This window comes from Populus nigra, chromosome 14 (genome assembly GCF_951802175.1).
Source record: "Populus nigra chromosome 14, ddPopNigr1.1, whole genome shotgun sequence".
NCBI lineage: Eukaryota > Viridiplantae > Streptophyta > Magnoliopsida > Malpighiales > Salicaceae > Populus > Populus nigra.
In genome coordinates, this window is record NC_084865.1 from 5,862,390 (window position 1) to 5,933,731 (window position 71,342).

The following is a 71,342-nucleotide window of genomic DNA, read 5'->3' on the forward strand; positions in this document are numbered from 1 at the left end:
GTTGGGAAGGAAGAGCTAGCCCTCACAATCACCACATTGGCTTATAATTTAAGAGGCTCTTGAGATCCTGAAGCTTTAGATGCTTGGCAAGCCAAGTACATTATAACAATTCTTAGTAATATGATTGTATTTGTCGTAAACCCAACATTGCACACCTTTATTAATTCATATTTAGGTTGTTTGGATTCTTTGAAATTGAATTCAATTAATTTGGAATCCTTTTAAGAGTATATTTGAATTCCATATGAAATTTAAATGCTAAAAAATAATCAAAAGCAAATCAAAGTGGAGACCCTTTAATTTAATACAATAATTCCTCTTAGAATTGACGTTGAAAATAATATTCTAAAAATACCCTTAATAACACAAACCCTATTTCTTACAATCCCCCCCCACTGTCTTTTTCCTTCTCCTTTTTTAACCCCCACTGTGTCTTTCCCCTCACTACCATAAAATCAATAAATACAAATGAAAATATCGAGGGAATATTTTTATCGGTAAATTTTTGAGGGATTTACCAATGGAAATATTCTCTCAGTATACTGAGGGAATTATAGTGGGAAAAAAAATTAAAACAAAGTAAAAAAAATGATAACATGTCATATTTACCAACAGAATTACTGATGGAATAAATTATGTCGGTAAAATCCGTCGGTAAATTCATTAGTAAACTATAAACACAGTTTATCATATCAATTACAAAGAGAATCATCGACAAAATTTTCCGTCGGTATTTTCCAGAGAGTTCTAGAACTGTTCACTTTCCAATTGCATTGTTAATTGTTGTTCTTTGCGGACAAAATCATCGAGAGATTGAAAAGTCTTCGGTGTTATTTGGCAGTTTTTTGAAAAATTTCAATTAATTTAAAATTTTTATTTAAATATTACAGACGGAATCACCGACGGATTGAAAAATCATCGGTGATTGTTGGCAGTTTCTGAAAACTTTTTATGAAATTGAAAATTTAAATTAAATATTACAAACGGAATAATTAAAATTATTAATATTTAATTATCTATCGGTAAAACCATTGCTAATACGCTCCAATAAAAACATTAATAATTACAAACTGAATCCTCTTATTTCACAAGAGACAAACTCATTTCTTATTCTTCTTCTTCTACTACTTCTTTTTCTTTTTCTTCTTCTTTTTCACTATATGTAAAAAACATCAATATCTATTTCTTTCTCTTATCTTCTCTCCTCATCTCCTTCTCTTTTCCTCCATGCTTGAGTATGTCTTCTTCTTCTTTTTTCTTTTATCCTCTTAGTTTTTTTTAATTAATATGCTTTATGAATTTTTTTTCTCTCCTTAGTTTCACTTGCAACTACATTAAGGTAAGATTTTTCTTTTTTCTTTTTTTTTTCATGATTTTTTTCACTATATTTGTTTTTTATTTTATTTTTAATTGTTTTTGTTCTTAATAATTGTGTAAATGTTGTTGTAAGATTTTTTTTAATATGAGATCAATTTTTAGTTGATTTATTTATAGGATTTTTAAATTTTTAGCAATTGCATCTTCATTTTTTTAGTTGATTTTTTTTTGTTGCAAATTTGTTTGAGTTCATTTTCTTATTCTTTTTTCCAAGCATTTTGAGTATATATTATAGAGTGTTGATTTATGTTGATTTAATTATTTTATAATTTTATAAAATGGATTTTTTAAAATGTTTTTAAATAATTACCAACAGAATTACCAATGGTATTTTTTGAGGGATATACCAACGAAATGAAGGGGATAGTTTTTTTACGCGTCTGTTCCGTCAGTAATAATATTTTTTTTTATTAACAACGTATTTACCGACGGAAAAAAATTACCGATGAAAAATTCATCGACGGAGCATTTCCGTCGGTGTTTTTGTTGGTAAATTATTTACCGACGGAATATGTGTCTTGCACCGATGGAAAAATTACGTCAGTAAAACTATTAAATGTTGTATTGCCGCAGATAAAAAAAGACTATTTCCGTAGAGTAGCAACTTATAGTCAACATTGTCAAATGCGGTCATAGAAGAGTCCATTGCGTGCAGGACAAACATTCCTTGGACATGGGTTCACTGCTGGATCTCCATCAAGAGTGGCATTGAAGTTGTGGATTCTGGAATGATGAACAATGAGAGAACCCAAGAGTGTGTGTGTACGCATACATATTTTTGATCAGCTGTATGATTTTGTAATGAATCAATGTTTTCATGATAAGCCATTGAATATGTTAATTTCCTGAGATCCTTCAAGGAAAGACCTTTTCGGGAGAAGCTTTGTTGTAATTGGGAAATGTTAAAGGTGGGATCGAGCTGGTAATTGCCTGGTTTCATTTGCCTTGGAAAATTCTTCCTTTTGGCACATCCCAAGTGGGATCTCTAGACTAAGACTTTCACATATAAAATGCATTATATGAGATATCAACACTCTCTTGGAACAATTGCAATGACTTGACTCTTTTTTATTCCTTCGATGGCTGCCACTGCCGAGAATGCCCACCAAAAACCTACGTTTTGATTCAACAACAAGGGAAAAAAAAAAAGTGTTAGAAAGTATGTCTTTATATATAAGCTTTCAGTATTATTTTCGCAAGGATGAGTACTTACCACACCGGCCTTGGCCCTTGACAAGGGTAACAGCTCCTTTCTTTCTGCAATCAACTGAAGCTGGCACAGCAGAAACACTTGTGGAGATCGATCACATATGGCCCTTGAATCTATTTCGTGAAGCTTTGAACTCTTCATTTGTAAGATCGATCTGCAAATTGATTGACACCGAGTTTGTAAGATTTGCCGGATTGATTGTTAAAAGCATTTATGCGGGCAACATTTTAGCAAGCTCCTAAGGTGAAGAGCGAAACCAAAAAAATTCATTGGAATTGGTTCGTGAACCTAATGGTAGACTTGGAAGCTATGTCGTCCAATAGTACTAAAGAAGTTAGCAAGCAGGCAGTCACGCGCTGGCTCTCTACAACCTTCGAGGTTTTACTGTATATTTTACCCACCGCTGGTTAAATATTTTATTCTCAACAAAAAACAATTTTATATATAGACTTTTTCAATATATTTTTGTATTTAAAAAAATTCTAAGTAAATATTAAAAATTTTATACATATATGTAATCAAATAAATGAAGAACTTTTTATTAAAGTGAAAAAAAAACATAAACAATGACAAAAACAAATTGAAAAAATTGAGAAACGAGTATAAATAAAAATATTTAATTTCACAAAACATGATATTTACGCAATTGTGTTTGCTAAATTTATTAATCAAAATATTTTTTATTCTATCAAATAATAATAAAAATAGATACTTAAATTAAATAGATTAAATAAAATAAAAGGAAAAAAAATAATATGCAAGGCTGCACATAATAAAAATATTATTTGAAAATAAATTTCTTTTTATTTTAAAAAATAATGTTCATTTATATAAAATATTAAAAAAATATAGATTGATCAGAAAAACCTTCTTAAAAATTAAATGTATAATTAAAAAACAATCTTCATTTCAAATAGGCTTCCTAAATAACATAGAAGGGATATTAATCTAAACATAAATAACAATAAGATTAATTTTAAAAAACTAGAAAAAAAATAAAAAGAAAAAAGCAAGCCCAAGCGCTGCTGAGCTTAACAAGCTAGGCTAGCCCGCTAGGCCCATTTCGTTAGGGCCCACATGCGAGCCTTCCTGACTTGCCCTTATTTTGATTTGTTGCAAATTGTTTGTGAAAAAAAAAAAGATGACGCGTCGCCTACCATTAAAAAACAATTTTTATCCAAAAAGGTTAAATAAGCAAAAAGAAATCACAAATGAGGGATATTAATTTAAACATAAATTTAAAAATTATTTTAAAAATTCATTGGAATTGGTTCGTGAACCTAATGGTAGACTTGGAAGCTATGTCGTCCAATAGTACTAAAGAAGTTAGCAAGCAGGCAGTCACGCGCTGGCTCTCTACAACCTTCGAGGTTTTACTGTATATTTTACCCACCGCTGGTTAAATATTTTATTCTCAACAAAAAACAATTTTATATATAGACTTTTTCAATATATTTTTGTATTTAAAAAAATTCTAAGTAAATATTAAAAATTTTATACATATATGTAATCAAATAAATGAAGAACTTTTTATTAAAGTGAAAAAAAAACATAAACAATGACAAAAACAAATTGAAAAAATTGAGAAACGAGTATAAATAAAAATATTTAATTTCACAAAACATGATATTTACGCAATTGTGTTTGCTAAATTTATTAATCAAAATATTTTTTATTCTATCAAATAATAATAAAAATAGATACTTAAATTAAATAGATTGAATAAAATAAAAGGAAAAAAAATAATATGCAAGGCTGCACATAATAAAAATATTATTTGAAAATAAATTTCTTTTTATTTTAAAAAATAATGTTCATTTATATAAAATATTAAAAAAATATAGATTGATCAGAAAAACCTTCTTAAAAATTAAATGTATAATTAAAAAACAATCTTCATTTCAAATAGGCTTCCTAAATAACATAGAAGGGATATTAATCTAAACATAAATAACAATAAGATTAATTTTAAAAAACTAGAAAAAAAATAAAAAGAAAAAAGCAAGCCCAAGCGCTGCTGAGCTTAACAAGCTAGGCTAGCCCGCTAGGCCCATTTCGTTAGGGCCCACATGCGAGCCTTCCTGACTTGCCCTTATTTTGATTTGTTGCAAATTGTTTGTGAAAAAAAAAAAGATGACGCGTCGCCTACCATTAAAAAACAATTTTTATCCAAAAAGGTTAAATAAGCAAAAAGAAATCACAAATGAGGGATATTAATTTAAACATAAATTTAAAAATTATTTTAAAAATTCATTGGAATTGGTTCGTGAACCTAATGGTAGACTTGGAAGCTATGTCGTCCAATAGTACTAAAGAAGTTAGCAAGCAGGCAGTCACGCGCTGGCTCTCTACAACCTTCGAGGTTTTACTGTATATTTTACCCACCGCTGGTTAAATATTTTATTCTCAACAAAAAACAATTTTATATATAGACTTTTTCAATATATTTTTGTATTTAAAAAAATTCTAAGTAAATATTAAAAATTTTATACATATATGTAATCAAATAAATGAAGAACTTTTTATTAAAGTGAAAAAAAAACATAAACAATGACAAAAACAAATTGAAAAAATTGAGAAACGAGTATAAATAAAAATATTTAATTTCACAAAACATGATATTTACGCAATTGTGTTTGCTAAATTTATTAATCAAAATATTTTTTATTCTATCAAATAATAATAAAAATAGATACTTAAATTAAATAGATTGAATAAAATAAAAGGAAAAAAAATAATATGCAAGGCTGCACATAATAAAAATATTATTTGAAAATAAATTTCTTTTTATTTTAAAAAATAATGTTCATTTATATAAAATATTAAAAAAATATAGATTGATCAGAAAAACCTTCTTAAAAATTAAATGTATAATTAAAAAACAATCTTCATTTCAAATAGGCTTCCTAAATAACATAGAAGGGATATTAATCTAAACATAAATAACAATAAGATTAATTTTAAAAAACTAGAAAAAAAATAAAAAGAAAAAAGCAAGCCCAAGCGCTGCTGAGCTTAACAAGCTAGGCTAGCCCGCTAGGCCCATTTCGTTAGGGCCCACATGCGAGCCTTCCTGACTTGCCCTTATTTTGATTTGTTGCAAATTGTTTGTGAAAAAAAAAAAGATGACGCGTCGCCTACCATTAAAAAACAATTTTTATCCAAAAAGGTTAAATAAGCAAAAAGAAATCACAAATGAGGGATATTAATTTAAACATAAATTTAAAAATTATTTTAAAAATTCATTGGAATTGGTTCGTGAACCTAATGGTAGACTTGGAAGCTATGTCGTCCAATAGTACTAAAGAAGTTAGCAAGCAGGCAGTCACGCGCTGGCTCTCTACAACCTTCGAGGTTTTACTGTATATTTTACCCACCGCTGGTTAAATATTTTATTCTCAACAAAAAACAATTTTATATATAGACTTTTTCAATATATTTTTGTATTTAAAAAAATTCTAAGTAAATATTAAAAATTTTATACATATATGTAATCAAATAAATGAAGAACTTTTTATTAAAGTGAAAAAAAAACATAAACAATGACAAAAACAAATTGAAAAAATTGAGAAACGAGTATAAATAAAAATATTTAATTTCACAAAACATGATATTTACGCAATTGTGTTTGCTAAATTTATTAATCAAAATATTTTTTATTCTATCAAATAATAATAAAAATAGATACTTAAATTAAATAGATTGAATAAAATAAAAGGAAAAAAAATAATATGCAAGGCTGCACATAATAAAAATATTATTTGAAAATAAATTTCTTTTTATTTTAAAAAATAATGTTCATTTATATAAAATATTAAAAAAATATAGATTGATCAGAAAAACCTTCTTAAAAATTAAATGTATAATTAAAAAACAATCTTCATTTCAAATAGGCTTCCTAAATAACATAGAAGGGATATTAATCTAAACATAAATAACAATAAGATTAATTTTAAAAAACTAGAAAAAAAATAAAAAGAAAAAAGCAAGCCCAAGCGCTGCTGAGCTTAACAAGCTAGGCTAGCCCGCTAGGCCCATTTCGTTAGGGCCCACATGCGAGCCTTCCTGACTTGCCCTTATTTTGATTTGTTGCAAATTGTTTGTGAAAAAAAAAAAGATGACGCGTCGCCTACCATTAAAAAACAATTTTTATCCAAAAAGGTTAAATAAGCAAAAAGAAATCACAAATGAGGGATATTAATTTAAACATAAATTTAAAAATTATTTTAAAAATTCATTGGAATTGGTTCGTGAACCTAATGGTAGACTTGGAAGCTATGTCGTCCAATAGTACTAAAGAAGTTAGCAAGCAGGCAGTCACGCGCTGGCTCTCTACAACCTTCGAGGTTTTACTGTATATTTTACCCACCGCTGGTTAAATATTTTATTCTCAACAAAAAACAATTTTATATATAGACTTTTTCAATATATTTTTGTATTTAAAAAAATTCTAAGTAAATATTAAAAATTTTATACATATATGTAATCAAATAAATGAAGAACTTTTTATTAAAGTGAAAAAAAAACATAAACAATGACAAAAACAAATTGAAAAAATTGAGAAACGAGTATAAATAAAAATATTTAATTTCACAAAACATGATATTTACGCAATTGTGTTTGCTAAATTTATTAATCAAAATATTTTTTATTCTATCAAATAATAATAAAAATAGATACTTAAATTAAATAGATTGAATAAAATAAAAGGAAAAAAAATAATATGCAAGGCTGCACATAATAAAAATATTATTTGAAAATAAATTTCTTTTTATTTTAAAAAATAATGTTCATTTATATAAAATATTAAAAAAATATAGATTGATCAGAAAAACCTTCTTAAAAATTAAATGTATAATTAAAAAACAATCTTCATTTCAAATAGGCTTCCTAAATAACATAGAAGGGATATTAATCTAAACATAAATAACAATAAGATTAATTTTAAAAAACTAGAAAAAAAATAAAAAGAAAAAAGCAAGCCCAAGCGCTGCTGAGCTTAACAAGCTAGGCTAGCCCGCTAGGCCCATTTCGTTAGGGCCCACATGCGAGCCTTCCTGACTTGCCCTTATTTTGATTTGTTGCAAATTGTTTGTGAAAAAAAAAAAGATGACGCGTCGCCTACCATTAAAAAACAATTTTTATCCAAAAAGGTTAAATAAGCAAAAAGAAATCACAAATGAGGGATATTAATTTAAACATAAATTTAAAAATTATTTTAAAAAAAGATATATATATATAAGATACCATAAAAAAGCAATATCAGAAAAAATAATTGTCTGATTATTGTGAGTTAACTCATCAAACTCGTGGCCCGCATCATGAATTCAACCGGGTTCAATAATTGTTTCTCTTAAATTTATATTCAACCTTTTAAAAAAATTAAATATGCACAACACCATAAAAAAATAATCTCTATCTAAAAAACGTTAAATGAGCAAAACAAATCACATATGAGTGATATTAAATGAAACATAAATTGAAAAATTATTTTTAAAAAATATATATTAAAAAAAGGATAACAGTAAAAAAGAAGCGATATAAGAAAAAATAAATTTCTAGTTGCTGTAGCTTAACTCATTAAACCCAGGACCTGGGCCATGAACTGAACCAGGTTCAATATTGTTTTCCCTTAAATTTAAATTCAACATTTAAAAAAGAATTAAATAAGCACAACACCATCAAAAAACAATCTTTATCCAAAAAAGATTAAATTAAAAAAATAGATGAGGGATATTAATTGAAACATTAATTTAAAAAAAGATATATATAAAACAAGATACTAGGAAAAAGAAGCAACATTAGAAAAAAAAAATGCTCAGTTGTTGTGGCTTAATTCGTTAAACACGTGATCCAGACTAGGAACTCAACTGGATCAATATTTTTCCCCTTAGATTTATATTGAACCTTTAAAAAAAAAAAACTTGTGACCCACACCATAAACTCAACCGGTTAAATATTGTTTTTCTCTTAAATTTAAATTCAACCTTTAAAAAAATAAAAAATTAAATATGCACAACACTATTAAAAGACAATCTTTATCGAAAAAAATGTTAAATAAGTGAAAACAAATCACATATGAGAGATATTAATTGAAATATACATTTAAAAATTTTATATATACACACACACACACACACACAAGTAAAAAAAGCAATAGAAGAAGAAAAATAATTGCTCAGTTGTTGACTTAACTTGTTAAACCCATGACTTAGACCATAAACTGAATCGGTTTCAATATTTTTTTCCCTTTAAATTTAAAACAAACCTATGAAAAAGTGAACAATGTTGTCCACAGTAAAATATGAAGGGATAAACAGTGAGTGACACAGTATTCACCTTACATATTTTTCCCTTAATTTTATAGAAAACTTAAAAAGCAATGAACATTGTCATCCATAGTAAAATGTGAGGGGATGAACATTATTCACTCCACACGCTTTAGTTTATTTAGAGTAAATTCGGACCAAAAACTCAACCAACTTTAATATTTTTCCCCTTAAATTTATAACAAATCTAAACAAAAAAAAAAGAACAAGGTCTCCTATGATAAAACATGAAGGGTGAATAATACGGCTTAATAATTTTCACCACTCAAATACAGTGGTAGGCAATATTTCAAGGCATGCCTTTCAAATGATAGACATATTTAGAGGTGTTTAAATAAATCAATAAACCGAATAAACCGAGAAAATTGATAAAAAATTAACCAGAAAAACCGAACCGAGAAAAAAAACCGATTAAACCGATTAGAATATTTAGAAAAAATCCCAGTTCGGTTTGGTTTTTGGTTTTTTAATGCAAAAACCGGTTAACCCGGACTGAACCGAACCAGTTAAAAAAAAAGGTCCCTAACCAATAAGCACCACTTCCACTGGTATAAATAGAAACTTTTACCCTCCTCTCGCCTAACACTAACAAACTGCCAAAGCAAAAGCATTCGCCACCCCCTTTCCTTCTCTGCTAACCCCACCTCAAACACTGCAAATATATAATATAAATATTCACATCCCTACCCCCAGGAGAAAAGAATACAGGTAAATCAAACATTTAAATTTAGATGACCACTCTCAATTTCATTAACCATAGCAAAATCTCAAAATCAATGGAGGATCCAAGCTCTAGCCAGCCCTCCTCTTCCACTAACCCGTATGTTTCAAGTTTCATCTACCTTTTTCTTTTGCTTATGATGTAATTGTTAGTTTGTTTATAAGTAAACAGAAAAACACCTAACTTTTATAATATATGAGGTTTTTTTTTTTGAAGAATGATTGTTGTTACTTGTTTGGTTTATTCTTATGAGCTTATTTGCCTTGACTGTGTTTTGAAAGAATCGAGAATGGATTCTTTGCACTATATACTCGTTGAGTTTTTGGTTACTGGGTTTTGATTTAGTGTCTTCACTGTGCGGTAACCAAACTTATTTATGCGTAAATAATTATAGGAAAAGTGGTAAGAAAGATTTTTCGAATGTGATTTTAGAGTGCAAGAAGTCTGCCAATCGTCTTGTTGTTGACGAGGCGATCAATGATGATAACTCTGTGGTTGCTATGCATCCTGCTACAATGGAAAAGCTTCAGTTTTTTCGTGGTGACACTGTGCTAATAAAGCCAAAAAATTCCAAAAAAATGCATATAGATTTTTCCGGTTTTTTGGATATATAACCGAACTAAAACTGGACCGAAATTGGTTGGTTTGGGCCGGTTTCTGTTCGGTTTCGGGTCTTTTTTTTTGTTTGGTTATATTTTTTGGGTAAAAACCGAACCGAACCGAAAATGATCACCCCTAAACATATTATAATGGTCTTGGCAAGGATTTTGGTCCTTTTTGGCATTTAAGTCAATCTATTCGTATGTAGTATATATTTTAATATTATTTTTTAAAATATTTTTTATTTAAAAACATATCAAAATAATAATATTTAAAATTTATTTTTAATACCAACAAATCAAAACTATCTAAATATTTTTTTAAATACACTTACTCTAAAATATAAAGTAGAAAAAAGTGATTACAATATTTTAATTTTTAAGAATTCTTTAAATTGAGTAATATTAATGTGTGAACTGACTTTCCTGATTAAATAAAAATAATCGAGAGATTTTCTTTTCATTGTGCAGACAATTTCTTCTTAAAGAGTAAGAAGTTACTTTAATAATTTGACTTTTTAATTTGCTCTTTTCTATAATTTGAGCACACGTCACACTTATAAAATAGATTAGAAAAGTCCAACACAAACAAACCAAATTTACGTTTACTAATTTTACTTTTGTAGTTTTTTATTGCAGCAAACAAACAAAAAAGAGAAACAGTTTCAGGATGGTTACTAAGAGAACTTATTTTTATATTTTAAAAGTATTTTTAAATTTTTATTTTATTTTTTTGCTTGGAATTAATTTTTTAGTATTTTTAAATTATTTTGATGTGATAAAAAATAAATTTAAAAAAATAAAAAAATATTATTTCAATACATTTTAAAATAAAAAATATTTTGAGATTCAATCGCTACTACAATACCGTACTCTAAGCATAAACTAGTATAACATGATATTGTTTTTGTTGGGTTATTGTGTATACAATGATCAAGAACATTATAAATATTTCAGATTTTGTATTTAATGATTTGTTTATATTATTTTAATTGCACAAAGAGGAAAGAAAATTAGAATTTAGGAACTTTGAAATTGATGAAATTGGTGACTTAATTCCAGAACCTTTTTGAAGTTGCAAAATACATGTTATGTCGATCGCCAAAGGGATTAAATTAATTAATCTTTCTGCAACTTTTTTCTTGCACCTCAATGTTCTATTAAAACTAGTATGTATGAAGGCCATCAACAGATATATATAACAGATACTTTAATAGCAATATATAACAGATATAATGAACAGACTCGTTCTTTCTGAGATAGTACATAGCCAAAGGAGAAAATACAGAGAGCAAGCATACACGTTATAATTCATGGTAGAAATAGCCATCAACAGCAGTAGACGACACATGTGTTTAGATATTGGAACCTCTGATCAGGCAGTGGGGTAAGAGGCTTGCATTGCTATGCCACATAGTCCTTCCTTTGCAGGTATATCTTTAATTAGAAGAAATTAAAGTTCAGGGGTCAAATTACTATTTTTAAGAGTTGATTTGGTCAAATCAGGGGCTTAATTGTATGAATATTGAAGTTTAATGGTCAATTAAGGACTTGATTGAAGAAATCCAGAACCAAGGACCAAACTGGACAAGATGCGAAAATAGAAGGGCTGGAATTATCTGAATCAGGGGCTAAATTGAAGAAATTAGAAGTTTATTGATCAATTAAAAGTCAAAATGCACAAATTCAAAACCAAGGACTAAAGTGAAAAAGGTAGCCAACTTCAGGGCTGACGATTGAATTTGGCAGAGATGTAATTGATTTGATTCTTAAAAGCAAAATTGCAATTGAGGACTTGATTGGGCAAATCAACAATTAAGGATTGATTTGGAATTTGACATGTTTTGGTGTCATTTCCTTTCAAATGAAACGGTGTGTTTTGTATAAAAAAGTGTTGTTTCATGTACTGTTAAAAAAAGAGCACGAAATGACATGTTTTGTATACAATAGTGCTGTTTCATGTACTGTTAAAAAAAAGCACAAAACGATGTCATTTTAAATGGCACTGTGCTTCTTTTTTCCCGGGACGCATAATAGGGGAAGAAGTTTTATTCCCCTACGTTTTCCCTCTATCTCTCTCCTCACTTGTCCAAACCCTAACACAACCCACGCCCCACCTGCCACCATGATGAAGAGTAGATAGGGGACCCATACCTTGCGGGCGGCTAGGGCATTTGCACAGAGGCCGCCCCAGCCACCCTACCTTGTCTCCATGACTGGACAGGGGTAGGGTAGCTCCTGCTCCCCCTGCTCCTATAAATACCCCGCTCAATAGGCAGTGCAACTGAAAAGAAGAGCAAAAAAGAAAGGGGGGGGGGACAGAAATAAAGAGAAATATTTGAGAATAGAGGGCATGTTGGAGAACTAGAGAAATAAAACAGACAGGATGATTTGCAGTAGAGTTTTTGAGAGGACATTGAGGAGATTTTGAGAGGACCAGAAAGAGAAAGAATAAAGGAGATGAGAGAAACAGAGACATAAGAGAAGAGAAAGAATAGAAAAGGAAAGTACACAGAGACGAAAAGAAGGAATCATCGGCTGACAAAAGTAGCTCCTTGTGCACAGTCGCCTCATTCACTAGAAGAACCATGACAACGCCACTGTCCGCAGTCCACAACACCACCACCTTGAGGCACCGTCAACAACAGTAAAAACAGAACAAGAAACAGAGAAGTAGGAGAACAGAAACAGGGAGAAGAAGAAACACAAAGAAAATATGCTTTAACATGCATTTTTAGCTGTAATAACAAATTTATTAAAGTTATGAGAACTAGACAAATATTTTAAAAATATGCAAAAATATTTTCTTTTATTTTAGTATATGGGATTACAAATTTATATGTAAAACATATTCTTAATATTAAATAGGTAGTTCTTTTATATAGACATTAGAACGATGAGGCTTCACCCGATAAGATAAGGATCTCTTTACTGAGAAAGACTTTTCTTAAACCTTAGACAAACCAACAATTAGAAAATACAACAAGATCTTAGTTTTTTATCAAACAATTAAACAATGCATCTTACCTTAGGTAGGGCATAGTTGGGAGCTAATACATTCTCTTTACACAACTAGTCCTCGTATTCGGTCTCTGAGAACAGTTAGGGTTCCTAGTGACCAAAATATTAGGCGGCGACTGTCATTCCCTCTTTACATTGTTAAAGGACAAGAATTCCTTGTATTTCCTATTCTTCCAGATACCAACCCGAGAGTGGACGTATTTGTCACGACACTGCACAGTGTAAATGTATCAGAACCTCTGATAATTGTTATAGAATTTCTACCTTGACTGCCTTTGGATGTCACAAGGAAACACTAGATGATCTTGATCTTTGACATACTATGAAACTTAAAAATTATCCTTATCCTTATCACATAAGACATGTATATAAGAAAGGTCATGTCTGAAGAAAGTAGTGTGTGGTGTGCTTCAAGGAGAGTTTCAATACGTAAAAGCATTGATTATATTGAAGCAAATTTGCCAATCAGTTAAAGAGTTTACTCAAAGTTTCACAACACATACTTTTGACACACGAGGAGTGTGTAGGAAATTCTCAAGGGGAATTGGTCCTTGAAGAGTTGGAGAGCCTATAGGCTCCTAGGAGGAGTTCTTGTATAAATTGTTATCAATTGAAGGTTCTAGTTAGGATGACAACAGTTTAAAGATCGTTAGATGTACTGGCAAGCTATTGTAGTAGGAGGCATAACATGGTTGACTGTTTTATCAAGTAAGGTAGTATAGACACAAAGAGTTGTGTTTAGAGATACTCATTTTGTAATTGTTCAAACTAGTAAAAAAATTGACTATCATGGGTTTGGCTGCCCTAGATTTTTCTTTTTATCTTTTGAAGAGTTCTTCAAAATATTTTCCTTTCGTAACCAAATACCTTTTGCATTTAAGTTTTTTACATTCTTTATTTATTTGGTTATTGATCAATATTTGAAAAGTATTATTAGATCATCTATTAACAGGTGGTAAACAAGAAAAAGGACTTTAACTTTTAATTACGTGACTTGTTATACATGCTTAAGTGCACATTTCTTCTTTTATATATACGGTAACCTTTGTCTTCTAAGTTTCTCTTAATTATCCAATTATCAGATAATTATCTTCTAGCTCTCTTTATCTATTTCCCTTAAAAATTTATAGTTTAACACTTATCTGATACAACCATATTATTCGATAGTTTTACCCACATTTACCTAGCAATTTTGTTGATGTTTTATATATAAAATGCATTGATAATCTTTGTTTTATGTTTTGAAAGTACTTTTAGATGTAATATTTGAAAAGGAGTAAATTGAAGATAAAATTCAAACTATATTCCAAGCCGTGTTGAATATTGACAGATTTGACCTTTGATCCATGTTTTATACAGAACATGAGTTGTAGAGATCAAAATGAAGTGATTCTTGTGGAATTAGAATCTAACATCCATACCTTTTTTTTACATATATGGCAAGAAAAATTATAAAAGAAAGGGCATGGAAATCGTAATCTTCAACCACTAGTCTTGCATTCTGCCAGTTTTGACTTTCAACCATTCCAACTTGAATATCTTGAGTTAGAGAAGTGCATTTGATGCAAAATCAATTTTGTTGGATTATTAGATCAAATACCTATCAACCTACCAAATTGCAACAGCAAAATAGCTAATATGAGAGAGATATGATTTTTCTAAGACAACCCATAAATTCTGCCAGTAGATAGGTTTTGTGAAAAAATAAATCCAACTTATTTCCAAAGCATCCAAAATGACATGGAAATTGTCTCTTCGTATGGAAAAGGTCTTTATTTGGGCAAGTTAACTTCTCTAAGTTTAAAGTCAAAGCTTGAAGATTTTATGCAAGACTATTTTTTCTTTTTAGAAAAATAGTTATTGTACTACTTAAATGTAGATTATATACTTTGAAAATGACTATTTTTATTTTTTGGAGGAAACAAATGGATTGGAGGGATGTGGGGATTAGGGTTTCCTATCAAATAAAAACAAAGAGAGAAAGAAATAGAAGGGGGGGTGGCTAGAAAAAAGAAGAAAACTCTCACCCTTTTCTACTATACCCGAAATTATGATTCCATCTTTTTTCTTTCATAATTTTTTGATAGACATCGAAGGCTAAGTTATTTTTCTTGGTTGAAAGTATAAAGAAACCTTCATATTTCAAAAACTATAAGATCTATTCTATATTTTCTTTTTAGTTTGTATGATGAGGATGAATGCCTTCTTATGCTTATTTCATGTGATTGTTTAGTTTGATTGTTAGAGTGGACTCTAAGTTATTATTCTAAACTAATTTGATGTTAAGTTTGCTATCAAAACCGAAGTTGTGATATTTAAACATGTGACATGACTAAGTTTAATAATTATAGTGGATCTATGTTGTTAATTTTAGGGAAAAATTTTAATTAAATCAAACATAGATTGCAGATAGTTATGTTGTTTAGATTTATTAACATATCTAATTTTTAAGGCTGCCATTGAATTAAATTACTAATGCGGACTCTATAGTTGTTTAATGGTTAGGGTTAGTTACACTGTAAATTGGTTAACTGACTAATGTTAAGGAAAGATAAATATTCTAAATATAAATTGATGTATCATTTCAATGGTCAGTTTTGATTTCTGTAGGTGGATGTTTACTTAAGACCAAGGTTTTTCTCTTAATAAGTTTCAAATTTATTTAATTTAGCTTGATTATTTTATTTTATTTACCATATCATTTAATATAAAGACTTGAACTAGATCTTACTTGTAAGATCGACCTTTTAGTGGCTCTATACTATCTTATTTATTTAAGATAGGGTAATTAATTTGTGTAACCATGATATTGCAACATTACCCCCCCTAAAAAACAATTACCCATTAGTAAATGCAAATTAATGAGTAATCTTAATTAATGGGTATGTTGAGATTTAAATTTTGAATTTTACATCAAATTTATCTCAACATTCATTTATATTTATCATAAATGAATGACAGAATAATGATGGATATTTTTTCCAAAATGAATTTGAATTTGAATTTTAAGTTCAACTAACTTTTTTTTATTTACTTTTATTCATATACTTGCTTACTCGCCTTTGTTATTATCCCTTTTTTATTTTTTATCTTTTATTTTTCTTATCATAGCAATCAACCACGAGTAAACCCTAAATCAAGCACTCGCTCTCATCATGGACCATGTTCCTACTCTTTTGTCTCCACACGAGTGTTGTGACTACAAAAAAAAAAAAGGATGATTTGTGTTGAGAAGCGAGGATGTTCTGGGGGGTGGTTAATTACTTGCAGTTTGGGAGGGGAGAGTTTGTTTAGATGCAAGGATGGGGAAGAAGAATGAGAAATAGGGGAGGGGAGGGCCGACAACGTGGTGATATATTAATTTTTACCGATAAAACCATCGACAATTCTACCGGTGAAAAGAACACGTCATTGTACGAAGATCTCGGTTTGAATCCCTCTGTAATTCAGTCAGTAAAATTGCCCGCAAAAACTTCTATGATGTCATCGCACTGCTTTTTTTTTTCAAAATTCTATATATTCTGTTTGGAATTCCATTGGTATATACCGACTGGTTTACCGATCGATTTACATCCGTCGGTAAATATTACTGGAAATTACTGATAGAAAAATTTCGTTGATAATTTCGTTGATTTTAGTCGAATTTTTGCTAGTGATGCGAGTTAAGACTTTTTTGCTTCAAGTATATTTTTGTTTGCCTTAGGAGGCGTATGCACAAAAGCAGTATACGGTTTAACTGGGATTTTATTCTCATCTTTTGGCATCAAATTGCTCTATATATAATTAGAAGCAGATCAAATGTGCTCTCACCTGCCGTTTGATTCACCAAATGAGTGGTTCGTACCTATCAGTTTAACAAACTATATTATTAAGAACTCAGAAAGTTTTAGATTGTGAAATAAAGGCTTGATTGTTGATAGAGAAACTCGGTATTTTTAAATCACTGATCTGAGGTTGATCATTTACAGCTACTTTGCATGCCTGCTAATACAATGTTCTTTCAGGCCAGTAACAATATCTACAGATACAAAATTAGTACCAGGCCAACAGCTGAAGTGTACAAAGTTATCAACCTATGAGTAAACCTTGAAGGGTGTAAACAATCTTCAATGCAGAAAAATGGAAAAGCGAGCAGGAAGGAGTCGCCTTCTTGCGTGCAATTCACCTGTTTTGAAGATAATGAATTTATTGCTTATGGTACAAGTTGAACTTAATGCAGTTCAAAGCACATGTAGAGTTTATGTAGGAACAATATTTTAGGTGAAAATCTTGGCAGATTTTCTTCATTGCAAGGGCGAAGGATAAAAGGGAATGGGAATCAAGTTGAGTTGATGTTTCCTTCTAACCGTGCCCCCAAAAACTTCATTCATGTCGAGATCTTCTAAAAGGTCTCCGTTTGGAAGTTTCCAATCGAAATGGTATAGCAGCTGCGCAAGTGGAAGCTCGACAGTAGCTATACCAAATAAAATGCCAGGACACATCCTCTTCCCAGCACCAAATGGGATGAATTCAAAATTAGTACCCTTATAATCAATCGAACTATCTAGGAATCTCTCTGGATAGAATTTCTCAGCTTCAGTCCAATGATCAGAATCTCTTCCAATAGCCCACGCATTGATCATCACTTTACTTTTGGCCTGTATGACATATCCATTAATCTCGCACGTCTTGTTGCATTCTCTTGGAATAAAAGGAGCTGGAGGATGTAGTCTCAGAGTTTCTTTGATAATCAGCTTCAAGAATTTCAAATTGTGAAGACTTGTTTCATCAACATCGTCAGTAATACTAAAGACTTGCCTCACTTCCTCTTGTGCCTTTCGCATTACCCTCGGATTTCTAAACATTTCGGACATTGTCCATTCCATTAATGTTGATGATGTATCACTCCCAGCGGTGAATAGTTCCTGCAACAAGATCACAGAGTCAGGGAAGTGCTCATCATATCTTTCTTACATATATTGATCCAACTCGTAGAAGAGAACTTTTGTCTTGATTATGGAGCTCCAATTGTTTGACATTGGTGTATGTGAATTGGGATTGGTATTTAGTTTAATTAATGCGTGCTTTCTCTAGTGTCTTCGAAGGCCTTCAAAAGGCGCTAGTGCTTCCACGTGGTCTGGCGCAACCAGTGAGTCATGAACGGATGTCTCCAGAATCCGGTCAACTCTATGGCCAGATCCGGCCATGTCTCTGGCCGTTGAAATTCACTGTTTCAAAACATCTGGTTCAACGATGGACCGTTGACTTTGGATGTCTTCAAAAACATTGGAGAAGGTGCCTTACAAGCTTAGAATATATATATATGTAGAAAGTAGATCAAATGTTCTTGATCAGCACTCCTGGTAGAACATTAATTGTGAAGCATATATACTCACCAGGATGGTTGCTTTGATGCTGTCTGTTGTCAAAGTGAATCCAAGGTCCCCGTGATTCTGGAGATTCAAAAGAACATCCAGAAGATCCTCCGCTTCACTCTCTTCATCAGTCTTTGCCACTTCCCTGCAGACTCTATGTTCATATATAATGTTTTCTAGGATCTCATCTGCGTCTTGATGCGACCTTACGAGCCTAGACCTAAACCTACTGATCATGTACAGCAGCTTAGAGGAAGGGAATACATCTGCAATATTCGTACCTCCTATTGCCTCTATCACTTGCTCAATAATCGGTAAGAATGCTTCTTGGTGCTTGTATTTCTTACCAACACTTGCTCTTGCAGTGATGCCATTTAATAAATCAAACATCATTTTGCTAAGGTTGATTGGCGAACCTGCTCTTGAATAAATGGTTCTAATAAAATTTGATACCTCTTCTTCCCTGATTGATCTGAATGATTTTACACGTTTCGCGCTAAGTAGCTCCAATACGCAAACCTTCTTCATTTGTCTCCAATAGTCTCCATATGGGGCAAATGCAATGTCCTTGCTGTTGTAAAACATGACTTTTGCAACAAGGAGACATGGTCTGTCGACAAAGTTGATCTCATGGGTTTTCATTGCTTCTTTTGCTGCTTCTGGTGATGAGATAATGACAGTGGGAACTTCTCCAATTTGAAGTTGCATGACTGGTCCATATTTATTGGCCATGTCTCTTAGGACTTGATGGGGTAGAGAGCCAAGTAGCTGGTGAAGGTTTCCAATTAAGGGTAATTTCCATGGTCCAGGAGGTGGAGTTGGAGTTGATGAGTTGTTACCTTGTGATTTCTTCCATAATCTCAGAACTGTGAAGATTAAGAGAAGGAAAGGTACAAGGATCTGGATAAACTGGAATACTTGCTCCATAATTAAAATGGTTTGGTTTCACTAATGCTGCAAAAACTGGTTAAATTGAGTAGTGTGGCTAATTCAACAACTTGATGTCTATTATTTTTAATGGATTTTTATCTTATTGAATTGGATTTGGATGTGATCAAATCTGAATAATTGATTGGCATCCAAGTCATCTCCAAACACGTAACAAGAAGAAAACATATAATAGATATCAGGTTGTTGAATTAGCCACACTACTCAATATGATATTTTAAGGTGACAAGAGTCGATCGTTGAAAAATTATAAAGTAATAGTAGAAAGAATATAAAAATATCGATAAAAAATTGAATAGACTTGTCTCTTCAAGAAGTATTTCTTAGTGCAAAAACTAATCATATACAACCGTCCACTCGTGAATACCTAATCTCACCTTTTGAAAAAAAAAATTGTGTTTCAAAACTTCTCCAAATAAAACACTATTTTTAAAGTGAAATCATTATTTTATTTATCCTCTCTCAGACAAATACTCAAAAATGCTATTACTTATGGTGAGATGAATGTTTGGTAACAGTTGTAAGATGAACGTGAGGAGTGGCATGGTGAAAAGAAACAAAGAAAAGCATGGAAACACGATTAGATTTACTCCAAAATTATGCTAGAAAGGAAAAATAAAAGGAAAAGGAAGGCGGGCAGCGCTTAAAAGAGAAGCAAAATTTTAAAAAGGGTTGTATTAATGGAGACTTCCCTCAAACCCTCAGAAGAAGATCCTACATTCTGTAAATGGGACACTGAGAACTTCGTGGTGATTAATTCAATGGACCAATCACTTGTTGCGAACTTCATATGTTTCGCAACAACAAAACACGTATGGGATGCCATTGCAACTATATATTTTGATGGAATTGACATGCCACAAGTTTATGAACTTCGATGTAGGATAACTCGGAAGCTGCAAAGAGGAGGATCAATCGAAAAATACTACAATGATTTACAAGGGGTGTGGCATGAGATAGATTCTTGACACCCCAATCCCCTGGAGTGCGCAACAGATATACGAAAATATAAGTCTCTGATATAAGAGGAAAGAGTTTATATTTTCTTAGATGAATTGGATGATCGACTTGACAATATTCGTAGTGACATTCTCCAACTAAAATTGTTTCCTACAATTGAGAAGGCTTATGCTCATGTTAGAAGAGAGGATACTCGACAAGCAGTGATGACAGCAAGGGCAGAAACCATAACTAGTGGTGCTGTTATGGCCATCAAAGGCTCGAGATTTGGCCAATCACCAACGCTGGTAATGGGAAAGCATAACTCATCCTCTAAACCAAAGGGACCTTTCAATGAAGGGAAATGTACACACTGTGGAAACACCACACACACCCGTGAGACAAGCTTCAAGTAACAAGGGTACCCTAAATGGTGGCATGAACAACAAGCTAGGAAGAAAAAGGGCAACACAACACCTAATGAAGGCATTGGTAGAGCTACAGCAGTCATGGCAGAACCTCAATTCTCACTTATCCCTGTGGCAGATTCCTCCACTCCTAAGGCACGAGGTAACTGTGGACAAGTTTTCTATAGTTGTAGCTATCATGATGAAAATGAGTGGATTATCGACTCTACGGCTACGAACCATATGACCTTTGATCCTGTGGACTTCTCACACACAACTTAACCATAGAAAACTTGTATTGCAAATGTAAATGGAGTCGTGTATGTAGTCACTGGAGCTAGAACCGTGTCACTTTCACCCTCGTTCACTTTATCCCACACTCTTCTTGATACTTTGTTATCAAATAAATTAATGTTTGTGAGTAAAGTAATTGAAGAACTCAATTGTGTGGTACTGATATACTCTAATGTTTGTTTTCTTTAGGATGTTGTCGGCAAAGAGATTATTGGGCATGGTACTAAGAGAGGGGGGTTATATTACCTTGACGATTTCAACCACAGGAAAGCACTTCACGTACACCATCAACTTAGTAGCAAGGAACGGGAAATATGGTTATTGCATTGTCACCTTGGGCATCCATCATTCGGATATCTAAGACACCTATTTCCAAACTTATTTTACAATCAAAGGATATTGAATTTAATTGCAAAACTTGTATCCTGGCTAAGACCCACATAACCTCTTGTTATAAAAGTTTGAATAAAAGCAGTATTCATTTTGCTCTAATACACTCTGATGTATGGGGATCTTCTCCATAAATTACTGCAACTGGCCATCGTTGGTTTGTTATATTTGTCAATGACTTCACCCAAATGACTTGGCTTTACCTAATGAAGACAAAGGAGGAGGTGTTCCCAATATTCCAAGCATTTCACACCATGATTTAGAATCAATTTTTAGCCAAAATACAAGTTCTTCGGTCAGACAATGAAGGGGAGTTCGTTAATCATCGGTTTAAAGGATTCTTCCAGCAACAAGGTCTCCTCCATGAAACTTATTGTGCTCAAACTCCATAACAAAATGGTGTGGGTGAACAGAAAAAACACCACTTCCTGGAAACAGCGCGTGCTCTTCTTCGCGGCATAAATGTTCTAATCATCATTGGGACGATACGGTGAGTACAGCTAAATACTTACTTAACAGAACGCCCTCTAAATTCCTGCATTTCAAAACTCCCCTGCAAGTGCTTTCCTCTCATGTTGCACTACCTATCGTGTTGTTACTCCTACCTCGTGTGTTTAGATGTGTGGTTTTTGTTCATCTTCGTAAGAACCAACGCTCCAAACTTGATTCATGAGTTGTTAAATGTTTGTTTCTGGGTTATGGACTAAATAAGAAGGGCTACAAATACTTTGATCCTATTAACAAGAGACTCTACAAATACTTTGAAAAAATTACTTTTCAAACTAGGTTCTCCCTTGAAAGAATTCTAGTTTCTTCACTTTTTTATTGTATGTTTTTTAAACTTGTAATTTTTATGTTTGCAAGTTGTTCAAAGCATCAATTATTTTCTCATCTAGATCCCTTAACTCTTGCATCATTATGTTTTGGTATTGAATTGTTGTTAATTGGTTTTGGTATGCCACCCTTAAAGACTTAATATTCACTTTGCAAGGTAATATCGTTTCATGGCCAAACATTAAAGCCTAGGGTGTTGTTCCTGTCACAATCCTAGGTGATGTTCTATAAGCCTAAAATACATCCATTAATAATTCATGCAACTTCTTAGGATTGTTAGAAATCATCTTCTGTAAATTTAATTTAAAATCTTGTTTGTTGACTCTGCTTGCCATTAGTTTGATTATAGTAATGGTTTGAATTGACCAAAGCAATCCCAAATTCTTGAGCAAATCTCCTAATTTCTACTTGTGTAATTACCATAACATTATCCATAGTTATAGACTTTGGAATTCCAAACCTTGCCACAATAATCTGTTTGATAAATTTTATCACCTCGACCTAGGTTACCTTCTTTAAATGAATGACCTCTATCTATTTTGTAAAATAATTCATGGCTACTAACAATATGCATGGTTTTTTTCTAGAAAGAGGAAAGATTTCTCCAATTAAATCTATTGCCCAACCTTTGAATGGCCAAGGTTTTATTATAGAATTTAATTTTGTAGCTGGTATCCTGGGTAAATATATGTGCTTCTAACATGGTTTACACCCTTTTGCATAGGGTTGCAATTGTTCTTCATCTTAGGCCAATAATATCCCCTTCTCTATATTATATGTATCATTTTAGCCCCGGTTAGATGGGTTCCACATATTCCTGAGTGCACCTCTGCCATAATGGTAATAGCCTCCTCAACTCCAATGCATTTCAGCGGTACTCCGGTCCTGTCTTTCTTACACAGTTCCCTATTGAGTAACGTATAAATTAATGACCTTAATTTCAAAGTCTTATATCTAGAGTACTGATGTGGGTTTTCTAGGTACTCTTTTATTGGGACTCTATACAATCTTTCTTTAGCATCATATCCAATATGTTTACCTCATGTATATTCACTCTTTCCAAACTCAAAGGAAATGGGTCTTTTAACATACAAGCCATAATCTTAAACAATTATGGAGAATATTTATATCCTATTGCTAACTATGCCAATTCATTTGCTTAACCATTTTACTCCCTTGAAATGTGTTTAATAATCACATCATCAAATTGATATAATAGTTCTTCTACTCTAGATAAATAGGTTCGTAGAGAACAATTATGACATTTGAAATTTCATATGATCTGATTTATTATTAGGTTGAGAATCCCCCATGATTTGCACATTCATAATTCCCATGCATATAAGTATTTCCAAAGCAACTATTAAGGCTTCATACTGAATTCTATTATTAGTGCATTTTACTTACAATTGGAAAGCCATCTTAGTTATGACCCTTTTAAAGATTTGATGGCAACCCTATTCCAGAGTTATAAGATGTACTGGAGCCATCAAAATATAATTATCATGGCACTATTCCCACCACTGCACTTTCTTGTTTGAATATTTTAGAATCAATTGAAGGGCGGTCCACTAGAAAATTAGCTAAAGCATGCCCTTTAACAGATTTGTAGGGTACCTAGATTAAATCATATTCTACCATAGCTACACTCCACTTATTGATCCTTCTATTCAAGATTGTCTTATTCAGCATATACTTAATAACATCAATTTGTGCTAAAACATATATGAAATGTGACATCATGTTTGAGTTTAGTAACAACATAATACAAGGACAGCATAACTTTTCAAATGGAAAATATTTGCACTCTACAACTGTTAAGACTCTACTAGATAAAATATATCTTGCTCTTGCCACTTTCATTATCTTGGGCTAACAAACTTCCAATTGAATTTTTTGTTGCCACGGTATAACTTTAGCGGTTTCCCAAACTCAGGAGGAATTAATAACGGTGGATTAGTTAGACACTATTTGATCTTTTCAAAAGCACCTTGATGTTCTTCTCTCCATTCGAACTTTTTTTTTTCTAACTTGAGCTTACATAAAGGTGTGAATGCTTTGGTTTTTCCTGCAAGGTTAGCAATAAGTCTCCTTAAATAACTTAATTATCCATAAAAGTTCAAGAATTCTTTTATGTTTGTAGGAGGCCTTGCTTTTAGAATTGCTTGTGCTTTATTTCTTTCAACTTCTATCTTTTTACTATGAAAAAATCCTAAGAAAGTCCCTGCTGAAACTCCAAAAGCATATTTAAATGGATTCATTTTTAAGTCAATTTTTTTCATCTTGTCCAAAGCTTCTTGTAAGTCATCCATATGTTTTCTAATCACTACATCATCAATGTAAACCTCCATTTTTTAAAGATCAAATCATGAAAAATAATATTCATGCCCTCTCATATGCAGCCCCTGAATTATTTAACCCAAAAGATATCATTACCCATTCATATGATGCAATCGAGCCTGGACATCTAAAAGTAGTTTTATGGATGTCCTTTCCCACAATGGGAATCTATTTATATCCAGAATATCAATCCATTATGAAAAATATTTTAGATTTAGCTATGACATCCATTAAAACATCAATGATATGCATCAGATACTCGTCTTTTGGCGTAGCTTTATTTAGATCTCTAAAATCTATACAAACCCTAGTATTACCAATTGTTTTTCAATAATGGGACTATATTAGAAAGCCATTCTACATACCTAGCAATTTTATTGAACTTAGCTTTGAGCAACCTTTATATTTCCTCCTTAATGCTAGGTATAAACTTCGGGGAAATCCTTCTTTGACTTTGGATCACTAGTTTGGCGCCCTTATATGTTGGGATCTTCAGTTCCACAAATTCTCTACTCAATCCTGACATATCTTTCTAGTCTTATGCAAAACACTTGGATTTCATTGTGACTTTTGTTGCTTGTTGTTGTTACTCACTTTTGTCCCCACAAAAAATCAAGAAAAAAAAAGGAAAAACATAAAAATAAAATCCAAAATACAAGAGGATATATATGAAGAAAGCTAAGAAGATTGCCCAAGTTGGTGATGAAGGACCAAAATGTATATGATTGGCTAAATATGCAACCCAATTCCGATTGACAAATGGCCTCATTGGTGAAAATATTTTTATTTCATGTAAAAAAATACAAATTTGGATAGGTAATGACTCAATAAGAATCTTGGAAGGTTTAATTAATCTTATTGAGAACTTGATTGCAAGGAAAATAAGCTTTTGGATAGGCAATTAAGGACTTGATTGAAGAAGCCCAAAACCAAGGACCAAATTGGAAAAAAAACATGTGATTGTAAGGGTTGAAATTGATTAAATTAGGGGCAAAATTGAAAGTTTGATAGTTAATTAAGGGTCTAAGTGCTCAAATTGGAAACCAGGGACCAATATGAAAAGGACGTTGAACTTTGGGTCTGATGATTGAGTTTGGAGGGGTGAAATTGCATGAAATTAAGAGTTTGAAAGGCAATAACCCCTAAAATATAAGAGGCATGGCTTATTATTTATAGCAAAATCTGAAGAAAAAAACCCTATAAATTTGTAAAATATCAATTTGCCCCCTGAATAATATCCATATGTTAATTCGGGACAATTTTAGAAACTAACTCAATCAAATCCTTACTTGATTTTTCTAGGTCTAAAAAATAATTCTTGTATAAATTATATTATAATCTTTAATTTCTAAAATATATTTTAACCAAGTCACTTAATTAAATTATCTTAGTTTAATTTATAACTAATGGTTCTTAATATGCGTGACTCATTAGATTCCTAATATGTTGGCTCATATATAAATTAATTATAACTCTAATTAAATAGAATTAAATAAATTAAACAATTTAATTTATTATCAATTCAACAATTGATTGATTTATATTTGAAGATTAGGTGCATCGTCTAGTAACGTGTCTTGATCCCTCAAATATTAGAAAAGTCATTAGTGGTTTCACTTAACCTTTCAATGACCAGTTTCTCAATGTATTTAATATCCTTTCTCAGTGTATATAATAGTCATTGATCATTTGAATAGGACTTGAAACTCTTTTCAAATTTCATTCCACCTTAGCCAAGGATTTCTCAGTCAATACTATTTGAGAACAGATGAAATATTTTTCTCTAATTTACCTAGCGTGATGAATTCTTTCTTGATCACTCAAGTACATATGGTTCATATTATACCTAATGTCTATCCCTTCATTACCTCGATTAAGATAACATGTAATATAATCAAAGTATAATATTCTCTATATAAGATAACTTAGTGATCTCAAGTTGAAAGATCACTTACACAACCATACATGAGTTTTTTCATAGACATAGATGATGACATATGGGTCACTTCAATGTACATGTCTTATGACAAGTATCTATATTAAATTTTGCATTCATAACTAAAAAATTTACTTATACATACAAATGACTTAGCAATGCTCACACATTCTTTTTATTTTTTTAGTTAACGTTTAAAAGAAATTTTGGGTCTGAATCTTAGCAAAGCTCTGGCCGATTATCTAGTTTTACTATAATATAATGTGATGTATTGTGGTTGACTAAATAGCTATTATCATGGAAGTTCTTTACTATTTGATTATTTTCCCCATTTATTTCTTAAGATAGCAAGGGTATATAGGACTTGACTCTGAACCACTTTACCCTCTCTTTGCTTTGCAGAGAAGAGAAATGCGCTGGGATAAATTCTGACTGCATGTTCAGGTTATTGTGATCTTCTGGGTCAATATGAATGCGAGTTAAGACTTTTTTGCTTCTAGTATATTTTTGTTTGCCTTAGGAGGCGTATGTAGAAAAGTAGTATACGGTTTAACTGGGATTTTATTCTCATCTTTTGGCATCAAATTGCTCTATATATAATTAGAAGCAGATCAAATGTGCTCTCGCCGTGCCGTTTGATTCACCAAATGAGTGGTTCGTACCTATCAGTTTAACTGACTATATTATTAAGAACTCAGAAAATTTTAGATTGTGAAATAAAGGCTTGATTGTTGATAGAGAAACTCGGTATTTTTAAATCGCTGATCTTAGGTTGAACATTTACAGCTACTTTGCATGCCTGCTAATACAATGTTCTTTCAGGCCAGTAACAATATCTGCACATACAAAATTAGTACCAGGCCAACAGCTGAAGTGTACAAAGTTATCAACCTATGAGTAAACTTTGAAGGATGTAAACAGTCTTCAATGCAGAAAGTTGAAAAGCGAGCAGGAATGAGTCGCCTTCTTGCGTGCAATTCACCTGTTTTGAAGATAATGAATTTATTGCTTATGGTACAAGTTGAACTTAATGCAGTTCAAAGCACATGTAGAGTTTATGTAGGAACAATATTTTAGGTGAAAATCTTGGCAGATTTTCTTCATTGCAAGGGCGAAGGATAAAAGGGAATGGGAATCAAGTTGAGTTGATGTTTCCTTCTAACCGTGCCCCCAAAAACTTCATTCATGTCGAGATCTTCTAAAAGGTCTCCGTTTGGAAGTTTCCAATCGAAATGGTATAGCAGCTGCGCAAGTGGAAGCTCGACAGTAGCTATACCAAATAAAATGCCAGGACACATCCTCTTCCCAGCACCAAATGGGATGAATTCAAAATTAGTACCCTTATAATCAATCGAACTATCTAGGAATCTCTCTGGATAGAATTTCTCAGCTTCAGTCCAATGATCAGAATCTCTTCCAATAGCCCACGCATTGATCATCACTTTACTTTTGGCCTGTATGACATATCCATTAATCTCGCACGTCTTGTTGCATTCTCTTGGAATAAAAGGAGCTGGAGGATGTAGTCTCAGAGTTTCTTTGATAATCAGCTTCAAGAATTTCAAATTGTGAAGACTTGTTTCATCAACATCCTCAGTATTACTAAAGACTTGCCTCACTTCCTCTTGTGCCTTTCGCATTACCCTCGGATTTCTAAACATTTCGGACATTGTCCATTCCATTAATGTTGATGATGTATCACTCCCAGCGGTGAATAGTTCCTGCAACAAGATTACAGAGTTAGGGAAGTGCTAATCATATCTTTCATTCATATTGCATAAAAACATATATTGATTATGGAGCTCCAACTCTTAGAAGACAATTTTTGTGTTGATTATGGAGCTCCAGTTGTTTGACATCGGTGTATGTGAATTGGGATTGGTATTTAGTTTAATTTATGTTTGCTTTCTCTAGTGTCTTCGAAGGCCTTCAAAAGGCGCTAGTACTTCCACGTGGTCTGGCCCAACCAGTGAGTCATGACGGATGTCTCCAAAATCCGGTCACCTCTATGGCCAGATCCGGCCATGTCTCTTGCCGTTGAAATTCACTGTTTCAAAACATCTTGTTCAACGATGGACCGTTGACTTTGGATGTCTTCAAAAACATTGGAGAAGGTGCCTTATAAGCTTAGAATATATATATATATATATATATATATATATATATATATATATAGAAAGTAGATCAAATGTTCTTGATCAGCACTCCAGGTAGAACATTAATTGTGAAGCATATATACTCACCAGGATGGTTGCTTTGATGCTGTCTGTTGTCAAAGGGAATCCAAGGTCCCCGTGATTCTGGAGATTCAAAAGAACATCCAGAAGATCCTCCGCTTCACTCCTTTCATCAGTCTTTGCCACTTCCCTGCAGACTCTATGTTCATATATAATGTTTTCTAGGATCATATCTGCGTCTTGATGCGTCCTTTCGAGCCTAGACCTAAACCTGCTGATCATGTACAGCAGCTTAGAGGAAGGGAATACATCTGCAATATTCGTACCTCCTATTGCCTCTATCACTTGCTCAATAATTGGTAAGAATGCTTCTTGGTGCTTGTATTTCTTACCAACACTTGCTCTTGCAGTGATGCCATTTAATAAATCAAACATCATTTTGCTAAGGTTGATTGGCGAACCTGCTCTTGAATAAATGGTTCTAATAAAATTTGATACCTCTTCTTCCCTGATTGATCTGAATGATTTTACACGTTTCGCGCTAAGTAGCTCCAATACGCAAACCTTCTTCATTTGTCTCCAATAGTCTCCATATGGGGCAAAGCCAATGTCCTTGCTGTTGTAATACATGACTTTTGCAACAAGGAGACAAGGTCTGTCGACAAAGTTGATCTCATGGGTTTTCATTGCTTCTTTTGCTGCTTCTGGTGATGATATAATGACAGTGGGAACTTCTCCAATTTGAAGTTGCATGACTGGTCCATATTTTTTGGCCATGTCTCTTAGGACATGATGGGGTAGAGAGCCAAGTAGCTGGTGAAGGTTTCCAATTAAGGGTAATTTCCATGGTCCAGGAGGTGGAGGTGGAGTTGATGAGTTGTTACCTTGTGATTTCTTCCATAATCTCAGAACTGTGAAGATTAAGAGAAGGAAAGGTACAAGGATCTGGATAAACTGGAATACTTGCTCCATAATTAAAATGGTTTGGTTTCACTAATGCTGCAAAAACTGGTTAAATTGAGTAGTGTGGCTAATTCAACAACTTGACGTCTATTATTATTGGATTTTTATCTTATTGAATTGGATTTGGATGTGATCAAATTTGAATAATTGATTGGCATACAAGTCATCTCCAAACACGTAACAAGAAGAAAAAATATAATAGATATCAAGTTGTTGAATTAGACACACTACTCAATATGATATTTTAAGGTGACAAGAGTCGATTGCTGAAAAATTATAAAGTATTAGTAGAAAAAATATAAAAATATCAATAAAAAATTGAATAGACTCGTCTCTTCAAGAAGTATTTCTTTGTGCAAAAACTAATCATATACAACCGTCCACTCGTGAATACCTAATCTCACCTTTTGAAAAAAAAAAATTGTGTTTGAAAACTTCTCCAAATAAAACACTATTTTTAAAGTGAAATCATTATTTTATTTATCCTCTCTCAGACAAATACTCAAAAATGCTATTACTTATGGTGAGATGAATGTTTGGTAACAGTTGTAAGATGAACGTTAGGAGTGGCATGGTGAAAAGAAACAAAGAAAAGCATGGAAACACGATTAGATTTACTCCAAAATTATGCTAGAAAGGAAAAATAAAAGGAAAAGGAAGGCGGGCAGCGCTTAAAAGTGAAGCAAAATTTTAAAAAGGGTTGTATTAATGGAGACTTCCCTCAAACCCTCAGAAGAAGATCCTACATTCTGTAAATGGGACACTGAGAACTTCGTGGTGATTAATTCAATGGACCAATTGCGAACTTCATATGTTTCCCAACAGCAACAGGTGTGTGGGATGCCATTGCAACTATATATTTTGATGGAACTGACATGCCACAAGTTTATGAACTTCGATGTAAGATAACTCGGAAGCGGCAAAGAGGAGGATCAATCGAAAAATACTAGAATGATTTACAAGGGGTGTGGCATGAGATAGATTCTTGACAACCCAATCCCCTGGAGTGCGCAACAAACATACAAAAATATAATTCTCTGATATAAGAGGAAAGAGTTTATATTTTCTTAGATGGATTGGATGATCGACTTGACAATATTCGTAGTGACATTCTCCAACTAAAACCGTTTCCTACAATTGACAAGGCTTATGCTCATGTCAGAAGAGAGGATACTCGACAAGCAGTGATGACAATAGGGGCAGAAACCATAACTGGTGGTGTTGTTATGGCCATCAAAGGCTCGAGATTTTGCCAATCACCAACGATGGTAATGGGAAAGCATAACTCATCCTCTAAACCAAAGGGACCTTTCAATGGGGGGAAATGTACACACTGTGGAAACACCAAACACACCCGTGAGACAAGCTTCAAGTAACAAGGGTTCCCTGAATGGTGGCATGAACAATAAGCTAGGAAGAAAAAGGGCAACACAACACCTCATGAAGGCATTGGTAGAGCTACAGCAGTCATGGCAGAACCTCAATTCTCATTTATCCCTATGGTAGATTTCTCCGCTCCTAAGGCACCAGGTAACTATGGACAAGTTTTCTATAGTTGTAGCTATTATGATGAAAATGATTGGATAATCGACTCTACGGCTACGAACCATATGACCTTTGATCCTGTGGACTTCTCACACACAACTCAACCACAGAAGACTTGTATTGCAAATGTAAATGGAGTCGTGTACATAGTCATGGGAGCTAGAACCATGTCACTTTCACCCTCGCTCACTTTATCCCACACTCTTCTTGTTCCTTTGTTATCAAATAAATTAATGTTTGTGAGTAAAGTAATTGAAGAACTCAATTGTGTTGTACTGATATACTCTAATGTTTGTTTTCTTTAGGATGTTGTCGGTAAAGAGATTATTGGGCATGGTACTAAGAGAGAGGGGTTATACTACCTTGACGATTTCAACCATGGGAAAGCACATCACGTACATCGTCAACTTAGTAGCAAGGAACGGGAAATATGGTTATTGCATTGTCACCTTGGGCATCCATCATTTGGATATCTAAGACACCTATTTCCAAACTTATTTTACAATCAAAGGATATTGAATTTAATTGTAAAACTTGTATCCTGGCTAAGACCCACATAACCTCTTGTTATACAAATTTGAATAAAAGCAGTGTTCATTTTGCTCTAATACACTCTGATGTATGGAGACCTTCTCCACAAATTACTACAACTGGCCATCGTTGGTTTGTTATATTTGTCAATGACTTCACCCAAATGACTTGGCTTTACCTTATGAAAACAAAGGAGGAGGTGTTCCCAATATTCCAAGCATTTCACACCATGATTTGGATTCAATTTTTAGCCAAAATACGAGTTCTTCGGTCAGACAATGGAGGGGAGTTCATCAACCATCGGTTTAAAGAATTCTTCCAACAACAAGGTCTCCTTTATGAAACTTCTTGTGCTCAGACTCCACAACAAAATGGTGTGGGTGAACAAAAAAATCACCACTTCTTGGAAACAGCTCATGCTCTTCTTCACGGTATAAATATTCTAACTCATCACTGGGATGATGCGGTGAGTACGGTTAAATACTTACTTAACAAAATGCCCTCTAAAGTCCCATATTTCAAAACTCCCCTGCAAGTGCTTTCCTCTCATGTTGCACTACCTACCGTGTTGTTACTCCTACCTCGTGTGTTTGGATGTGTGGTTTTTGTTCATCTCCATAAGAACTAATGCTCCAAAATTAATCCATGTGTTGTTAAATGTTTGTTTCTGGGTTACGGCCTAAATAAAAAGGGCTACAAATACTTTGATCCTATTAACAAGAGACTCTACATTACCATGGATACTACCTTTATTGAGTCTGAACACTTCTATTCTCCTATGGTCTCCAACTCAGTTCTTTAGGGGGAGCCTAGAAGCAAAGATCTGAATTGGTACATGATAGCTCCAACCACCGTTAGCACTAATAATAATTCAGTAGACCCTGCAAATCCTGCAACTACCACTATTAGTAATCCAACAGACCTCGTTAATGACAGTCCAGCACATTCCATTGATAACAGTACAGCACATGCTAACGGCAGACAACTGGGGGAGCTTGAAAATGATGCTAGAGGAATACATGAATATTAGCTTAATGGAGAGTTTTTTAATCTCTACAGTACCTAAATCTCCTACTTAGAACAGTCATGAGTAAGCTCTCCCATTGTCCCTCCATATACTGCTAACTTAAATACTCTTGTAGGGTATGTGTTACCTTTCAGACATAACAAAGGAAAGCCACCTAACAGGTACTCCCCTGATACAGAAGAAAGACGATCCAAATTCCCCATCACTAATTATATGAGCACCCAACATCTATTTGATCCGATTTAGAACTTCACCAAGACATTATCTTCTTGTCGTACTCCAGATAATATAGAGGACGCTATGGCCAACTTTAAATGGGCACAAGCTATACAAAAAGAGATGGAAGCCTTACAGAAAAATAATACATGGAAGTTGATATCGCAACTTGAAGGGAAGAAAACAGTGGGGTGCAAATTCTCAATTAAATACAAAGCGGATGGATCAATTAACCGATGCAAAACAAGACTAGTTGTGAAAGGATTCACACAGACATACGGTATAGATTATGTAGAGACGTTCTTCCCAATTGATAAATTAAATACTATCAGAGTTTTACTATCTCTTGTAGCAAATCTAGATTGGCCACTACTTCAGCTTGATGTAAAGAATGTCTTCCTCCATGGTGACCTTGAAGAAACTGTTTATATGGATATCCCACCAGGCTTTATATCATCTTCATGAACTAGAGTTGTATGCAAACTAGAGCGAGCTCTATATGGATTAAAACAATCTCCTCAAGCATGGTTTGGGAGTTTTAGCTCAGTTGTGAGAATGTATGGCTTTGTTCAAAGCAATGTGGACCGTAATCGTCTATGTAGATGATATGATTATTACCGGGGATGAAACTGAAAAAATTTCAAGACTACAAGAGCAATTATCAGTCGAGTTTGAGATGAAGAATCTGAGTGAACTTAAATACTTCTTGGGAATAGAGGTGACAAAGTCACAGAGGGGTATATTCTTGTTCCAAAGAAAGTATGTGATGGATCTACTTTCTAAGGTAGGATTATTAGAGTGCAAACCAGCAGATACTCTTATAGTTCAAAATCACAAACTCACAGAACACACAGACCAAGCACCAATGGATAAAGGATGATACCAAAGGCTGGTGGGAAAACTTATTTACTTGTCACACACTCGCCCTGATTTTGCTTATGTCGTAAGTGTTGTGAGCCAATTTATGCAAAATTCAAGTGAAGAACATATGAATGTAGTGATTTAAATACTTCGATACTTCAAATCCATATCAGGAAATGGTCTAATTTTCTCTAAAAATGACAACTTGGATGTTAAAGGATACACAGATACAGATTGGACATGGAGTTTTCTAGATAGAAAATCCACGTAAGGGTACTTTACATTCGTTGGAGGAGCTTGGTTACATGGAGGAGCAAAAAGTGGTGGCTCAATCAAGTGTTAAAGCAAAGTTTGGGGGGATGGTAAAAGGGCTTTGTGAACTACTATGGTTTAGAAGGTTACTAATGGAAATAGGCTACGGTCCCAAGATGGAGATGAACTTGTTTTGTGACAATAAGGCAGCAATTAATATCTCACAAAATCTTATCCAGCATGATCAAACAAAACACATGGAGATAGACCCACATTTTGTTAAGCAAAATCTTGAAGAGAAGATTATCCTTCTTCTTTTTTTGTCAAATCAGAAGACCAACTAGCAGATATACTAACAAAGGTAGTTTCTAGTAGATTTTTTCATGCCTCCCTTGACAAGTTGGGCATTAAAGATATCTATGTACCAACTTGAGGGAAAATATTAGCATGAATCATTAGAATTACAATGAAATAGAAACACGTAGAATTACAATGAAATAGAAACACCAATTGTATATATTAACTCATGTATTTTCAAGCTTCAATCTAGGAGAGGGCTGCTATGTAAAGTGGAATAGTTAAAACATACCTCTCTCCTGTGTGTGTGTGTGTGTGGATCGTAACTCAATTAATAAAAGTGAAAAAAGTTTGATTCTCTTGATCTAACAATTTTAACACACATCCTTCTCACCCCCCCCCCTTCTATTTCTGGTTATCTCTTCTTATTTTTTTTATCCAAATATATATATATATATATATATATATATATATATATATATATATATATATCTGAAGGTGCTTAAGCAATTGACAAGAGAAGAAACTTACAAAGTTGGTAAGGGGGCAAACTGTTGAACTGAGAAAGAATATATTTGATTTTTATTTCAATACAAAAGTAAGAGAAGAAGAGGCTCTTATATATAGCTTATACAGAGACTAATTAGAAAAAACTCATTACACTAGTCTAGGAAATAATCATGGACGATTTACAATCAAGTAAGACTAATTAGGAAACTAAATATTCTATGATTCCTATTCTGTGATTTCCATATTTATTCTTCACGTTAACACTCCCCCTCAAGTTAGTGCATAGATATCAGCAATGTCCAACTTGTCAAGTGAGTTATGAAAGATTTTGCCCGAGACAACCTTTGTAAGTATATCTGCTAGCTGATCTTCTGATTTTACAAATGGAAATTGAATCACGTTGTCTTCAAGCTTCTATTTAATGAAATGTCGATCTACCTCAACATGTTTGGTACGATCATGTTGAACTGGGTTGTGCGCAATTGTTATAGCTGCTTTATTGTCACAAAACATGTTCATTGTATCTTGAGATGAACATCCAATTTCTTCCATTAATCTCTTTAACCAAAATAGCTCACATAGTTCTTTGGTCATACCTCTGAATTCAGCTTCTGCACTTGATAAAACAACTACCTTCTGTTTCTTGCTTCTCCAAGTAACTAGATTCCCGCCCACAAATGTGAAGTAGCCAAATGTGGATTTCCTGTCAGTGATGTTCCCTACCCAATCTACGTCAGTGTAACCATTAATGTGCAGATGTTGATGTTTCCTGAACATCAGTCCTCTACTTGGAGAAGACTTCAAGTATCGCAAAATACGAATCACAACACTCATATGATCTTCATTGGGGTAATGTATAAACTGACTTACCAAACTCATGGCATATGCAATGTCTAGTCGAGTATGAGATAAGTATATTAGTTTCCCACAAGGCGTTGATATCTCTCTTTATTGGTGGGAGCCTGATCAGGAAATTCTCCCAAATGTCTAGTTGAGTATGAGATAAGTATATTAGTTTCCCACAAGGCATTGATATCTCTCTTTATTGGTGGGAGCCTGATCAGGAAATTCTCTCAAACCATGGTTTTGAACTACTGATGTATCGATTGGTTTGCAGTCAAGCATTCCTATTTCAGACAGCAAGTCAAGCACATATTTTCTTTGGGATAGAAATATGCCTTGTCTCGATCGAGCCACTTCAATCCCTAAAAAATACTGTAATCCTTCGAGGTTCTTCATCTCAAACTCAGTTGCTAACTGCTCTTGTAATTTTGAGATTTCTTCTCTGTCATTTCCTATAATTATCATATCATCAACATAGATTATAAGAGTTGTTACCTTTTCTTGTTGGTGCTTCAAGAAGAGAGTGTGGTCTGAATTACTTTGTTTGTAACCATATCTCCGCATGGCAAAACTAAATCATCCAAACCATGCTCTCGGGGATTGTTTTAAGCCATATAACGCCTTTTGTAGCTTGCAGGCCACCTTCCCTTGCATTGGAGAAGTAAGGCCAGGTGGAACATCCATGTACACCTCCTCCTCAAGATCTCTATGGAGAAAAGCATTTTTCACGTCAAATTGGTGCAGTGGCTAGTCCCAAGTTTGCAGCAAGAGAGATCAGTACTCTCACAGTATTTAATTTCGCTACCAGCGAGAAGGTTTCTTGATAATCTATCCCATATTCTGAGTATATCCCTTCGCCACCAGCCTTGCTTTATATCTCTCTACTGAACCATCTGTTTTGTGCTTGACAGAGAACACCCATCTACATCCCATAGTTTTCTTTCCTTCAGGTAATGGTACGAGCTTCCAAGTATTAATTTTCTGTAGTGCTTCCATTTCTTCCTTTATTGCTTGAATCCATTTAGGATTATTCAAAGCTTCATTCACTGTATTAGGGACATCTTTTGTAGATAGTTTATGCATCAATGCCTTGAGGGGTTCAGACAGCTTCTGAGTTGAGACATGGTTTGCAATTGGGTACTTGGATTTGCTCATTCCATGATCAGGTGAATATCGTTTTGGAGGTTGTCCACGATTATGTCTGAAAGGCAAGTTATAGCCAGCAGAAATATTTTGAGATGAGTTTAGAACTTGTACCTCATGAATATTCTCAGGAGATTGAACTGATTGTGGTACTGTCATGGCCATGGAAGGGCTGTTCATTGGAGACTTCTCCAGTTGCTTCCATTTGCTCACTAGTTTCTGCACTTTTCTCCATTGTCTCAGTCTCAACGTGATCATCATTTTCTATTTCTCCTTGCTCCCTCATTAATTCTGTCTCTGTATCAATAGCAACATGCGGCTAGATAATATTATCTGAGATCTTACTTATCAGATGCTCATTATCTCCCTCTGCATTCTTCACTGTACTGTCAATAAAGCCCGGCCAATATTCCCAGGTGTGCTCTGCACTTAGAAGCTCCCCCTGACAAGAGGAGCTAGAAGATGGGGAAGTGAAGAAATGCTCAAATTCAAGGAAGGTAACATCCATGGAGATATAGAGTCGTCTTGTAGCTGGATCATAGCATCGGTATCCTTTCTTATGAGCTACATACCCAAGAAAAACATAGCGGACAGCACAAGGGACGAGCTTAGTTCGTTGATTTTTGTGTATATGAACATATACAACACAACCAAATGTTCTGGGCTGAAGCATGAGAACTGACGGTAAGATCACATGGTGGCCTAGAACTTGAAACAGGGTCTTATAGTCCAGAACTCTTGATGGCAGTCTATTCAGCAAGTATACTGCAATCACTACTGCATCAATCCAGAACCGTTTGGGCACATTAGCAGCTATCAAGAAAGCTCTAGTGATCTCCAAGATATGTCGGTTTTTACGTTCGGCAACACCATTTTGTTGTGGCGTTTGTGGACAAGATGTATCATGATGCATACTATGTTCCTGAAAGTATCGGTGGAATTGTTTGTTATCATATTCCCCACCATTATCGGATCGCAGAATCTATAGTGTTGCAAAAAATTGTGTTTGAATCATATTATAGAATGAGCGAAATATGTCAAACACTTCATGTTTCGTTTTCATCACATACAACCAAGTCATTCGTGTACAATCATCAACAAATGTGACAAACCAGCGAGCTCCAGAAGAGATAGTAATCGGGGCAGGGCCCCAAACATTAGTATGAACAATTGCAAATGGAGTGGCACTCTGATTTAAACTTATTGGGTAGTTGGTATGATACAAGATGAATTTTAGCTTTAATACAAGTTTCACACTAAAAATCTGCTTCACAAAATTCCGTGAATAGATCTGGAAATAAACAGCGTAAATACCGAAATGAGGGGTGTCCCAACCGATTATGCCATAACCAAATCCGTCGTTCCTTATTGTCGACGAGGTGTATGTTATTTGCTCGACCACAACTAAAGTCGTCCATGTAATACAGCCCTTCCCTCTTAGTACCACGACCAATAATCTCCTTGGTGAGAATATCCTGAAACAAGCAAAAACTAGGATACATTAGTGCACAACATTGTAATTCCTCAGTCACTTGTCCTACAGATAACAACTTATTGGATAGTGATGGAACTAGCAGGGCATGTGGTAATGAGAAAGAAGGAGAAGGTGCAACTGTTCCAGCCCCGGTCACTGGAAATGTCACTCCATTAGCATTAGCAATGCATAGCTGATTTGGTTGAGTGGTGTCAGACAAATAACAGGGATCATACGTCATGTGGTCTGTTGCTCCAGAGTCAATGATCCAGCCATCATGATCATGTCTTCTCTTCTAAGAGCAAAAAACATAACCTTGATTACCTGGGTCATTCTGATCAGTCTGTTCTTTAGCTGAGATAGGAGATTCTTGTGCAGGTACAAGTGATAGTGTAGGTTCCATGCTCATAAGGGCTGCACGACCAGGATGTTCACTACGCCTGGCTTCTGATTTTTTCTTCGCCTTGAGTTCGTGCCACCAATTTGGATAACCATGTATTTTGAAACATGTATCTTCGGTGTGTCTTGTATTTCCACAGTGTGTGCAACCTGCCCCTTCCCCATGTGATTTTGTAACTGGCCTTCTATTTGCTGGCATTAGAAAGGATAAACGATGCTGAGGTTTCTGTCCTCCCCTTGACAGCATAGCACCTCCAGGTATGACTTCTTCATTTTTCAGCATCACAGATTGTCTTAGGTCTTCTCTCCTGACTTGTGCATAGGCTTGTTCTACTGTTGGAAATGGCTGCATCTGGAGCACATCTGCTCTAATATTGTCAAGTTTGTCATCAAGCCCGTCTAAGAATATATAGACTTTGTCCTCTTGCAAAAGTGAGTTATATTTCTGTATGTCAGTATTGCACTCCATAGGGTTTGGACGCCGGAAATCAATCTCTCTCCATAATTCCTGCAGATTGTTGTAATATGTTTTCAATAGATCCTCCTCCCTGTTTCAGCCTGGTAACTCTTTTTTTGAGACTTGTGTCATCCCTGCTGTTAGATCTGCAAGGATTGAGTTCTCCCCTTCATAAGTTTTCACCCCAGTAGAAGGGGTTTCCATTCTTTTTCAGAAAAATTCTATGGCCCTAGAATCTCTGCTCTTATACCATGTTGAACTGAGAAAGAATATATTTGATTTTTATTTCAGTATAAAAGTAAGAGCAGAAGAGGCTCTAATATATATAGCCTATACATAGACTAATTAAGAAAAACTCATTACACTAGTCTAGGAAATAATCATGGACGATTTACAATCAAGTAAGGCTAATTAGGAAACTAAATATTCTATGATTTCTATTCTGTGATTTCCATATATATTCTTCACGTTAACACAAACCACATTTTCCATCCAAGCTATTGTCTTTGAAATGGAGGTACTGCATCTATCTCATGCTCTATATGATTAATGGATTTTGCTCGGTATAGTATATGCGATTTCCTTCTACTCCTGCACCTTCCGAGACGATGCAGTAATTGGCTGATATTTGCTCTTTCACTGCACTGCAATAAGTTGCTCTGTTACTTCTGCCAAGTAGCACTTTCGTTCATCATCATCACCATAATAATAATCCCAGCAGGGGAGGTAGATGATTTGAGATATCTTTGAAGAGGTTGAGTTTAAATCATCAGAAAGACACAAATTTCCATCAGTCCATGAGGCAGAACCGTCCATTACAGCTTGCCATATCTTCATGCCGCCTACAACAAGTTTCAATAAATCTCCAATGTTTGTCGTCTCCGATCTTGCAAAAAGTCACAGCTTCTACTTCTTCATAATTAAGAATCATAACATTGCATGGCAGGTTACTCGAGGATGGAGTAGAATAAAAGAAAGCTTCGAGGGTGGGCCGGTGAGATTTGGAATTCCAGTCATTATAACCAGAATGATTAGTGGCAGGAGGGAGTGCTAGTTAGAACCAATATAAGCAACATTTTTTTTTCTGAAACAAAGACAACGGTTCTAGTTTGGGTAGGCTTGAAAGGTATAGGGAGTGATCCATAGAGGAGAAGACTTTGCTTGTGTCATGGGCGAGAAACGGTATATTTGGGAACATTTATGGAAGTTTCCTTGTCAGCAATACGGGTCAACAATTGCAATAAAGAGACTGAATTTCCTGATTAATTAAAAAAGATTAAATACGAAACAGACACTGCCAATGGAAGAAAGTCTACTTCTTCATCTTGTGTAATAATAGAAAAAGAATGATGTACATTTTAATTTAGGCTTCAATGAAAACTACCAGGCTCTGCCATCACCACATCGCTCGTATAACAAAACTCATCACAATTTCTCTGCTATAGAATTTTTGGATGTTAAATAGCCAGGAGCTAACCACCAAACAAAGCAACAACTATAACTCACTATAGAAAGTAATCTAACTATACCTCGTGCTGTTCCTCCTGCCCCACCACTTCTTTTTCACCCTATCAAGGGCACCTTCATCAGTTCCGAGCTTGTTCAAAATCAATTTTGTTTCCCGTAGTCTCGATCCATAATCCTTCTTCCAAGCTTCAAACATCTGCTTTAACCGTCTGAGCTCTCGGTCAGCATTCATACTTGCATCAACCTGACCAGATTTTACCTCTACCAAGAACTTGGCATCATCTCCAAAGACTTGACTCCTCTGCTCAAATTCTTCAGCTAACCGGCTTATAACACTCAAGCCCGCACTGATTGGTCTCACACCGTTATTTTCTTGACCCCTATGGTTACTTCCTGTATCCCAGCTAAAGTCTCTCTCTTCGCTTGCGTTGACTGATGCATCAGAATTTCTCTCAGAATCATCAACAGATAGGCTCTTCTTTGCAATGGAGAGGCTGGATTGTAGGGATCTCATCTGTTTCTGCCACATTTCTTCCATGGACTTCATTTTTAACTCATATTCAGACCAGCGGCTCTCATATTGTTGGAGCCGTTGGTGAAGGATGTCATTCTCCTCCTCTTTCTCTCTAAGAGCAGCCTCAGCTTTCAGAACTCGTCGCTGTAATTCAGCAAGATAAGATGCCTTCATGAGCACCTCATCTGACTCATTGCCCTGTTGAGAACTTGTAATTGTTTAATATCTCAACTGTAAGAATACAAGAGACTCTAATATGAACAGTGTCTTCTTAGGAAAGAAGGACCAAAGCATTACCCAAACGAATAATCACCGATATTTACACTATTAAATACTGTTTCAGTCAGACAATAAAGATCACACGTTGGGTTTCAAAATGGGGGAGGGCAACACAGTAGTGTCCTGTAAAATTAAGCCCATATGATAGTTAAGTGACAGGCTGCATATGATCCATCCTTGGAACTGGATCCTCACCTTCATTATATACATGTAGATTTTACCAGGAATTCATAAAATTAAGCTCTTGGTGGGGGATAGAGCAGAGTCCTTAGGACAAGCAACCAGACAGACTGGGATATATATCTACATCAATTTAATAAAGTATACTCACAAATCACATGTATGGATAGATACAACGATAGGTGCTCATACATGAGACGAGAAATTATCAATCCCAATCTCATTTGAAACCAGTGCATTGCTCTGTTATGATATCCCTGAAGCTTCTTTTTCAATAGTAAAAGGTTGCAATTGAGATACATACAGATAGATATAGCAAGTTCAATATAAATAGACAACAAAAAAATACAAAAACAAATCAGGATTCTATCAAATAGGGAACTAATGACAACAAAATTGGAAGCAAGATCAAATTAGCAAACGAGTGATAGTTATAATGGGTGTACAGGAAAAAGATGGAATAGGTACCTTCGTTGCCCCAGATTTCAATAATCCTACATCACCTGAAAATCTTCTCACCAACCATCCACGAATAACTGCAGCATAGCACAGACAATTTCATGAATAACAGACAGACCATCTTATTAATAAAAGCAAAGCAGCTTGGTTTAAACATTTCCAAACAGAAAATGTAAACAATCTCAAGTGTTGACTGAAACCAACTAGACCACAACCTCCAGGAACCCAACCCAGAGATTGTTCCTTGCAAACTCTGATCTCAATCATTCAGATGAGCAAAGATATCTGACTTTACAGCAATAAACTCAAAAGTCCAGGACAGAACTTATGAATACCTGATTGTATCAAGATTGAAGCTTGATGCATGTTTTTGTATTTTTTCCTACAGATTGTGCTTTTGATGTGTCTTTGTATAACAACAGCAGCTCTATGTCTTTGTTGTAAGACTGCATATTCCTTTCTGAATTTCTCTCCACGAACAACTGTATGAAGGAATAAATAAGTCATCATCACAGGCATCCTCACATATAATTTATGTTTCCTTTTACAAGTATGACAATGGTTTAAAGTAAACAAAGGTTCACACTAGAAAAGAGAGGGTAATACATGACTGAAGAGCACAAACTCCTCTTCTGAGCTCCCTGAGGTAACTGCGAGCTTGGTGCCCTCTGAAACAGCTTTGAACACGTAAAATACCATGTAGAGTGCGGTTTCTTGTATCCTCAAGCACACCAATCTGCATAAAATGTACGAGATGAGCATAAAGGTTTAACAATCATGTTTGAAAGTAGGTTGATAATAATCCATGGTATTTATCCCAGGAAAAAAAAAGTTCTCAAAACCATCTAAAGAAGCCATGTATGATAAACATGTAATAGTCATTTGTATGTATGTTTGTTCATATGCATGTAGGTTTCCATGTGTTTTGTGTGCATATGCAGATTCTCCATTTCACCTGTCCTGTTCGGAAAAATAATTTTGTGTAGCCAACTTGATACATCTCTGGCATGATATTGAACTGATGAAGAATTGCAACTGAAACGCTGAGTGGATCTTGAGAAGCAACATTTTCCAGCAGAAGAAAACCATATCTGATGCAATAATCGTGTCAGGCAATAAGCATCCCAAAAGCAAAATGAGATACTAAACACTATGGAATCAGACAATTCTGGAAGTTGTCACATAAGCTGAAAGAGTAATTTTCTTTACCTTCTGGCAAACTTCTGGTGTGACATTCTGGTAGGAAATCCACACCTTGATATACGAACTACTTCTAGAACTCCGCAACATCTCAGTTGCTGCAATACAAGTCCTTGCTCATATGACCCAGGAGAAGGAGAGTTGTTAGGCTTTATACAACGTATGAAATGTGGTGTTGTGTTCTCTAGACGTTGCATCAATTGGAACAGTTGGCCCTATACACCAAAATGCTAGGTTAATAGAATTATTGGGACAAGCAGAAGCTAGATTGTTACCTAGCATTCACTCATCTGTGCTTAACACATCAAATATAAAAGCCTTTCAGATGTAAGGGGAAACATGCAAGAGAATAATGATAATCCCTTTTTTTACCATTAACAGCAACATACATCTGATTTACAGGAAACTTTTCAAAGCACTACCATCAATAATACAAGTGTTGATTAAGAACAAACTCTTTCTCAACTGATCCAAATTAAAAAGAAACAAGTTTCCTAACTATCAGGATTGAACAGTTCATATTCTTGATCATCACAAATCATTATCTGATAAATAATGGCTTACAAAACCCTCTTCTTGATAGTGAACAAAACCTTGTATCATTAGGCAACGAAAATAAAAGAAAAATAATTCATGGCCAATGTAAACCTTAGGGCATCCCAGTTTTAGGTTTGGGTACAGACAACAGAACGTAATATACCTTAAATTTTGTTGCAACACTTAGCTTTTGTGAATCTGCTCCACCTGCTTTATATAAATGACCAACTATAGGTTTCTCAGTTTGTGTAAGCATATTGGAAGCAAATATCTGGGGGAGATGGCATGAACATGAAGAGAGAAGCTGGATAGAGTCCAAGTGTAATAAGTCTCTATTCTTCTCCAGAAATCCAGTTGTATCATAAGTAACCTGAAATTCAACACAGTGACAGCATTAAATGAGGTAGCCTTTTCATAACCAAAAGGTCATGGCACCTACATTGTTAAATCACTTTAATCTTAAGGGAAACTAAAAGAATCAGAAGCACAGTCGTCCACAGCTGGCTGGGTCACACTAACAGTAAAAGGGATCTGAACAATGGCATTCTTTCAAACAGTGCCGTTGGTCAATTTTGACCATTATAAGCACTTGAGTCACAACAAAAGGAAAGCACAAAGGACTATTTGTTGACTGAAAGGCCAATACCTCGCCAGCATAATGGCTGACACTGAAGGCCTTGCTTCGCTCTCCTCTGAAACAAGAATTAGAGTTCAAATGCTGTTTAAGCTTGTTGGCAAATGTCAAATCTGTACCATTTGGAAAGGTGGACTCCTCATCCAGTAATGATAATAAGCCCAAAGGTTTCTGCATAAAAGATAAAAGGTTCAGGTTGTATAAATTCAAATTTCAAAAACAGAAGAAATTTGAGAGAAGTCAAGAAATTCCTGCAATAAAAGACAGAGCAAAGTTGTCTAAACTATGAAACTTGAGCATTAGAACTAATGCAGAAAACAAATTTAAGAAACCATTTTTACTGTGCACGATCATCCACATTTGTTAATTTTAATTTGTCAAACAAAAAGAAGATAGTCTCATTGTATCAGGTTTTCTATACCTCTATTACACAAACTACAAAAAAAAAAAAGAGAAAAACACTCATGATAAGAAGGGAGTCAGCTTATATCTTGAGAGTTTCTTAGAACTCTAAAAAAAAACACGTTTTGCATTTCTTTTGCTGACCACGTCAAGAAACTATCCCATTTGCACCTCAAGACCTCAGTTGACTTGTAAGAAGACAGGGTATGAAACTTGCATTCAACATTGATGGAATCCCTATCCTTCTCAAGATATGCAAAAATGCATTGGTTAACCATAGAAATAACCATCAGGTTTGAATATAGTCCACAAAACATTATGCGGTGAGGAACAGAAACATCAATTTAATTATCATATCAAGGTATATTCAACAGGCTCGAAACAGTAATATTACAATAGAGGTACATGTTTCTATTTCCAACACTACAATTCAAAGAAACAAATAAAAAGCACAAATGAAACATTCTAGCAAGTTACTCTTGTACCTTTTCAAAAAGATTGAGACAGTCTTGGTTATCTTCAAAGTCAACCTTGGCCCAATCAATGCCATCTTGTATGTATTCCTGGAAGACAAGAACATCTTGTAAACACATGCACTGCAAATGTAGTAATGCATCCTAATTTCTTAGGCTACAGAAGCTCAAAAGCCTAGTACTGTGTCATATATAGATGTTGAAACCACTACTAATACATCATAATGATATGTCAGAATTCTTAACCTTTTTTCCCCCAAGGAGACAGAAGTTTTGTTTTTTAAGAAATAGGAGAATTCCAGAACTCACTTTTGGATATTGAGGATCAATGAGTGAAATTTTAAGACATCCCTCACCCATTATTGCCTTGAGTTCAACTATGAAACCAGGAGTCTTGTAAGATGTTTTAAGATACTTACCTCCTGCTCCAACTTGAATAAATGACGATTGAAGTGTTGCTGTAATCTCTCATTCGCATAATTTATGCAGAATTGCTCAAAACTATTTCTCTACAGATACAGTAAATAGCATAGAATGTCATATATCAAAATTCAACTCATACACAGAGAGAATATCACAGTAGGATGATGACTAAACTCACTTCAAACGATTCAAATCCATAAATGTCAAGAATGCTGATGGATCTGCCAGTTCTCCTTTTACCAACTGCAAGTGATTTGTTGACTTGTTCAACAAGCCAATCAAACAAGCAAGAATATATCGACTTTGCCAGAGCATCTCTTGTATCAATTGCCTGAAAAGTAGAAGAAAAAATTGTTCATAACTGAATGTCTTTATGCACTCCATGGAAAATTACTAGTAACAGGAGCTCAAGTAAAGACCTTTGCATTCATACATATCTATATGTTTTTAAAATTCAATTAACTTTCAAATAGATACCACCTCCAGACAGACTGCAGGGTGGTCCAATATTACAGTTTTAAAGGTGAAAGTTTGAAAAGGATGTTGGTGCTTGTTTAGATCTGTCGCTTATGAGAGGCAAGCATATACTTGTTGCCTTGCTATATATGCAAGTGTAAGTCAAACGCAACAGTGAGTTTCCCCTTAAATATCTAACTATAGAAAAGGCTGATTTTTTACATTTTCTCACCTGTGATAAGGTTAGCTTTTGGACAATTGTATCATTTCCAACCCTCATCTTGCGAGTGGATAAAGCCAGCTTAAGCTCCCCAACATTACATCCAATCAATTTTGCAACAGTGGTTAGACCTGAACATGATAAAAGCAAGCCTCAGTGCAACAATTTGACCACATGCTGATCACACCATACCAAATAATTTCCAAGGAAAAAGAAGAAAACCAAATAATTTCCAAGGAAAAAGAAGAAAACGGAGTTTGATTTGCCTCTAGAAACAAGCACAATCACTCTAAGAAGTATCAATAAGATCAAATATAAGATGCTGTTGGAACTAATACAGCTTATAATAGTTGTATTTCATCCTCACAAAATAACTAAAACAGAAAAATGAAACAAACAGGAATAGCATTATTGCAATTATTGCATGTTTCATTACTTGGGAGGTCAGCATTTTAATTAGCATTGCCAGCCTGTTTTAATTACTGTGCTAAAATCTAATCCTTCATGACTATATTTGTCAAACCATCCATGACTAGCAACATAAGTTCAGCTGTCATTCATATTCAATGTCCATGTCGATGCAGGGTGGCCAATCAATCAAAGCAACTCTTCTCTAGATTTACTTCTGAACATTATTACTTTTTCAAGAGAAAAAGTCAAGAGAATTATTATTTTTTCCTAATAGTGAGAAACAATGGATATGATGAATTTAAATATGTTAATCATCCAATTTTTGAAAGCATCTTACCTTCATCTGCCATAGGTTCAACATGATTTTCATTATCAACAACAGAAAATGAGACATTTCCAAGCCACAGCACTGCAGCAAGCATTGCAAATACACTCTCTTGGTTTTCCTTGCTGACATGAACAATATCCAGAGCTTCCTGAAAAGTTGTAGCAGCTATAAGCAAGTTGGCATGCAAAACCTCTAGTCTCAACATAAAAGCAAAAAAAAAAAATTTGAAGATTAAAAGCAACTATGCAAGAAAATGGGAAGCCAAAAACAAACCATAACAGCATGGAAGCGTTCAGCATCATCAACCCCAGTAATTGTGTAGCAATTGCTCTGCCTTAAATATTTATATTCACTTGCAATCTTCAAGTTTATTTTCTCTGTGCTCATGAAAGAAACAGCAGAAAGGGGGTAGGATCATTTGTTATTATTACATAGGAATCAGTATATTTGGATGCTTTTTTTAAAGAAAGGAACTTGGTGCGCTCTTAAAATACGCATCAAAATTTGAACACATTGAGAAAATATATGGCAGTACATACCTCTTAGTTTTGGTGAAGCCCCAGCACAAAGCTGATAAAATATATGATATGACCTCTCACCCTCCATGCATTGGACCACTCTGGACTGTTTATTTAAAAGATTAAATTGGCAACTCAAAAAAATGATGCAGGCAATATGAAAGAGGAATAGAAAATTACCTTTTCCAGTAAAACTGTGCACCAAACAAGAACGAACATAGATTCATAACTCAGTCAGTAACAGAAATTTCAAAAAAGTGAACAGGAAAATATATCCAACATCATTGAAGTGCATCAGTAATCTGAGCAGTCTTACATGTTTGAATTTTGGCACCTGATATTTTTCCTGTTTCACTAAAGTGGATTTCAATCAGCTTTCCCTGCAACATGTTCAGAACAAGTATTGATAATGAAAATTAAATTCTGGATGACAATAATAACTGTCATCCCTCAATACCAGTAGGTTAACCTAGAGAGTAAAGAACACTGTGATGTTTCAAACAAAGAACATGGAGCTTACAAAGCGACTTGAGTTGTCATTCCTCAATGTCTTGGCATTACCAAAGGCTTCTAGAATAGGATTGGTTTTCAATATTTCATATTCTATCCCACTGCCACCACCAAGAGCAGCCAAATATTGCATTGCTATCTTTGCTGTCTCTGTTTTTCCTGCTCCACTTTCACCACTGAGGCAACAAACAAATGGAATTGAACTCAGATGTGTACAAGGAATGTTAATAAAAACACTATAAAATTGTGCTAAAAATGCTATAAACTTGTGCTTCTTTGGCATGTCATGTTATGTGCCATTTATTGGATGATATGCATCATGTGTACTGTATCATTTTGAGAAAGTGATAAACTGGTTAAAAGAACACAAAAGGGAGGCACGTGCTAGTATAAATCCAAAACCATCCAAAAACTTCTAGATCATCAAAATCCAAAACACACAAGACAAATGAAAGTGAGAAGTACGCGACCAAGCAGAGTTCAAAGGAAGGATAGAATTTCTTCCTCGATTATACTCCATCTGATAGCGTGAGTCACTCAAATAAAATAATCACAAGGACTTTGCATACCCAAAGAAGACAAGAGAAGCAATAAGTCCATAAGCAGACAATGAGGTTAGGTTAGTAGAATCTATAACCCATTTTTTCAGTGGATGGGCTATTTCTAACACGCTGGGATGCAAGGAAGTTATCATAGTTAAAGTTCATTACGTTCTCCAGTAGCTTCACCCTTTTTTCATGGCCTTTGTTATATACTGCAAATTATTTAGTCTTGTATGTTAACAGTGAACACTTTATCATATAATAACAAAAGCAGAACTCTGGTCACCACAAGGATAACGAGATGGTATCTCTCTAGATGTTATTTCCAGATGAACATCCACTAAACCTTCAACATGAACATTGACATAGGTGTGAAACACACATGGTTTCAACTTGTCATATAAACTATCTACAAAATGCCACATTATGAGTTCCTACTCAAACTGCCTAGAAGCCAACAGCATGAGGAACAATTAATTGATAAGCTATTAATTGAAGAAGCACCTTCAAAAAAAAAAAATCTTAATTACTCACACTTTACTAACCTTATAATGATAGATTGATTTACTTCATCTGGAGAGAGAGGAAAAAAAAGAATAAGAACTCTACAAAATATGACAAATTTCAGAAAGTCACAAACCACCAGAAACTCAGTCTTTCAGAATATATGAAAAATTAAACCACCTCGTATCATTTCCCGGATGGCCGTGTCTGTAATGGCATACACATGTGGGCTCTCCATAGATTTATTCTTATATGCTTCAATGTAATTATTTCCATATAAAGGAACTTCCTTGAAAGGATTGATGGCTACCAGAACTGGCCCTGCTTTTGTCTAAATTGCACTCAAAAGAATTAGGGGAAATCAGTATTTCACTAACAGATTCAAAACCAAATATAATACTAACACAAACACTTACATAAATCATATCACGATTGTATCTATACTGAAGATTGTACAACACTGATGGCTCATTTAGGTAACTAAGTTGCATGAGATCATCTACACCATCAAGGATATCAGGATTTGCTGGCACAAGACTTTCAGTTTTCACCTTTAAAACCTATGATTTGAAACGCAAGTCAAATTAAAACATCCCTAACTATTTATACCACAAAAACATCTTAAAAAATTTTCTGAAAATTTCACTTACTTTTCCATCAGGGAGAGAAATAGTAGACTCGGTCCCTGAAGTTGATAAAATCTTCCCCAGCTCCCAATTCCCATTAGGAAGTTGAAACCAGGATTGAAGTTTCTGCAATGGTAAACTTTAACATAGGTAACAAGATCAATGAATTGAATGCTAATCAATCAACTTAAATCTGAATAGCTTCATCATAATTTAGTATCAACCTCCACAGCCTCTAGATAAATATGCATCCAAAACTGCAAGAATTTAGCCATAATCAGACCAAAAACTAATCCCATTCATGTAAGGGTACCTTGTTTGTGGCATAGGAGCTGGTATCAGACCACCTGCGTTCCCTGCGAGATGTTGATATTGAAGGCAAAGGCATAACCACAGTGTCCAAATCTTCATCACCCACAGAAGGCCTTTGTTCAATCAAGATAGCAGTCCGACTATAAGGTGAATCCTCACTGACATCATTGCCAACACTATCCTGAGCTCCCTCAACAAGGCCATTCCCTATATCATTTTTTTCTGGAAAACTCAAACAGACTGCATTGCTATTTAATGATTTCACATCGACAGATTTTTCCAATTGTTCAGATGTTGGCGAACCCACGAACCTAAAATCAACCGGCAAAGATTTGATCGACTCTAGAGAAGGCAAGACCTGGGATTTCGGTAACATTTTCTCTGATCCTGACGATTGAGTTCCAACAGATGCCACAAGATAAAGGATCAATTAAAAGGCTAACTTTTTAGCTTTTTCACCCTAAAAAAACGTCTTATCACAAAGCCACACTTTAAAACTTATTTGGATACAGCTTGATGGAGGGGACCATAGTTTTAGAAACCAGCCCTAGTGCTCCCTCGATACTTAGTCACCACCATTCACAAGCTCAACACCTTAAAAAATCTATCCAAGTCCTTCAAGTAACCCAAAAAAGAAAAATCAATACAGCCCTTCACTAGCAGATACTTCTCACGGATCCTAAATAAATAAGAAATGGTTCAATTCTTCAAATTCCTCTCCGTTCTTCAAACTTGAATTACTAGAAAACCGCTCTAGTTTCTGCAAACATGAAGCAAGGTAACAAACTTTTATACCTTCCTTGACCACAAATTTCACTTACAAGGTTAAAAAAGACAACAATGCTTGTACGACTTGACTTGTATATGCTTTTAAGCAAGGTACCAAAATTTATAATTAAAAAAATAATGAAAAGGATCAAAACTTGAACATTGAAGTTCGAAGTTTCAATTTTTCTCCATTAGAGACCAAAAAACAAAATAATAAGTAAATCAAAGAACCGAACTTTTCTCCAATTTCCCTCATTTTCTACCCACTTAAAAGCAAATAAAATTTGCTGAATCAAACCGATCTAATATCCAAACTCACATTTTCAACTCATTAGCATTCACAGTAAGAACCAGAAATCTCAACTCCAAACTTAACAATTTGAAAATAAAAAACAGAAAGAAGCATCTCTTCGCATACCTTGAAATGGTCTAAACTTGGTCTTGTGAGGAAACAAAAACCCTTCTCAGTAAAGCAAAGTAAGTCAAAGCTGGCAGATCGATCTCAAGAAAAAGAAGAAAAAAAACCTCACTACATACAAAAAAAGTGAAGTGAAACAGTGAAAAATTAAGCTCTCTTTTTCTATATAAAAAGAAAAGGCCAAAAACGTAACAGCTCAATAGCAGAAACAGCAACTGTAGGTATAGAGAGAGAGAGAGAGAGGAGTGTTGTTTGGTCTGCGAGAAAGTGAGAGAAATTTAGTATCAAAATAGAATATTGAAATGGGAGGAGGAGGCGGAGGCAGGCAGGCTTGTGGAGAAGAAGCAGCTTTTTCTCTGCTTCACAAATAAAATAAAAATAAAGAGAGGAAACCAAGAAAGCTTCTCTTTTAAAAAAAAAACAAATTGAAGTATTTTACTAGATTTTTTAATTTTTTTCGTACCAAACGAATGTAATGGCATGATTAGGAATACAGTAAAGAATGTTTTATAATAAAATAATATTTTTTATAATAATAAATTAAAATAATTCAAAAACATCTAAAATAATTTAAAATTAAAAAAATTTCAATTTAAAAAAAAAACTCAATATCAAGACTTTTTAATAGGTTTGAAATCCGGTCTAGCCTAGCAGGTCGATCCAGAACCCGGCAAGACGCGAAAACCTGATTACAACCTGTTGATTTTTGTTTTTTTATCAAAATAACGTCATTTTAATTTTTAAAAAAATGACCTAAACAACCCGGTGACCCAGTCAAAACTCGAAATCCGGGTCTTGGACCGGGCCAACCACCAAGTCGGTTCTGAAAACTATACTTTTAACTACTCATGTAGGTTTTTGTCGGTTACCATTTTACCCTCCACTTTTTCATTTATTATTAACTAGCATTTTCCTTTTATTTTTTATTTTTTTAAGATCAGTGAAGCATATCACAATAATTTTTATTTGAATTCTTTTGTTGTAAAGTCCAAGGGTTTTTTAAAATTAGTTTGTGTATCAAAACTAAATTTTCTTATGACATTTAAAAATAAATTATTTAAAAATATTACATAAAAGATGTGAAAAATAAATTAATGCTCACAGAAAGATTACATAAAAGAGTAGTGAAAAGGATTATTTTCTTTTTTTCTTGAAAAATAGAATACATTGAAATGATATTGGGCATATAAAGAAATTGGCAATTGCCCCTACCAACCACATTTGTTTCATGAGTATGTGTTCTTGATCGAGCTAATAATTCGAGTAGAGGTCTTATTAAATTGGATACAAGTTTGGGAATGCTACAAATTATTTTTTTGTAAATTTCTCGTAGAAATAGCTATCATTTTTCTTGTTTTTAAGCACTGTGTTTCTCAATAATTTTGTTTAATTATTTGATGTATTTGTGTTTCTATATCATATATCCTGTTTATTTTTATATTTCAAAAGTATTTTAAAAAAATTAAAGATTTTTTATTTATATATTTACTTCAAATTAATTTTTTTATGTTTTCCGATCATTTTAATATGTTGATATTAAAAATAGATTTTTAAAAATAAAAAAAAATATTATTTTGATGCATTTTCAAGCAAAAAACACTTTAAAAAACAATTGCTACTACAATCAAACGGGCTCTAATTTGATCACTCAACTACATTGGATAAAAACTAGGTGACCACTGACTGAAAAAAGAAAAAAAAACTATTTTATTTTATTATATAAAAAAACTAAGACACGGATTACTATTCATTATAGTAGTATGATTACTATTATACCCCTTTGTCATTTTATCTTTTTGCCTTTGTTTAAGGGTAAGGTGATCTTTTTATTATGAAATAAATGTATTTTAAGGATTATATGGGGTTATTTTGGTGATTATGTTTTTTAATACACGGTAAAATTACTAATTAACCCATGAATAAAATAATCAAATTCCTTCTGCACAAGGGTGTTTTTGTAGTTTCATATTTGATTAAACAATGTAATTACTATATCACTCTTACCATTTGAATATTTTAGTTTTGACTTCAGGAGCTTAATTGTAATTCCATCATAGTTGTGTGTTATTATTATTTAATTCTTAGGGATTTTTTTTTTGTTTTGTAAATATAAAATAAAAAATAAAAAAGTTGTTGACGCATGCCTCGCACGCTTCAACATGTCAGCCACTCTACTTCTTTCTGGCAACACGTGCGGCTGGCTCCAATGGTTGTAACCATGATTTTACTGCATTATTTGATTCGTCTCGGTATCCTCTTTTTTCCTATGGCGGTATGTGTATGGTTGTTCAACGTGATTTGGCCCGAAATTACTTTTATTTCCCTTCTCTTTTTTTCTCGGATTGTGAGCTTTTTAAGATTTGATCATGTTTGGGATATTTGTTCGGGTTTGCTTTGTTTTTACAAATGTTTTCAATTTCACCCTTTATGATTTTTTTAATCTTTAAAATTTGATCTTTATTCTTTTAATTGATATTTATTTTATTTGGGATTATTTTTTATTTTTTTCATTAAATTGCTTCATCCTTTAGTTTTTTTTATCAAATTTTATCTTCATTTTTTGTTGCTGCTTTTACAGAGTTTTTTTATTAATATTTTTCACTGATCTCATTCTTTAAAATTAAATTGGTTGAGAAATATGTTTCTTGATTGAATTCGGGTAAAAAATTTCATAGGATGCAACTTTTAGAGGTTAGACCAGGTTTAAGAAGTTTGCCTTGTTTTTTCTCTTTTTTTAAATTGATATTGTCTTATTTTTTATCCTTCTTTTTAAATTTTCTTTTGTTATTTTTTTAGTTTAATTCTCTTTTTTAACTTTTATTTTTTTTATTTTTTATCAGTTTGATTCTATTGGATTAGCCCTCAATAATTGTTTTTCTATTCCATCCTTGTTATATTTTAATCTATAAATAATCTACCATATTACAAATAATTTTCAATTTCACCCTCCAATGATTGTTTGAATCTTTCAAGTTTGGTCTTAATTTTTTTAATTGCAATTTTTTGTTTGCGATAATTTTTTTTAAGATTTTATTCTTACTAGATTTTTCTTGTTAGATTTTAGTTCCGTTCTTTTTTTGTTGTTATTTTTTTTTAAGTTTGACTTTTTTTGTCTTGGTTTTCTTTTAGTTAGGCTAATGTTGGGTTATTTGATAATTCGAATAGACTTGAATATGATTTTTTTTTTGTTTTTTTTTCATATATATTTAAATTGTTAATTTAATCAATAACTTGAGACTTGAATTGTTTTGACCTATTATTTTTTAAAAATAAAAAAATATTCACCCTATGGACCGTGCGGGGGCAACATTTCTAATTTCTCTCTATTTCTTAACCCATATTAGGTTATCTTTTTGTAATTTTGTGTAGAAGGAAAGGATTGATGCTGCAACTTTGGCAGGAATATCGATCCTCCCACTTGGTTGGCACAAATCATTTGCTATCAATTCATTCAACTCACTTGACCAGAATATTCATGTTAAATTAAAATAATTAAATTTTCTAATTAGTTAGGATTAGCCCTAACCCATTTGAATTTAAATATTTTGGTAATTGTTATTTGTTACAACCCAACACCCACAGGCTAAATGGAAAATGAATTAAAAGCATTAAGATGGAAGGTTGTCACCTTACAATTTATCGTTTTCATGATACAGTAGAAATTCACAAAAAAAACCCAAGTTGGTGGAAATTTAATTATGCTTTAAATAGAAGGTAAATGTCTTGTATGTGTCACCTAAAAACACCATCATTTTGAATACTATAATTATTAAATTCGGTCTAGCTCGGCGGGTCGACTTGGTAACTAGACTAATCCGGGTTTAATAAAAGACCAGCCGAGACAAAAATCTAGCAAAACCTAGTCGATCCATGATCCAAACGAACCTGGACGAGACTCGGTGTTTTGAAGTTGGGTTTGCTTAAGATGATTGTAAGTTGATCTGAGCGAATATCAGGAAGTATTGTGAATGTTGCGTTTTAAAAGTGTTTTTTATTTATAAATATATTTAAATAATATTTTTTTTTAACTTAATATTTTCATATAACAATTTCAATAAATAAATTTTCATTAAATGTTGTTTACCTTGGAGAAAGACGGGTACAATTGATTGATATTCCAACAAAAATAGAGCTTATTATATCATAATCACATCGCATAATATTGAAATATTGATTAGATTTAGCATCTTCTATGATCACATCGCTATAGGTAATCATTTTGTCCATGATTATCCACAATTTCTGGAATCATAAAACTAACACACAGCGATGATAGCTGCACAAGAAAGGAATAAGAGCACAGTAGATGGCCCCATAAAAAAATAAAAATAAAAGTAAAAATAAAATAGGATGATGACACAAAAGAGGATATAAGGGTGATTATGTCAATTGGCATGGAGGAAAAAAAGAGTACTAAAGTCAGCAAATATTGGAGGGAGTCAAAAACTAATGTGCTGCCGTTGGATCGAAATCGAACGGTTAGAGGCGGCAAAATGTGGAATTGAGAGAAGGAACTTATGACACGTGGACTCCTTTTTTAAAAAGCCGGCAAATGTTGACTTCGTAAGGTGTAATGCACTGATACTGGATTCTTCTGATTGTCTTTACAATCTGATCAAAATCAGCCTCAGGCTCAACCCTTTGTTTTTTCTCTTACAATCTGATCAAAATCTTGTCTTTTTTAAGGTAATATTAAGGTTCCATAAGGTCAAGGAAGAAATGTTTGGGATTGTTATAATGATGGTGGTTTAAAATATTTTTTTATTAGAAATGTATTAAAATAAAAATTTTTTATTTTTAAAAAATAATTTTTGACATTAGTATATTAAAGCGATCTAAAAATATATAAAAAAATTATTTTATATAAAAAAAATTAAATTTTAAAGGAACGCGGTGCAAACCACGTTTTCAAATACTCTTTAAGAGTTCAGGGGGCATTTAACAATATATATTTCTTTTTCCAGGAAGGGAAGGATTGAGCATGCACATTGTGAGGATTCATATAAGAACATTAGTATACACTTGAAATGTATAAAAAAAACTCAAAATAAGGTATATTTATTAATTATGTTTTATGAAATAAAGATTGTCTCGACAAAATACTTCAAAAACAAAATAAAAATTGTTTAAGGCTCTACTTGTCATATATATATATATATATATAAAATAATAAAAAATATTTTAGAATATTTAATATATAGTTTTATCCAAAGCTTTTATTCACCTTGAGCCAACTTTATTTCTCGTTCCCTTGTAAGCATCGTTATAAAGAGAGGGACAAAGATGATTGATTTTTTAGTCAAACTAGCATTGCCACCAAAACACAATCATATTCAATTCCTCCTTATCTCGTTTTAGAAAAAAAAACAAAAAAAAAACCTAAAAATAAAATTTTTATTTATTTAAATAAAATTCATCCTAAACAATTAAATTTGATGTTATTATCTATGTACCAATCATTTATACACACACACACATAAAACAAACAAAAGAAGAAAAAACCTAAAAATAAAATTCTTATTTATTTAAATGAAATTCATCATAAACAATTAAATTTCCCAATTGCATATGATAAAATTGAGCAATCATTTCAATGATTATTCAAAATGTTTAAAATCAGTAAATATGCATCTAAAAAAAAATTATAATAGCTACTCTCATCTTATTACTTAAAACCAACCCATCACTATAAATGAAATAAAAATAAATTAAGAACATAATTAACAAAAATACTTCATTGAAATATTAACTGCAATAATTTTTCAATTTACCAAAGGAATATTTCGTCGGTGGTTAGACACTAAATTCATCGACATTATTTTACCAACAAGCTCACATGAAAATACTTTATTGAAAAACCTATCATAGGTGATTTATAATAAAATTGGGTGGGTGGGGGAAGGGGGCTGTTTGTTGCAAAACTTAGAAGAAAAAGAAGAAATGGGGAAGGAGGAGAGAGTGATCGCTTACTAGGTCATAAATTAAATATTAGTAATTCTGATATTTGTATAAATATCACCGATGAGCTAATTTCATCAGTAATTCTGATATTTGTATAAATAACAAGTCATTATATTTTTTGATTTTTAATTTTTTTTGTTATAATTCCATACAACTAGAGACTATCTTGTTAGTAAAATTTACTGTAATTTATTAATAAAATTTTTTTATTGATATTTATCAATTTTCTCTGACAATAGTAGTTGTTTGAAATTAAAAAAACAAAAGATTTGCACATATTGAAGTCACGAAAAGCCTCATTCGTGTTAGACGAGTGTTCATGCAACGATTTTAAAGGATTTGCATGTGTAAGTGCGCACGTTCACGTGCTGAGTTTTTTTTTTTTAAAAAAAGAAGTATTTCCTTCTTCTTTATAATATTCTAGCGATAGTTTTTTTTTTTGATATATAAAAGTCATGAATAACTTTAAAATGATAAATTGAATACAATTAAATATTTACAATCCCTAAAATATAAAATACAATGGGATTAATTTATAGCCACCGCGAGGAGTTTGCTACAAGACAATGGAAGAAGAAAGTTCTTTATAGTAATGGCCACGTACGTATATGCATGAAAGTGACCAAAACTTGTAGAACGAAAAGAAACAATTTTTTTCCTTTTTTGATGAATCATTCGTATAGGAACTCTCTGCTTCCCTTGTCCATTAGCAAACTCCGAGCTTCTACGTTCAAACGCAGTGGACCCTCCATGGGAAAACACGAATCTAGGGTTTTCTATCATTTGGTGTAGGTAACCTAGAAAGGGACCTAACATGAAAAGAAGGAACTTCAGTCGGTGATCATTCAGCTCGAGGAAGAACGGAAGGGACAGAAGGCCAATATTCAAGTGGATGGCACTGTTCAAATAGCAATATTGTTTTTTATATTTTATTTTGATTATCAAACTTTATTTCAATGCAATCTCATCCTTATATGTTACATTAATATCATTTTAAATGATTGGAATTGCTTTTTTTTTTTTTTAACATGGTTGTCCAGTTTGCGCACACCTTAACTAATTCCACATATCTTGAAGTTAACGATCATATAGGTCTCCAATAATCTTGAGGTTTGTGAAATTTAAACTGATAATTTCTAGAAAATAAACTTATAGTCTGACCAGTTGAGATATACCCCTCAACATTGCAGCTTTTATTTACATTGTTCAAGAGTTTGGGGAATTTCTAAAACTAAATTAAAAGAAAAAACAATTTTAGAAGAGTTTATCGCAACTTGGAATGACTGGATAGGTTTTATTTGTATGATTAATTTAAGCAATCAAAAGGGCCTCAATATGATATCACATAACATGCCCTCACCGACCAAAAAGTGAGACAGACCACCGATTTATGAGCAATCTCATTGTGATTTTGTACTTGTTGACATGGCCGTCCTAAACCAAGTTTTTAATTAATCCAGAAATAGATTATCTTTTCTTTAGCATTGAGATTTGGAAGTAATGAGACAAATCATTCATAGCATGAGGATGAACAGTGGGGGCAATCAACATCATTATTGAGGCATGTTTTTATGAGCATAATCTCAAGAAAACATTCACAAGTTCAAGTTGTTTGCTTAATCAATCATTAATTACATGCAAGCTGCTGTTGAAAACTAGTAATTTAAGGAATATATATCGACATTAGTGGTGTCCATATCTAGATAATTAGCATCAAAAGATGGGATTTTTCTGCATCAATAACAACTTGTTTCACATGTATAATGAGAAATTAAATATCATTCAGACCATTTCCAAATGATTAGGATGACAAAAAGGATTGAGTTTGATTGCTGCTATCTGGGTTGTAATTGAAGCATCATAACTCGATGTTAACAATTCCACTCGCCAGTTTTGAAGGCTAATTGGACCACTGTTACATTACAGGCAAACTTGTACCCAAGAGGAGCAGTGCAAGAAATACGAAGAGCAATATCAAGAATTGAATAAAAAAAAAAAAGAATTGAAAATGCTAATAATGGAAGGTGTAACTTAACTGGTTAAGTTTTAAATTTGTTTTTTAATAATTATTAATTTGAATCCTACAAATTTTAAAGTCACTGAAAACTTATATAATTATTAATTTTAAAACCCATGAAATTAATTAATGTACGCACAAATTAATCCGAATATTTATATTAATAATAATAAAAAGAATCGAAAAGGCTGGTGCAGCCATAATGCCCCATGTGTTTGTAGCTCCCATAGCAGTAAAGTGGATTTTAAAGAAGAAGATGAGTATGGTAGACCAAACCAACTCCAATTATTAAAAGGTCTTAACTCGATAGAGAGGATCAGAGGAAATGCCCTTTTAGCATTCGATAAAGACTTGCAAGCAAAGAAAAAATAAAATAAAATTGAGCAGTCTCTTTTGTTTCCAAAAGCTTTCCAACACGGAAGCCAGAAGGAACAATAATGGGTCATGGGCTTTTCTATCTTATAGCTATTATGGAGACTGGCGAAAGCTAAATCTCAGGTCCGCTGTCTCTGACCTTAAAACGTTACGTTCTGATTAAAGGTTTCTTGTGATGGATTACACCAGATGGCCCACTGTCACGTTGCTACTTTCACCTCTGATGTTACTATTTCTCTAAAAAAAGCTAACATTGCAACTCAGATATGAGCTTTCAAAATCTTTTTCTTACTGCATGAATAACTATCCCGTTAAAGGGCATTGCAGATAAACTTCAATGAAAAAAAGCTTAATTTCTCCAAGTTATTTCCTTTCAATTCAGGCTACCTTCGCTCCTTTTGATCGGAACAGCTGGTGGAAGATGCTGGGGAGGCAAGACGGCTAACCAGTGGAACATGTATAGTTATATACACAGGACTTCCGCCCTGAAGGGTTAATAATATGATTTCATGTCATACAAGGGGAGCTTAGGAATGGATGGCATGAAATTGGAGAAACAAGAAATCTATGATGTCCCTGCTCGCTCTTATCCATGTGGGCTTGGATAGTTTGATCTACTTATAACATGGATATTGTCTAATCTTTGTGGAGATTAGCAGGGTGGAAGTAGCATGGAAACAAAGCTCCAAGCAGAAACAGATGAAATCCAATTAGACGATGCTTTTATCAATAATATGCTATAACTTTTCCTTCTTTCTACTTTTTTGGCTGGAAAATTATTGGCCTGTATTCAAGAACATGGATATGACTCCATTATTTCAAGATTTGTATTCTAGAATTGATTGATTTATTATAGTTTTTGTGCGCAGATGATCAATACAACTTTTTTGTGGAAAAAACCAACGACCCTTTTCAGCCAACGTCAAGAATCAAAACAAATGTCACCCTAACTTGTTGATCTTGATGATATTGCATTGCTATTCTTTTGTGTTATAAAACAAGTACTTGGTTTTGAAATAGGTTTATCTTGTTATAAAAATGTAATTAAGGTGGCCTATATGTCTTGAAATTAAGTGAAAATTAAAGCTTAGAGCCTATTAAACTCTAAGTAGTTGGCTAAGCGTTTCCGTGATGAAAGGAGGTGTAAAAGTTAGGTTATACATAAAGGATCTTTATATGACTTGACTTTATAGTGAGGTTGTTATTTTTATAAATGGACATTAAAGATAAATTTTATTCTAGGTCCTCGGATGTAAATAAATTTTATCCTTGATATTTTATTTATTAATCTTATTATTAAAAAATTAGTAATTTTTATACATGATACAACCTCTACCCACAATATTCATTGTCAAAGGGGATAAATTCAATCAAAATTAATACCCACAATATACATTGAAAAATGAGCAAGTGAGTAATATTTTCTATGGATTTGTAGTTAGTAGTTTGATGTATGAACAACTTTGTACAAGACTTGACTTAGTATTTGTAGTATGTATGTTGGGAAGGTTCCAAAGTAATCAAAGAATAGACAATTGAAAAGTTGCTAAGAAAGTCATTAGGTACCTATAAGGAACTAAGAATTACAAGTTGACTTACTGACATACTGATCATCTTAAGATGATTGACTATTTAGACTTACATTTTGTTGGTTGTGTAGACATAAGAAAGTTTGAGTTAATGAAACATTTTTCTTCTTGCTGGAGGAGCTATGTTTTGGAGAAGTACTGAGAGCTTTATTTACCATGAAAGCATAATTCAGTGCATGCTATAAAGCAACGATACAAGTGACTTGGTTAAGAAATTCTATTTCTGATCTTAAAGTTGTCGATTCCATATCAAGACCAATAAAAATATATTGTGATAATCCGATTACAGTTTTCTTCTCTTAGAATAATAAAAGTGGAAGCTGAAATAAGCATATCGATATAAAATAACTCATTGTGAGAAAGAAAGTGAAAGAACATGAAGTGCTCATTAAGTATATTAACATTAAGCTAGTGAGTTTGGATCCCATGACTAAAGCATTGCTAGCAAAACAATATAAAGATCACGTATATAGTATGAGTCTAGCTAACTCATTTGATATTTGACTTCATTTTCTTTTAATTAATTGTTTAGAAATTTTCTTTATGTTATTCTTAGAGATTAAAGTGATGTTTTGTGAATTATTTTCTATATTTATTGGGATATATAAAGTTGAACTAGAATGACTTGTTAGAAGTTCATTCATAAAGTTCATTTACTTATTTTTTTAGAATGAAATGTATTATAATACATGAAAAGAAATACTTAATTATAAAGTGTGATCGCTATGATTCATATATTGTACTTTTAATTTAAGCGTGATTGTTTTTATTTATTGGATATTTTGAACTATATAAAGATATTATTACTCTTTAGGTAGTGTTATATGAGCCAAGTGAGAGAATATTAAAAAAATATCATATAAATTTTAAACTAAGCGAAAAATAAAACTTAGAGCCTATTGGATATTAATAGTGGGCAAGCACATGTGCGATAAATAGAGGGGCAAAAGTTAGGATATAAAGGAATTTTAGTTTAGCCAAAAAGTGGTTCACACACACTATCCTTAAAATTTGACATAAATTAGAAGATCTTTTATTTCTCGTAGCACAAATAGTTTCAAACAATTACTTTAATATTTAATCAATCATGGTAGAAGATATACATCTTACTAAATTTTCGTTGCGAATCGAAATATTGAAATTTTCTTACACATCTTGGAAGGCTTTGGTACTAACATGAACAATAAAGAGTTACTGGGCACCTGCTAATGACCACAGCCAGAGGCATGGAGGCAAAGCCAGGCATATTCTTATACATAAGAAGCTATCAGGTTATGAATTTTTCTGATATTTTCCCGTGATCATCTGCATCTGGAAACGCCAGCTACATCATCAATAGGTGCGTGCAAAATCCATAAAGTGTCGAGTTGCTAGCTCACATGTGATCAAGCCTTGTCCACTTCCCGAAGAAACCTTCACGTGAAGACAAAGCAAACCCTTATTATGAAGCCTTTCACCCCTTTTAGACAGGATCGATTGAGCCATATGTTATCAACAATCTATTTATGACAAACATTGGTATTCTATTTCTCACAATTCTTACTTGCAATCTTGCAATAAAGTGAATGGTAGCTAGCATCATGCTAAGATTCCCCCTAAGAAATGCCAGAATATTAGATGGACAATGCAGGACTCAGAAGTTTGTACAAGTATTCCTTGACTGGTTAAAATTAATGAAGAAATTCAAGCTGATGGTAGTAGAAAGTAGAAACCATGGAAAGTAAAGCCAACCATCTCGTTGATCTCTCTTTATTACAGTGATCAGATTATAGTTTAGAATTGGCTGTCAGCAGCATCACTTAGAAAGTACATAACATGGACTTGGAAATCATATATTAGTTTATAGAAAGAGAAGCCAACAAACTCTTTTGTCACTGGTTTTCACCAAAAATGGGGTATCTTGGCTTTTCTTGTTGTCTCAACTAGCCTTCTCAGTCTGGATTTTACTGTGGCATCTACTGCCAAAAACAGCCATAAATAATTGAGAAGCATAATTGATTTCCGTCACTGTATTCATCACTCCTTCATGGATAGAGTTCAATTGTGTCTTGCCCCAATTTTCTTTCTGGTTTTGGTTCCTTGCGTGGCTAGAGGACCAAATGCACTAGGCCTTAGCTACGATTTCTACAATAAGACTTGTCCCAATGTAGAGAAAATAATCCACAATGTGGTTTCTCAAAAGCTTTTGGAAGCTCCTGTCACCGCTGCTGGTGCTCTTCGCATCTTCTTCCACGACTGCTTTGTTGAGGTACAAAGAGTGAAATTACAATGAACATAAAAACCATCATGGTCATTTCACTGAAAGTTCTCTCTTTTTCTCCATCTTTTGAAGGGATGTGATGCGTCAGTCTTAATAGCATCAAGGGTGAGTAACAAGGCAGAGAGGGATGCAGAAATAAATCTTTCTTTGCCAGGAGATGGCTACGATGTCTTCTTCCGAGCCAAGAGAGCTCTAGAGTTGCAATGCCCTGGCTTTGTCTCTTGTGCTGATGTTATGGCCATTGCCACTAGAGACTTGGTTAACTTGGTCTTGTCTCAAACTTGCCTTGAAACATTTTTAATTCAACATTTGTTAGATCACAAGTATTGAAATCTGAAAGAAGAGTAATAGTTTACAACTCACAATGCATGTTCTTTTCAGGTGGGAGGGCCAAGGTGGGAAGTGAAGAAGGGGAGAAGAGATGGGCTAATCTCCAAGGCCTCAAGGGTGGACGGCAACCTTCCTCAGGTGAACCAAACAATCCCTCAACTAATCTCACTTTTCAAATCCAAAGGTCTATCCACCATGGACATGGTAGCCTTATCAGGCGGACACACCATAGGTTTCTCACATTGCAAGGAATTCATGCCGAGAATCTATGCCTACAACAGCACATTTGACATAGACCCGACAATGAACCAGGAATATGCACGAACCCTTCGTAGTCCTTGTCCTCAGAAACATCTTGATCCAACTGTGGTTGCCCTTAATGATGTAACTACACCATTTATTTTTGACAATGCTTATTACCACAACCTTAAAAAGGGTCTTGGGTTGCTAGCAAGTGACCAGATGTTGGTTTTGGACCCCTTAACTCGAGGTTACGTGGATGTGATGGCTGCTGATCAACAACTTTTTTTCAATTACTTTGTTGAGTCCATGATAAAGCTAGGCCAAGTTGGAGTCAAGACGGGGAGTGATGGTGAGATTAGAAGACGTTGTGACTCCTTCAATAATTAATTAAAAGACGCTCTGCTGTTCTTTATTTTGTGATATCCTCTTTGTATGGTGAGAGTTGTTTAATGCAAATTCCAATCCCCATTACATTAGACAATTTTTCATCGGACAAACTTTATTTGAATGCTTTAACTATACATCTTTTACCAACAAATTACTTGCAGTCTTCATGTTTTTTCTAAAAATAGATTTTATAATATATCGAGGGTGTTTGAGAATATAGTAATAATTATTTTTTAAAATATTTTTTACTTGGAAATATATTAAAATAATATTTTTTATTTTAATTTAATATAAAGCAAAAATAAAATAAAATATTTTTAATTTAAAACAAAAATAAACCATCTCTTCATCTAACCAAGATAAATTGACGGCACAAACATGTCATATTCGGCGTTCGTTTGGCCAGTCTCCACCTTTTTCGTTGGACGGGTGTCGGAATAGGCGGTAGCTGTCCTCAGTGTTAGCTATGTTGTTACATAAAATAACCGGATAGACCGTCAACAAGCCCGTCTAGCTCAGTTGGTAGAGCGCAAGGCTCTTAACCTTGTGGTCGTGGGTTCGAGCCCCACGGTGGGCGTTTGTATTGATTTTGATTTTTTTCATTCTAATGCGGCATTTTTCTTCTAAACAAATTATATATGACTATAGACTGTTATATTTATCAAGACTTTCTTTATCAAAATCTCTCGTTATATTCGAATATAACATTATACCACGAGTAACAGAACTGGTTTACCAACTGGTTGGTAATCACTGTAAACCTTGGGCCTCCTAGTTTATCACATGAACCACGAGCAACTTTTGAGTTCTTACTAGTAAACCAGTTCATCACTGTCCAACTTTCTGCTATTATAGAAACATCTGAGTTGAAGAGTAACATTATCTTCCAACACTCCAAGTCTCTATGGCCAAGGCCTAGTTTCGTGTTCTTTTGGCTTTAAACTTCCTATTTTTCAATTCAGTTCATGGTCTAAGATATTGCTTTTACACTGAAACCTGCCCAAGAGTGGTTTCTTGCGCAGACGTCGTGGCAATTGTCCCAAGAGATACAGGTTCAATGGTAAAGAGCTAAGACAATTACCACCTCCACAGATTCTTTCATTTTTTGTTTCTCTACAATCCTCACTTGAAATGCATACACCATCAACTAGGAGGCCCAAGGTTTACAGTGCAAATGGGAAGAAGACCTTGTCTCTGAGGTTTAAGAGTGGCCGGAAACATTCCTCAGGCAAATGTCACACTCTCTGAAGTCATCTAACCCTTCAAATCCAAAGGATTATCTAGCTTCGACATGGTGACTTATCAGGAGCCCACTCCATCAGTGCCTCTCAATGCAAGGAGTTCATGAACAGAATCCATGGCTACAATTAATTTGACATGGGCACAACCATGGACCAAAACTATGTTAAAAAACCACGCACAAAATGATCCGACAGCATTGACCTTAGACAATGCCTATTACCGGAATCTTCAGAAGGGCTTTGGACCCAAGAACTCAGGTTTATGTCAATTTAATGGCCAAAGATCAAGATGTGTTTTACAGTCACTTCATCACAGCCATGATCAAGTTGGGTACTATACGGGTCAAGACAGGGAACGAGGGAGAGATCACGCAAGATTGTGGATCATTTAATAGATAAGATTAATTATTCCATTTCCAACTAGCATACCATGTATAGGTTGCTTCTTTAACATTGTAATCGAATCCTATAACATAAAATACAGTAAATGGAGATTTTCAAATGTGCACATGAATAAAAATATATCATTAAATAAGGCATATGCAAAATTACAGACTTACAGTCTTGGTGAGGATCAAAAAGATCAACAAAGAAAAAGTATTCCATTCCATCGATTTTAGCAAATTTAAATGGTTCCACTTCAAGAAATCAGCGTCATCTTTACTACCAAATGTAGTAATGGCAAATGCAAGCTCACTGGGGCTGATCAGTTTCAGCTTCAAATAAATTCCAAATTTCTTCAACAAAGCATCACTGGAACTTTTCTGAATCTTTCTCCATGAAACAAGATGAGGGTAACAAATGAGTTCAACTCTGTGTGTAGACTCCATAAGATCTTCACTTCACAAATGGAACTCCAGAAGGAGTTTTCGAAGCATATTCCACATACTCCGACCCAAAAAACTGCCTCAAGAAAAACTCTTCATATGGTATCCGTTGAGAAAAGAAGCGCCAGACAACAATAGCAAACCCAATTGTCGATATAGGATTACATAACATTATCTGAGTTCCAACTGACCAGATTAAGAAACCAGTGTATGATGGATGACGTACAAACCTATACACTCCATGAGTTATCAAATTATGTTGCTCCTCATGATTAACCTTAATCAGATGTGTGAACGCTTGTCCAGCTGTTACAATGGCTAGCTTCCGAGTAATCTCCCCAATTATAACCATCACAAGACCTAAATTGCTTACCCACCAATATTCCTTCAACCCAGGAAATAAAGCAATCTCAACAACATACTCAAGCAACGCAAACATCATTGCAAACACATAAGCTTTGCTGATCAAGAGTGAACTAAGATTAACACTTGATCTCCCATGAATAGCAGCAACTAAAACATATTCAGAACTATGAAAAAAGAGCACAGCCAAAAACAGCTGGGATAACTGTCTGCAAGCCGTATATCCAAAAATTTCTGTCATTTTTGTCAAATCAAAGTGAGCCAATTTCAGTGCCTTGTAACATTCAAATTTGTCTTCACACTAATGTGCTAAACCCAATGACTGTAAAAATAACTTCAAACCTGAAAAAGAAGGACAGCAGCAGCTATACATCATTAATCCTGAAACTTCATTCTTCATATCACCCAAAATTTGCTTCAAAAATGACATCTTTCTCTGAAAAAAATAAAGGGTTTCTGAATTTGTGTCTAAACGATCGAGATCTCACGGTCATTACCAACATAGTTCAATCAAACTCTCAGAAACACACCAGATTACACGTTAAGGTGTGTAGTAAATAACAATACTTACATTACAATGATGGAAAAGTTGATTCCTTTTACTATATGCACAACATAATTGATAAAAAAAGAAAAAAGAAACCCCAGCAGTAAAAACAGCTTGAAATCACACTTGCTAAAAGGGTTATCAAGAAAAATATTTAAATCTTAGTTAGAGTCTTAATAAGCAAAAAGTAACATCAAAGTTAGAATCTTTAACTCTAAGGGGTTAGGGAGAAATTTTTTACCTCTCGAAATTGATATTGAATTCTGTTAATCGGATTTCGAGGGAGAGATGGGAGATATGAGTGAGAGATATTGATGTTTGAAACAACTGTTTAAATTGTTATTCAACACTTTGGAAAATGCAAAACCACTTTTAGGAGTTTTACGGAAAAGTAAGTATAGTTTTGCGGAAGAGAGCGTCCTCTAATACTGAAAAGTCAGTATTCTTTAAATTCGGTGATTACAATTATAATTACGCGTGGAAAACAAGCAAATTAAATAATGTTGTGTGATTTTTAATTGAAATTATATTAAAATAATTTTTTTTATTTTTTAACATTGTTATATTAAAATTATTTAAAAATATAAAAATATTAATTTGATATTTTTCACATAAAAAATAATTTAAAAAGTATTTTAAAAAATAAGTTATAATACAAAAACAAATCATCTTCTAAGAGACTAGGCCTTGTTTGTTTGCTGGAAAGTAGTTTTCTTTTGAAAAGTGAATTTCGGGAAAGTGAATTATTTTCTGATATTTGGTAGTGTAATGAAAAATAAGTTGAAAAACATTTTCCAGTATTTGGTTATGTCATGAAAAATGAGCTGAAAAATAACTTATTAATATTTTATTTTCTCAAGTTTATTAAAATAATAAGGAACAAATCTTATAAATTTAAAAGTTGAATGAGGATGAAATTGAAAAAAAATATAATTTCATAAATTATCTCAAATAAAATAAATAATAATCAAAATAATAGAAATCAAATCTAAAAAATAAAATAAAAATGAAAGATGAAGAAATTAAAATAATAATAATTAATATTTCATAAATTATGTCTAATAAAATAAGTAACAATCAAAAGAATGAGGACCAAATTTGATAGATAAAAAAATTCAATAAGAAAATGAAAAGGAAAAAACAAATAATAACTATAAAAATGAGGACCAAAATTAATATAAAAATTAAATTTTAAGAGATGAAATTGGAAAATAAATATTCAAAACAAAATATATATAGCAATCAAAAGTTTGAGGACTAAATTTGATATAATCAGCAAATAATATGACATTTCTAAATATTTCACAACTTCCGGAAAGTGTTTTTCGTCCAAATTTTCCAGGAAAACACTTTCCTGGAAACCAAGCCAAAATTTTCTTTGACTGAAAAGTGTTTTTTGTTGACCAACTTTTCTAATGGAAAACAAACACAGAAAAATTTGGAAAGTGGTTTCCTGGAAACCACTTTCTAGAAAATAAACATTGCCTAATAGTTAATTTACATGTTTAGCTATAAACTTTGATTCCACAACAAAATATAAATAATAAGTATTTCACTACATAAAGAGATTTAACATAAATATATTCACACCTTCATTACTTAAACCGTAAATATTAACAATAATTATTGCTCGGCCGTGTAGAACTTGTAATCAAGTTTATACAATTTTATATTACAATTAATAACTACATAATATAAAACATAAACTTATCATGCATCATCATTCATGACCTTCATCATAATTTCTAGAAATACATTTCTTTTCATATAAATCAACATCTTGTTTGATACATGTAATTTCCTTATAATACTAGCAAGTTATACATATTAACAACTAATCAAGGTAAATACACTGGTAAATCAGATATACTGACACATCTAACCCATTCATGACAGTTAGTCAAGATAAACATTGGCATGTCAGATATATTGATTCCTCTAGCTCCACCCGTGGATGCTAATCAAGGTAAACACACTAAATTATAAACTATGGGGTTTAATATACATCTAAAAAAAAAAAACCCAACCCTTGCATACTCAATCATAAACTTAACAAATCATGTTCAATGGCTCCATCAAATATTTTCTCTCATAAACAAAACCATATACAATCATCCTTTACACAAGCTTCTACACAAAATCAATTCCCTCTTCTAAAATTCCTTATTAGCCAAATCTTATCCTTAAGAAGTCAAGGGTTTTCTTTTCAAAATTTCATGAAGTTAGGAATAGTCCACATATAATTTATATCAACAACGCATAGTTAATTATAATTTATAAAGTTCATTATCAATTATCAAATTTCTCCCAAACTCTACACTTGGCCAGCATTAAAGGCCCCCCCCCAATGATTTTAACTAGTAAATAGTCACCATATACTGATTCAACAATATCCTAAATAATCATACATTTTATCTTAACTTTCTCAAATAGTCATAATTCAAAGTATACTAAAACTTCAACTAAGCTTAAATAAAGCATTCATCTTCACACATCAACATAATAATCTTACACATCAATTATACCAAACAAATTAATTCCCTTTTTACTCCCCATTGGTGGGCCCTAAAGTCTTTTATAATATCAAGTTTTTTTTTCCAATTTCTTAAAATTTTTGTTCCCTTTCCTACCCCATTTCATCCCAAATAAATCAATTTTCATCAATTTTACATTTCCTCTAAATTTTAACCAAGAACCCTAATAGTTAATTTAAGTATTTTGCTTAATCTTTGCCTAATCTCATGAAATCAACAAGCTAATTGATAAAGAACACTTTACTCGTTTGTTTTGTGATCAAAATAAGCCCACCAAGTAACTTTCCGCCAATCCTTGCTCTGCTAATTTCTTTGGTTTATTTTTCTAACTCTTATTTTCTCAAACTTTAATCTCTCTTAGATTTTTATGTTTGTGCTTAAAACTATATTAATCTCACTGATAATGTTCTTAACTTGATTACCTAAGAGGTTTCGGAGAAAAAAACAAGGAAAAAAAGATGAAGGAAGCTCTTTATCTTTTATGGCTGGCGAGTTTAAAGTAATGGAGGGATTGGAATGTCTTTTTCAAAATTATAGTTTTTCCTTTGTTTTAAATCTCTTAAGTAATTCCAACTAATTCTCCAAGTTCCAACAAAATTTAATGCTATATTTGAACAAATTTATTTGTACTCTTTGACTAACCTTCGGTAAATACTTTATTCCCAATTTAAATTATTAAATTATTAATTAATTTATTTAATATTCATTTAAACTTGCTTAAAATACATTATACTTTCATATTTAGTTAAAATTTAACCCAGAGTTTACATTGGGTCTTTGGCCTATAAACTAATTACCCCTTTTAGTAGTTAAAGTTTCATGTAATTTCAAAGTCTAATGCTTAAGAGCATATATTGTATTGTAAAAAATCAAGTTAATATAGTAGCATGAGACACCTTATAGTTCCTTGGTTTCTTTTTTTTGGTTGCTAGGAGAAAAATATAAAGATTTTTCCTAAACACTTTTTGGTTGTGACCAGTAGTTTTGAATGGATAGTGTACCAAGATGAAGAAGACCATTTTCATGTGAAGGTGGATAACACTTTATAGTCTTGAAAGTTGTGTCATTGAAAGGATTGTGCAAAAATAATGAA

The 71,342-nt window shown here is 33.3% G+C and overlaps 6 protein-coding genes, 1 non-coding gene and 1 pseudogene across 10 annotated transcripts; 2 read left to right on the plus strand and 6 right to left on the minus strand.

Annotated features, from left to right (window-relative positions):
* LOC133673325 (senescence-specific cysteine protease SAG39-like) overlaps window positions 1–2,814 on the minus strand; it is a 7,506-nt pseudogene extending 4,692 nt beyond the window's left edge.
* Window positions 2,815–17,423: 14,609 nt separating this feature from the next.
* LOC133672911 (cytochrome P450 726A27-like) lies at window positions 17,424–19,606 on the minus strand. The gene is made up of 2 exons (XM_062093472.1): window positions 18,633–19,606; window positions 17,424–18,161 (listed from the first exon to the last, which is right to left on the minus strand). Exons 1-2 carry the CDS (start codon window positions 19,536–19,538, stop codon window positions 17,541–17,543), a joined length of 1,527 nt encoding a protein of 508 aa, XP_061949456.1. The 5' UTR covers window positions 19,539–19,606; the 3' UTR covers window positions 17,424–17,540.
* Window positions 19,607–27,682: 8,076 nt separating this feature from the next.
* Window positions 27,683–29,905, minus strand: LOC133672944 (cytochrome P450 726A27-like). Its single transcript, XM_062093517.1, has 2 exons — window positions 28,943–29,905; window positions 27,683–28,420 (listed from the first exon to the last, which is right to left on the minus strand). The coding sequence occupies exons 1-2, from the start codon at window positions 29,846–29,848 to the stop codon at window positions 27,800–27,802; spliced, it is 1,527 nt and encodes a 508-aa protein (XP_061949501.1). The 5' UTR covers window positions 29,849–29,905; the 3' UTR covers window positions 27,683–27,799.
* A 5,443-nt stretch (window positions 29,906–35,348) lies between these two features.
* Window positions 35,349–39,406, minus strand: LOC133673327 (uncharacterized). The gene is made up of 10 exons (XM_062094062.1): window positions 38,863–39,406; window positions 38,606–38,784; window positions 38,459–38,539; window positions 38,131–38,328; window positions 37,410–38,046; window positions 36,787–37,288; window positions 36,508–36,627; window positions 35,949–36,040; window positions 35,675–35,806; window positions 35,349–35,449 (listed from the first exon to the last, which is right to left on the minus strand). Exons 1-10 carry the CDS (start codon window positions 39,404–39,406, stop codon window positions 35,349–35,351), a joined length of 2,586 nt encoding a protein of 861 aa, XP_061950046.1.
* Window positions 39,407–40,695: 1,289 nt separating this feature from the next.
* LOC133672465 (myosin-1-like) lies at window positions 40,696–51,960 on the minus strand. Of its 2 annotated transcripts, XM_062092888.1 has the most exons (24): window positions 51,576–51,960; window positions 50,391–51,149; window positions 50,102–50,203; window positions 49,868–50,011; window positions 49,632–49,782; window positions 49,493–49,520; window positions 48,416–48,581; window positions 48,212–48,275; window positions 48,076–48,089; window positions 47,917–48,001; window positions 47,651–47,754; window positions 47,387–47,525; window positions 46,651–46,769; window positions 46,141–46,293; window positions 45,959–46,048; window positions 45,552–45,629; window positions 44,677–44,835; window positions 44,194–44,400; window positions 43,503–43,708; window positions 43,249–43,384; window positions 42,900–43,029; window positions 42,629–42,775; window positions 42,303–42,370; window positions 40,696–41,573 (listed from the first exon to the last, which is right to left on the minus strand). In XM_062092888.1, exons 2-24 carry the CDS (start codon window positions 50,763–50,765, stop codon window positions 40,914–40,916), a joined length of 3,525 nt encoding a protein of 1,174 aa, XP_061948872.1. In that variant the 5' UTR covers window positions 50,766–51,149; window positions 51,576–51,960; the 3' UTR covers window positions 40,696–40,913. The 2 variants fall into 2 exon arrangements, with proteins under 2 accessions (XP_061948872.1, XP_061948873.1); XM_062092889.1 differs by lacking the exon at window positions 51,576–51,960 and having other exon boundaries at window positions 50,102–50,216; window positions 50,391–50,624.
* Window positions 51,961–63,379: 11,419 nt separating this feature from the next.
* On the plus strand, window positions 63,380–64,772 carry LOC133672347 (peroxidase 41-like). Its single transcript, XM_062092733.1, has 3 exons — window positions 63,380–63,765; window positions 63,850–64,044; window positions 64,159–64,772. The coding sequence occupies exons 1-3, from the start codon at window positions 63,544–63,546 to the stop codon at window positions 64,735–64,737; spliced, it is 996 nt and encodes a 331-aa protein (XP_061948717.1). The 5' UTR covers window positions 63,380–63,543; the 3' UTR covers window positions 64,738–64,772.
* A 469-nt stretch (window positions 64,773–65,241) lies between these two features.
* On the plus strand, window positions 65,242–65,314 carry TRNAK-CUU (transfer RNA lysine (anticodon CUU)). Its single transcript has one exon. It is a non-coding gene; the product is annotated as a tRNA-Lys (tRNA).
* A 1,166-nt stretch (window positions 65,315–66,480) lies between these two features.
* LOC133672786 (protein-S-isoprenylcysteine O-methyltransferase A-like) lies at window positions 66,481–68,136 on the minus strand. 3 transcript variants are annotated; one of them, XM_062093314.1, is made up of 3 exons: window positions 67,957–68,136; window positions 67,511–67,604; window positions 66,481–67,402 (listed from the first exon to the last, which is right to left on the minus strand). In XM_062093314.1, exons 2-3 carry the CDS (start codon window positions 67,596–67,598, stop codon window positions 66,816–66,818), a joined length of 675 nt encoding a protein of 224 aa, XP_061949298.1. In that variant the 5' UTR covers window positions 67,599–67,604; window positions 67,957–68,136; the 3' UTR covers window positions 66,481–66,815. The 3 variants fall into 3 exon arrangements, with proteins under 3 accessions (XP_061949298.1, XP_061949300.1, XP_061949299.1); XM_062093316.1 differs by having other exon boundaries at window positions 66,481–67,604; XM_062093315.1 differs by lacking the exon at window positions 67,511–67,604 and having other exon boundaries at window positions 66,481–67,510; window positions 67,957–68,135.
* Window positions 68,137–71,342: the final 3,206 nt, after the last annotated feature.

Bases quoted from the DNA above. Each gene is read 5' to 3' on its own strand.
- LOC133672911 (XM_062093472.1), bottom strand. From the start codon at position 19,538: ATGGAGCAAGTATTCCAGTTTATCCAGATCCTTGTACCTTTCCTTCTC. The intron at 18,162-18,632 runs GTGAGTATATAT...ATCTTGTTGCAG, and splicing joins GCATCAAAGCAACCATCCTG to GAACTATTCACCGCTGGGAG.
- LOC133672944 (XM_062093517.1), bottom strand. From the start codon at position 29,848: ATGGAGCAAGTATTCCAGTTTATCCAGATCCTTGTACCTTTCCTTCTC. The intron at 28,421-28,942 runs GTGAGTATATAT...ATCTTGTTGCAG, and splicing joins GCATCAAAGCAACCATCCTG to GAACTATTCACCGCTGGGAG.
- LOC133673327 (XM_062094062.1), bottom strand. From the start codon at position 39,406: ATGGAGTGCAATACTGACATACAGAAATATAACTCACTTTTGCAAGAG. The intron at 36,628-36,786 runs GCTGGTGGCGAA...TTTTCTCCATAG, and splicing joins GTAGAGAGATATAAAGCAAG to AGATCTTGAGGAGGAGGTGT. The intron at 35,450-35,674 runs GTATGACCAAAG...TTGTAAAATCAG, and splicing joins TGCAGAAGCTGAATTCAGAG to AAGATCAGCTAGCAGATATA.
- LOC133672465 (XM_062092888.1), bottom strand. From the start codon at position 50,765: ATGTTACCGAAATCCCAGGTCTTGCCTTCTCTAGAGTCGATCAAATCT. The intron at 43,709-44,193 runs GTATATTACGTT...TTTGGTGTATAG, and splicing joins GTGTTGCAACAAAATTTAAG to GGCCAACTGTTCCAATTGAT. The intron at 41,574-42,302 runs GTACCTATTCCA...AGTTCTCAACAG, and splicing joins TGAAATCTGGGGCAACGAAG to GGCAATGAGTCAGATGAGGT.
- LOC133672347 (XM_062092733.1), top strand. From the start codon at position 63,544: ATGGATAGAGTTCAATTGTGTCTTGCCCCAATTTTCTTTCTGGTTTTG. The intron at 63,766-63,849 runs GTACAAAGAGTG...CATCTTTTGAAG, and splicing joins TCCACGACTGCTTTGTTGAG to GGATGTGATGCGTCAGTCTT. The intron at 64,045-64,158 runs GTCTTGTCTCAA...TGTTCTTTTCAG, and splicing joins CTAGAGACTTGGTTAACTTG to GTGGGAGGGCCAAGGTGGGA.
- LOC133672786 (XM_062093314.1), bottom strand. From the start codon at position 67,598: ATGTCATTTTTGAAGCAAATTTTGGGTGATATGAAGAATGAAGTTTCA. The intron at 67,403-67,510 runs GTTTGAAGTTAT...CAAAAATGACAG, and splicing joins CTGCTGTCCTTCTTTTTCAG to AAATTTTTGGATATACGGCT.